General features: G+C 41.3%; 2 protein-coding genes across 6 annotated transcripts; both read left to right on the top strand.

Moving 5' to 3' along the window:
- The first annotated feature begins 2,187 nt into the window (after window positions 1-2,187).
- On the top strand, window positions 2,188-6,602 carry si:ch1073-224n8.1 (uncharacterized). Its single transcript, XM_068331323.1, has 3 exons — window positions 2,188-2,227; window positions 2,647-3,350; window positions 3,494-6,602. The coding sequence occupies exons 2-3, from the start codon at window positions 2,669-2,671 to the stop codon at window positions 4,462-4,464; spliced, it is 1,653 nt and encodes a 550-aa protein (XP_068187424.1). The 5' UTR covers window positions 2,188-2,227; window positions 2,647-2,668; the 3' UTR covers window positions 4,465-6,602.
- Window positions 6,603-21,045: 14,443 nt separating this feature from the next.
- Window positions 21,046-55,215, top strand: ltbp3 (latent transforming growth factor beta binding protein 3). Of its 5 annotated transcripts, none has more exons than XM_068330410.1 (29): window positions 21,046-21,602; window positions 40,178-40,456; window positions 40,597-40,760; window positions 40,836-40,941; window positions 43,062-43,148; window positions 43,304-43,420; window positions 43,512-43,673; window positions 44,353-44,466; window positions 44,564-44,577; window positions 44,767-44,839; window positions 44,980-45,057; window positions 45,743-45,868; window positions 46,311-46,442; window positions 46,531-46,659; window positions 46,797-46,916; window positions 47,520-47,642; window positions 47,809-47,931; window positions 48,060-48,179; window positions 48,504-48,632; window positions 48,879-49,049; window positions 49,155-49,235; window positions 49,468-49,596; window positions 49,685-49,822; window positions 49,905-50,045; window positions 51,813-51,941; window positions 53,500-53,661; window positions 53,745-53,834; window positions 53,934-54,062; window positions 54,246-55,215. In XM_068330410.1, exons 1-29 carry the CDS (start codon window positions 21,365-21,367, stop codon window positions 54,395-54,397), a joined length of 3,756 nt encoding a protein of 1,251 aa, XP_068186511.1. In that variant the 5' UTR covers window positions 21,046-21,364; the 3' UTR covers window positions 54,398-55,215. The 5 variants fall into 5 exon arrangements, with proteins under 5 accessions (XP_068186511.1, XP_068186510.1, XP_068186512.1 ...); XM_068330409.1 differs by having other exon boundaries at window positions 45,740-45,868; XM_068330411.1 differs by lacking the exon at window positions 44,980-45,057 and having other exon boundaries at window positions 45,740-45,868.
- The last annotated feature ends 253 nt before the right edge of the window (window positions 55,216-55,468 follow it).

Raw genomic sequence — 55,468 nt, 5'->3', positions numbered from 1 at the left:
GCAGCTCCCTCTGGCCTTTTCTGTACTTCCACACCAACATCCTTAAAGCAAATAATGCATCTGTAGTACTCTTTTTTTGGCATAAAACCATAATGCTGCTCACAAATGCTCACTTTTGCCTCTAGCTTCCACTACTCTCTCCCATAACTTCATTTTATGGCTCATCAGCTTTATTCCTCTGTAGTTGCCACAACTCTGCACATCTCCCTTGTTCTTAAAAATGGGCACCAGCACACTTCTCCTCCATTCCTCAGGCATCTTCTCACTATCTAAGATCCTGTTGAACAACCCAGTCAGAAACTCTACCGCCACCTCTCCTAGACACTTCCATACCTCTACAGGTATATCATCAGGACCGACTGCCTTTCCACTCTTCATCCTCTTCAATGCCCTCCTCACTTCATCCTGACTAATCTTTGCTACATCCTGGTCCACAACAGTCACCTCTTCTAGTCTTTGTTCTCTCTCATTTTCCACGTTCATCAACTCTTCAAAGTACTCTTTCCATCTTCCCATCACACTACTGGCTCCTGTCAATACACTTCCATCCCTGTCCTTAATCACCCTAACCTGCTGCACGTCCTTCCCATCTCTATCTCTCTGTCTTGCCAACCGGTATAGATCAGTCTCTCCCTCCTTACTGTCCAACCTAGCATACAAGTCATCATAAGCTTCTTGTTTGGCCTTTGCTACCTCTACCTTCACCTTACGCTGCATCTCCCTGTACTCCTGTCTACTCTCCTCAGTCCTCTCAGTGTCCCACTTCCTCTTGGCTAACCTCTTTCTCTGTATACACTCCTGTACCTCCTCATTCCACCACCAAGTCTCCTTATCTACTTTCCTTCCAGATGACACACCAAGTACTCTCCTTCCTGTCTCCCTGATCACATTAGCTGTAGTTGTCCAGTCATCTGGAAGCACCTCCTGACCACCCAGAGCCTGTCTTAACTCCTTCCTAAAAGTCATGCAACACTCTTCCTTTTTCAGCTTCCACCATTTCGAACTCCTCTGTCACACCTACAGCAAAGCTCACTACTGTCTTACCACTACTTTGCAGTCACTGATCTCCTTCAGATTACATCGTCTACACAAGATGTTGTCTACCTGTGTGCTCCTACCGCCACTCTTATAGGTCACTCTATGTTCCTGCCTCTTCTGGAAGAAAGAATTCACTACAGCCATTTCCATCCTTTTTGCAAAGTCAACTACCATCTGTCCTTCTGCGTTCCTCTCCTGGATACCAAACCTGCCCATCACATCCTCATCACCTCTGTTTCCTGCACCAACATGTCCATTGAAGTCTGCTCCAATGACAACTCTCTCACTTCTAGGCATGCTCTGCATCACTTCATCAAAGTCCGACAAGAATTTCTCCTTCTCCTCCAGCTCACATCCTACCTGTGGAGCATACCCGCTAACAACATTGAACATCACACCTTCTATTTCTAGCTTAAGACTCATCACTCTGTCCGACACTCTTTTTAACTCCAGGACATTCCTAACAAACTCCTCCTTCAAGATAACTCCTACTCCATTTCTCTTCCCATCTACACCATGATAGAACAACTTGAACCCTGCTCCTAAACTTCTAGCCTTGCTACCTTTCCACCTGGTCTCCTGTACACATAGTAGGTCTACCTTCCTTCTCTGAATCGTGTCAACCAACTCGCTACCTTTTCCTGTCATGGTTCCAACATTCAACGTCCCTACTCCTAGTCTTATACTCTTGGTGTTCCTCTTCTCTTTCTTCGAGCGAACGCACTTTCCTCCTCTCCTTCTTCGACCAACAGTAATCCAATTTCCACCGGCGCCCTATAGGTCAACAGCGCCGATGGCGGTCGTTGTTAACCCGGGCCTCGACCGATCCGGTATGGAAGTCATAGGTTTGATTCGCATCTTTGATTTGGCAAAAGTTTTACGCCGGATGCCCTTCCTGACGCAACCCTCTGTATTTATCCAGGCTTGGGACCGGCACAATAAGACACTGGCTTGTGTCCTCTTGCGGCTACATTAGTTTTTTTCATGTTATGAAAGTGTTATATATTTATCGACACGAAACGTCTGGTTGTGCCGCACATAAATCACAGAAAGGGAGCGACACGTTGCTCTTATCCAGAGCTATAAACTGCTGTCAAATTCAAGCCGGAGGAAAAAAAAAAAAAAGCTACGCAGTTGTTATGACGTCATTAGTGCGCGACAGGCCCCTGTGCCGTTTCCGCAGGAATGGGTGAGTCGCTGTTGAAGGCCATGGTATCATGTCGTTGAACAACCATTTACGGAGCTCAATGTCGTTCTAAAACAACATCACCGCATGCCCATTTTACAGCTGCACGGTTAACAAGAGTATCTACGTCCGCAATCGATTGAAACCATTAGTTTTAAAGCTAACATGCTAATGTTCACGAGTGGAGCTAGGCCTAGTCGCACCTAGTTGAGGACATTGTTTATATCAGCGACGCTAGTGAACCCGGTAATGTAAATGCTGAGACTACATTCATTCCTCTGAAATATTACAACAGCCAAACTGTAATTATTTTATTTTTTTTGAAGAATTTAGGTGGCGTCTTTTGTAGCACATCTTAGCACACGCAGCAGTTAGCTAAGTGAATTAAAGCTAGCTAACGACATTAAAACAATGACTTCCAGGAGGGGAGGGTATGCTGGTGGTATGGACTCTTCGCCATCAAATAGCGGTAGCAGCTCGGTCCACAGTGGAAATCGCAAACAAAGTATCATCAACGTTCCCGAGAGGACAGGGGTGGACTCTTGCTATGATCGGAAAGCAGACAAGGCTGCATACGGAGGGTCGCAGGGCAGCATGACTGTCACGTCGCTTAAATCCCGTCTCGCCCCGACAATTCAAACTGCCATGTCCGCCGCTGTGGACACTCTCCTCGGAGAAGTGGTGCTTGTGCTCAACGAGACTCAACAAGAGCTGCTGCATAAGGAACAAGAGAACGAAAGACTCAAAGTTCGCCTAGAAGTTTCTGAGAGGGAGTTGAAGACATTACAGGAGTGTCTGTGCAGTGCCCAGAAGCTCATAGATCAGCTTCAGATCTCTTACACGGGATCTCAGTCGGTTAGTCAGTCAGTTTTTGCCCCATCCTTGTCTTCCATGGCTGCATTGACATCAGGTTTGGACCGGGACCACCAGAGTTCACGAAATGTTAATGGAGCTGGTGTTGATTTGGGGCTTGGAGGCTCTGTGGATGATTCAATTCATGGGTTTGAGCCAAGAGATGACTACAAAATGTGCCAGCTATCAATCCAGCCAGATGGCTCTGTGACCAGCCATTCTCTGGACTTTGCATCCAACCCACCTCACATGTGCTCAGACTCCAGCAGACCAGGTAAATTTGACACATTTATTATTCCATATATTATGGCTGATTCTTTTACTCAGTATACAGGGCTGAACTAATGGCTTCATGACTTACTGTTAATGTACTGATAGTCCTTTACCAACAATCTCTGTCTGTACCTTTGTCTGTAGATGAGAGGCAGTCTCAGGGAGCAGGTGGATCTTCCAGGTTTGAGATTAAAGAGGAGCAAGGACAAGTGTCGGGTTCTGGTCAGCCCAACAGGAAGGATTCTGGGATGTGTAATGACAATAGAGTTGGGGATGGGGAGCAATCATCCCATAATGTTGGTGACCTCGGCTATGTTCAAGTTGGAGGGGAGGAAGGTTCCCATCGTTCATTCACTCAATCTCTGCGTCACCAAAGACTTGTCCGAGACTGCAGCAGTGGCCTGCCGCAGAGTGGAGGCGATGGACAGAAAACAATGACAAGGACTTCTTCGGCTGGGAGAGGAGACAGCGTTTCACCAGGCAGAGCAGAGGTCTCTGTAGGACCTTCTGCTTCTGACACAGCAGGGGATCCCTCTGCAGATCGTCCTCACCACTGCTTGGAGTGTGGAAAGACTTTCCGTCTGATCTCCAGCCTGAAGAAACACATCCGCATCCACACCGGAGAGAAGCCCTACCCGTGTGGAGTTTGTGGCCGCCGCTTTCGTGAGTCAGGCGCACTTAAAACCCACCTGCGAATACACACTGGTGAGAAGCCGTACTCTTGCTCTGAGTGTGGAAACTGCTTCCGTCACTTGGATGGTTTGCGCAAACATAGACGCACACACACCGGAGAAAAACCGTACGTGTGCGCCATCTGTGGGAAACGCCTCAGCCGCCTGCAGCACCTCAAACACCACCAGCTCATCCACACTGGAGAGAGACCATGCTGCTGCCCTCTCTGTAACCGCAGCTTTAAGGAGCCGGCAGCACTACGGAAACACATCCGTACACACCGGGAAGAAGGAGGTCACATGGGGATTGGTGTCAGCGACGACACAGATCCAGATGCCATAGATGACATTAATAATCTCCACCCAGCAGCTCCATCCCCTCAGATGAGGTTTGGGGAGTGGGTGGCAGAGGAGGATGACAGCTCAGTAGTGGACTGTGTGTAGATGATGGTTAAAGAATTAACTCTTGGTTGAAAAATAGAGATTGAAGTTCTTTGTGTTGTTTGTAAACATAATGACAACAGTCACATGTTCCATGCTGGTAAAGAATCTGCCTAGAGGATCTTTTTAATTTTCTAACATTTTCATTTTTCACACTAACTGAAAAAAGAGCTTTTCAAAATATCCACTGCACATTCTTAAATAGTAGATATCTTTTTCTGAACATTCCTAAACCAGCTGCAGTAATAGGCAGGTTGTTCTTGGCACAGGGATTGGCTGCTTTACCAGTTGTCCAGCACTAATTTGCAAAACCAATGACAGACGTAGACAAGCGCTGTTTCTCCACTTTTAATTTGAAGTGCCTCAAATACGTCACTGAACCATCATCACAGTCTGCTGCTTTTCTAGATGGTTCCCACATAGACTTATGTCTGGAAAAGTTTAATTCTCACCATTAATTTCTGATGGTTTCACATATTAGTTATAAATTTATTTCTAATTTTATTATTTTTGGCTTTTACCAACATACTGATCTACTAAAGTAAATAGAAATGGATCCTTTGGGCTGGTTCTCAAATTATGTCGATGGAAATAAGTTTACAGAATGTGCTTTATTCCTTTGGGTGTTAAGTAAAACACATATCAAATAAATTTTGGCTCAGTATTTAAACCTTAATAAAATATTTGAGTAGGGGTGATGGTGCTTATACACTAGATATAATTTTATCTCAGAGCATTTAATGTGATTCCAGGCCTAACAACAGTATAAACACTAATTTTCTTGTTTAAACAGCTTTTATTTAAATCCTTAAAAAGCAGGAATAAAACATTGTTGATGCCAGTATCAGCTGAAATTTCAGCTCTGCTCGGTATTTCTTCTTGATCTGCAGCTTTTTCTATTCATGAGAATGATTCACATCTTTGATGGTGCATGATAGGCCAGTTATCAACTAAGATATTCATCTGGTTTCTTCATCTAATCAGTAAATTTGACAAAAATATGTCATCATTTTTTTCCAGTAGTTGTGCCTGCTTCGGGTGAATATTATCACGTTTGAAAATCTATTGATTATGATGGTCCAAAGCTCTGTACATATATTATCAGTAGCAAATACCCTGAAAACCCAATGAGGTGCTACTGAAAAGCCAATCCTGGTGATTTATTGGTTTCAACAGGATTTGGTTGCTTTACAGTCTAAAGTTAAGGTATCTTGATTGCACACGATCACATCAAAGCAAGAACCAGTTAACTTCTCTGGTCTCTGTAGAGCCCTCATTACGAACACAACGTCATGTTTTCAGTTTCACAAGTTTTTTTCTCGAGACAGATTCACCCTGAATACATCTGTAAATTTACTAAATAACTGGCTCCCGTTATTGAAGGTGACAGTAGGATATTTGCAGATCAGGAGCTCAAAAACCTTCACTGCTCTATCATAGATCGGCTTACATCATTCCATTCTTCCTTATTAATCAAACCACTACTCCAGAAAGTATCTCCTATCCTGGATTGGTGTTAGCAGCCAGCTACTAGCAGAAAGATGTTGATGCCTGTGCATATCTGTTCCTTTACTGGAAAAGACACCTGGCTGTTTCTGTAAATATAAAGTAGTTCTTGTAATCATATCCGGCTAAAGAGGGTTAACACTGGTGGAAGAGTTCATGTTCAACAATGACTTAAGAGGTTATAATGTGCTTTGAAATATGACTATTGTAACATTTAGTGTAAATACACAATCTGTTTACGGTTCTTCCTGATGCCCCAATTTGACACGAGCATTAAAGGCCTCCGCCATTTAAGCTTACTGTATGAATCTGGTGTTATTTACCATGTATACAACTATATTGATGTCTATGTATCTATGATATCTGCATTTTAAAAGACATTCAAATGCTTAAATATCTGTTCCTGTATACTCAGAATGCAATTTGACATGGTAATTGTCAGCCGAGGTAGTCATATTTATTGTTTTGTATTACATACAGGGAGGCCTTTGCATGTAGGTTTTAGCTGAAATAGCGTTCAGCCATACAAAGTCAGTGTTAAAAGTGAATTGAATTACTTTTTATGATTCTGTGGTTTAAATATATTCCCCTATTTCATGCTTACCCCATTAATCTCTGTAAATGGTATTGTATTAAAGGGCCTTGTTTATACTTCTCCTTCTGTGCCTATTTCTTCTCTATATGAAATTAAAAAGAGTACCTCTTAAAGAACAATAATATTAAAATTTTATACTGGGTAATCTGTGTTTCCCCATAGCAAGAAGGTTCTGGGTTTTGTTTGTGTGGGTTCCCTCTGGGTTCTCCTGCTTCGTCCCACTGTTTAAAAACATGCAACAAAAGGGAATTGTGAATAAATTGCCCTCAAGAGCAAATGTGAGTTAGAATGGAGTGTCGGAATTTGAAACCTGTTGAAGGTGTAGCGCTGCCTCTTGCACAACATCAGCTGGCAGAGGCTCCAGCAGTTAGTCCATTAAATGGATGTCTTATTTATACAGCGCTGTACAAAACAAAGTAATGCTTCTGCGCAATTCTGCAAAATGAAAAAGGTTTGAGCAGCAGTTAGAATTGTGACTCCACTAAAAGTTCTAATTAGATCAACAGTGTGGTGCAGCTAACGCCACAAGCATGTCCTAATTTTAGGTGATGCCTGTTTTGTTACTGAAGGTTCACTTAGTTCATTTCATTATATCATGGCAACAAAACTGCATTAACCCTGGAGGCAAGTTTTCACACCAAACCACTTCACGGACACACCCAAAACCATCCTTTGAATAACGCCATGCTATCCTGATAATAACAGCTGTGTTCTAACGACACAAACCGTTTATTTTTTTGCGATCATAGAAGCTTTACATGATATAAGTGACAAACGTGAGTACATAGCACCATTTCATGGTCTTGCTTTAATGTTGACATTACATCATATTACTCTGCTGTGATAAAATACAGATACACTTGTGGATTTATCGAACTTTATTATCGATGAAATAATCACTCAAGTCACTGAATGTCTCCTGAAGAGCTGGAATGATCAATTTTTGCAAGGACAAAAAAGCAAATAATGAACAGAATTTTACAAAATCTTTTGGAAAAAGTGTTTATGGTTTATTATATTTACTTAAATATTTATGTGAACAGTCAGCCTGTTAGTAGTTTGAAGTTACATAAATAGAATAAAGGAAAAAAACAAATTATTCTCACAATATAATGACAATAGTAATGTTTCGGCAGATTGAAAACTGATGAAGAAATGGATGAAGATGATTAATTTACTGTTGACTAATCCCGTTGGGAGAAACACAAACTTATTCCAACAAAAACAATCACAAATGGGAGTTATGACATGGGAAGAAGCGAGCTCTGTGGAGAGCCCAGTTTCCCTGCATGCATCAGTAGCAGGTGACTGTGCAGAATGTTTGTATCATGATTAACGACACAGTGAAGTACAGTATCTTGGCAGTTGATGAGAGCGATGTGCATTTTAACAAGAGCTTTTCAAATTACATCTGCAGGAGAGAGGAGAGGAAACCTGACTGGAAGTGTCATTTGAATCATCATAAACTGGTTCCCTGGATATGAATATCATCCATCTGCTTGGAGAATCAACGAACTCAATATGGTGAGAAAACTTTGAGAATTAAAAGTATTCTCAATATTTTTATTTTCGACAATAATTAAATGATGCAATGCAAACAGCCATAGATAAGGAAAGACACAAAGAACAATGTGTTAGCTTTATTTACTTAAACAGGTTCTTGGAATTTTAAAGAAAATTAAAAGAAATTAGCCACCATTATTTCTCAGGATTTACTCAAAAATTCAATGGTTCCTTTTTGGGAACAATGTTCTGTGTAGTTTCATGGAAATCTGGCCAGCATTAAATGTAACTGACAAAAACAATCTAAAAAACCTTATCATGCTGTACAAAAAATTGGAACCAACTGACCAACCCTCACACTGAATGTTTTGGTGGTTTCTGTGTGATCCTGCTGACAGACAAATCAAAAACATTTTACTAACTTCCTTAATGGAGGTTAAAAAAAAAGTTAACAATAGCAGACATTTGAGCTATCAGGGATAATTTCAGTCCATAAGACTATTATGTTTAATCTTGTGTGGTACTGTAATGCACCATTATGCTCCTAACATACACCACTTCCTATCCTATACTCTCCCACATACACCACTACACTCTCTTATACACTACTGTCAGCTGCACCACTATGCTCTCACATACACCACTATTGTACATGCACCAATATATTCACATACACTACTAGACTCTTAAATTAACTACCATACTTCACAAACAACACTATACTCTCACATGCACCAATATCACCACTATACTTTTTAGATCGATCCTGGGTAACACCACCCACCTCCTGCACACCACCTTCGCCCAGCAGAGGAGCTCTTTCTGTGGCAGACTGCTGTCACCAAGCTCCTCCACTGAAAGACTCAGGACCTCCTTTGTTCCTCTTGCCATCCAGGGGCAGATGATGGTAGGTAGAGTGGTGGACAGCTCTCATGTGGGGCGCACCAAATGTGCAACTTGTTGGGGGATGGTGCCTTGCTCAAGAGCACCTCAGCTGTGCTTAGGAGGTGAACTGGCACCTCCTACTGCCAGTTTACACTCTGAACATTTTGTTCGCATGGGTTTTGAACCGGCCAGCCCACCGGTCCCCAGCCCAAGACTTAGTGGGCTGTGATACTGCTACCCCAAGTTTAAGTATTACTAAAAGTAAATGGCTTCTTATAATGAACTCTCAGGTTTCAGATTTCAAAAGGAAAATAACTGGAGTGTGCTAATAATAATACTCAGGAATATTTTTTGAGTAACCCACAATATATTTGTACGCTGCTCTCTCCCAACCACTCTCTCTGTCTCTCTCTCTCACTCTGGGTATGTGTGTGTGTGTGTGTGTGTGTATGTGTGTGTGTGTCTGTGTGTGTATGTGTGTGTGCGCGTGCTGGCAGCTGATGATACAGTGATGGGGAGTAGCAGAGAGAAATGTGAGAACAGCCTGTGAACTCTCTGCAGGCCCATGCAGTCATTTCCTCAGCAACTGAAGGTAAACACTCACTTTCTGGAGAGGAAGTGACTCAACTCTCCCTCCTTCTCTTTCTTTCTCTTTCCTATGTTCACCCCCTGCCCACGTGACCCCAAACACTGGCTGGCGACATTGCGTTCGCAAATCATGGATTGCACTGGGCGGTCATTGCGAAGCCATAGATGAATGTTAACAGGCTAACTGAAGAAAGAAAGCTATCTAATCGTGAGATTAGAAAGGAGCTAATGTTAAAGGAAAAGACACTCGTCAAGAGAGCAAGTGGAAAAGAAATTTTAGAGAATTAAAAGTTTGCCAGCTGACTACATGAACAGAACTGTATGTAGTTACTTAAAGACCATTTTTGTCAATTGCCCGAGGAGCAATTTGGACACTAAATCGATGCCCCATTCCAAACGGAACCATACCTGGACAGACTGTTGGTGCTAGCCAGCTAGTTTCACTCAGAAATCGTTGTCGTTTTCTGTGTCGTTCCTGCTGTTTGGACTATCTGCTCAAAAACATGAAAATTGTTGGAATTTTGGCCAGTGTTTTTGTCCCAGATATCTGCGTTGTCGTGTGGACGATAGGCAAACCTGCAACGAAAAGCCTCGCTGCCAAATGCCTTATGCCATATTGTTCATATGATTCCTTCTGGCAGATGCGCCGTGATTGGTTGGGCGCTTGATTGACATGTAGTGGGTGGAGTTAAAAAGCGTTACAGCTTGAGGTTTTCAAGTGAGCTTACTCAAATATATAGATGGGGTGATGGAGCCTAAAGTCCCTGTTAATACAATCAAGCCTTCAACAAAGTCAAACTCACAGCCCTGGAAACAGAATTTCACTTTATTACTGTCAAACTATTTAAATCTGGCAAACTAGATTTTTATTACTGCACAGTCTGTCTGTAACTTTGAAATGAAAGCAGTATCAGTTTTTCACACAGTTGAAAAACTGTGTGAAATGATAAAATAATATAATACCGTCACAGATAACATATCTGTAAAGCTATTGTTCAGCTGTCACATCCCATATTCAGCTGTAACCTGACTGTATGTCCATACAGCTGCTTCCTCACAGATTGACTGAGAGGCACTCATGATGACCCACAACATATCTACTCTTCCATCATAATGGGGCGGCAGTGGCTCAGTAGTACAGTGGGTGGTAGAGCGGGTCGTCCTGTGTTCCAAGATCGGTGGTTCGGTTACCGCTCCCATCCAAAACATCCAGAGTATGAACTGACAGGGGGAGGTGTCAGCTCACCTCCGGAGCACTGCCGAGGTGCCATTGAGCAAGGCTCCATCACCCTCACAAGCTGCTCATTTGGGCGCTTCACATTGCATGCTTACAGGTCCCCTGTGTGTGGTTGTGTGTATTACAGGGGCCTGTGCACACTAACATGCATGACTGTGATTAACTAACATACTGGAGTGTGTTCCTCTTCTTTTCCTTTCGGCTTGTCCCTTCAGGGGTCGCCACAGTGAATCAGTTCCATCCATCTAACCCTGTCTTCTGCATCCTCTTCTCTCACACCTTGATGTCCTCTTTCACTACATCCATAAGCCTCCTCTTTGGTCTTCCTCTAGGCCTCCTGTCGGGTAGTTCAAATCTCAGCATCCTATTACCAATATAATCACTATCTCTCCTCTGGACATGTCCAAACCATCTCAGTCTGGCCTCTCTGACTTTATCTCCAAAGTATCTAACATGTGCTGTCCCTCTGATGTACTCATTCCTGATCCTATCCTTCCTGGTCACTCCCAGAGAGAATCTCAGCACCTTCATCTCTGCTACCTCCAGCTCTGTCTCCTGTCTTTTCCTCAGTGACACTGTCTCTAGACCAAACAACATTGCTGGTCTCACCACCGTTTTGTACACCTTTCCTTTCATTTTAGCTGAAAGATATCTGTGTAGGTTCTCAGTCATCCAAGTCATGGTTATCCAAAAGCTGTTTAAGTCAATCCACTGGACGTTAAGAAAGTTCTTAAAGACATTTTGTCTCTCATCCAAGAGACTTCTTCAGTTCCTGAAGAAAACTTCAGGAACTGAAGAAGCTCCTGAAGAAAACTTCAGGAACTGAAGTTACTGCGCTAACTTTCATTCCTTTCCAGGACAAACCTCCACCTCTCTAGCTTCTCCTCCACCTGTTCCCTGCTCTGACTACAGATCACAATGTCATCTGCAAACATCATAGTCCATGGAGATTCCTGTCTAACCTCGTCTGTCATCCTGTCCATCACCATAGCAAACAAGAAGGGGCTCAGAGCTGATCGCAGATGCAGTCCCACCATCCCCTTGAACTCCTCTGTCACACATACAGCACACCTCACCACTGTTTTACAGTCCTCATACATGTCCTACACCGCTCTCACATACTTCTCTGCCACTTTAGAGTTTCTCATACAATACCACAGTTCCTGTCTGGGCACCTTGTCTCAAGCTTTCTCCAGGTCTACAAAAACACAATGCAGCTCCCTCTGGCCTTTTCTGTACTTCCACACCAACATCCTTAAAGCAAATACTGCATCTGTAGTACTCTTTTTTTGGCATAAAACCATAATGCTGCTCACAAATGCTCACTTTTGCCTCTAGCTTCCACTACTCTCTCCCATAACTTCATTGTATGGCTCATCAGCTTTATTCCTCTGTAGTTGCCACAACTTTGCACATCTCCCTTGTTCTTAAAAATGGGCACCAGCACACTTCTCCTCCATTCCTCAGGCATCTTCTCACTATCTAAGATCCTGTTGAATAACCCAGTCAGAAACTACTGCCACCTCTCCTCGGCACTTCCAAACCTCTGGAGAGTACCTTTTCACTCTTTATCTTCTTCAATGCACTTCTCACTTCATCCTGACTGATCTTTGCTACTTCCTGGTCCACAACATCCACCTCTTCTAGTCTTTGTTCCCTTTCATTTTCCACGTTCATCAACTCTTCAAAGTACTCTTTCCATCTTCCTATCACACTACTGGCACCTGTCAATAAACTTCCATCCCTATCCTTAATCACTCTAACCTGTTACACATCCTTCCCATCTCTGTCTCTCTGTCTTGCCAACCTGAATAGATCAGTCTCTCCTTCCTTACTGTCCAACCTAGCATACAAGTCATCATAAGCCCCTTGTTTGGCCTTTGCTACCTCTACCTTCACCTTACGCTGAATCTGCCTGTACTCCTGTCTATCTCCTCAGTCCGCTCAGTGTCCCACTTCTTCTTAGCTAACCTCTTTCTCTGTATACACTCCTGTACCTCCTCATTCCACCACCAAGTCTCCTTATCTACTTTCCTTCCAGATGACACACCAAGTACTCTCCTTCCTGTCTCCCTGATCACATTAACTGTAGTTGTCCATGCGTCTGGAAGCACACCACCATCCTATGCTGTTTGGTTAGGGTTAGGGTTAGGGTTAGCCTTAACCCTAACCCTAACCCTAACCCTAACACTAACCCTAACCCTAACCCTAACACTCACCTACCACTACCACTACTTTGCAGTCACTGATCTCCTTCAGATTGATGCAGTCCCACCTCCACCTTGAACTCCTCTGTCACACCTACAGCACACCTCACTACTGTCTTACCACTACTTTGCAGTCACTGATCTCCTTCAGATTACATCATCTACACAAGATGTGGTCTACCTGTGTGCTCCTACCTCCACTCTTATAGGTCACCCCATGTTCCAACCTCTTCTGAAACAAAATGTTCACTATAGCCATTTCCGTCCTTTTTGCAAAGTCAACCACCATCTGTCCTACTGCATTCCTCTCCTGGATACCAAACCTGCTCATCACCTCCTCATCACCTGTTTCATTCACCAACATGTCCATTGAAGTCAGCACCAATGACAACTCTCTCACTTCTAGGTATGCTCTGCGTCACTTCATCAACAACTTGAACCCTGCTCCTAAACTTCAAACCTTGCTATCTTTTCCACCTAGTCTCCTGGACACACAGTATGTCTACCTTCCTCCTCTGCATCGTGTCAACCAACTCTCTACCTTTTCCTGTCATAGTTCCAACATTCAACGTCCCTACCCTCAGTCCTATACTCTTGGCGTTCCACTTTTGTCTCTTCCTACGAACACAATTTCCTCCTCTCCTTCTTCGACCGACAGTAGTCCAATTTCCACTGGCACCCTTTAGGTCAACATCACAGATGGCGGTCGTTGTTAACCCGGGCCTCAACCGATCCGGTATGGAAGTCATAGGTTTGATTCGCATGTTTGATTTGGCGAAAGTTTTAAGCTGGATGCCCTTCCTGACTCAACCCTCTGTATTTATCCAGGCTTGGGACTGGCACAATAAGACAATGGCTTGTGTCCTCTTGCGGCTACTGTCAGGTTCAAACAACCTACAACATTTAAAACACACTCACAAAAAGGAGAAGACAACAGTTATATTTTTTACTCGCGAGGAGAACGGACAGAGATATGCTCGGTTACACATGTCCACTCCACTCTGACCATACCCGCCGAAAACCTCTCTTTCTATTTCATTTGGGCAGTCCCTGTTTACAATATGTCCTAAGGGATGGGGGATGAGAATATCAGCAATGCACCACGTATAGTATAGTCTCACAAGAGAACACATTTTTTCTTTATGGTGTAATGTTCTGTTTGGTATATATCCTGTTTCAGCAGATCAGGGTTTATATCCTAAACTAGTCATCAGCCGCTACCTCAGCAGTGACCTTTCGACCCCTGCTAAACACAACTCAGTGCATAGCAAAAAACACACATTTATACAGTATGTTCATGATATCAAAGAATGAAAACGAGTAAATATGGGATAACTTATGTACATTAATCTAATATTTCCCTCCCATTTATCACATATTTGCTCAAATCCTGTGTCAGCTTCTTCATGACAATTTTCAGATGCCAGATCATTTTTATGAGCACGAATATACTTACACTCGGAGACCATGTTATATGTTTAATTAATCATTTTCACCGTCACTGTCATTGTAGCCATCAGCAGCGAGCAAAGTATATATTTGAGCCATACTTTCTTCTATCGGTGTAATAGCTGTGGTGATTAAACGGTTAACGAGAGAACACAGACAAGGTATACAACAACATCCACATAAGGTTAGAATTGCAGCAAAAACTGCAAGTGAAACTAAAACTGAGGTCACCAAGGCTCTATACTTGCCAAAAGCATCCATCCAGGAATCCCACATGGACTTGTCGACTCCAGAGTGTTCCTTCATTTTGCCATTGAGAGTCCTAAGTCCCTCTATAGCTTTGGTGAGGCTTCTGTCAGCAGCTGTATTGTTGGGGATAAATATGCAACACCTCTCTCCAAACATAGAGCAAACCCCTCCCTTCTCCGCCAACAACATGTCCACGGCTTTTCTGTTCTGGAATGCCATAAGGGAGGTCGTTGATAGCTGATTATGAACTGCCTCAAACCCACTCTGTGTCCAGTTCCCCAGTTTTTGAACATTATAGTGGATGTAATTGATCCTGTCTAATTTCTTGTTAATCATGCACCAACAACAAAATAAGGACTCAAATCCTCCTGCTACCTGATCAGCTATTTTGTATTCATCAGGAACCCCACGCGTTACACCATTAACATCAATATAAGTGGGATTATCATCATGTAGTGAACGTTTTTGTTTATATATAATTGGGAAGTCAGCTGTATTAGCTAACTCAACAACACTACTAGCAGATGTTTGATATACTGAGACCGGCAGTATTAATGTAACAAAAGCACAGGCTCCTGTAGAATATTGTGGCAGTCTATCAAAAAGTCTGTCGTCTCCACACCACCACCAAATATCAGCTCTAGCTATCGGGCTGAAATTTCTGGATATTGTAATGATTCTTTCACATGATATTTGAGAGAGATTTCCTAATGTCCAGTTCCGGTCATATTGATACAGGTGAAATTACCTGGTGCGACTTTGTTCGAGAATAATATTTTTTTCTTATCACCGGTGGTGACCGGGAAAACATAATCCCACTCGCTGCATTTGTATTAGGATTAGTATTATTCATGACCTCCGCTACACAGCGTTCCGGAATAACTGCAGGAACTACTTGTAAAAATAGGTCTAGGTCCCATACATACAACACAATCACCACTTGTCACGCTGGCGGCCTGTTCTACCATAAGCAACCAATTGTTATTTATTCCAGTGACACCGGTTGTAACCTGGAACCAACCATCAACATCAAATGACACACTGACAGTTCTTATGCCGGCTTGTTGTGTATAATTATGCAGTTTAGGTTGTTCTGTTGTTGTCAGTCTAAGTTGTTCTCCTGGATGGCTGAGGGTTACTCTATCTTTGAAAAATATAGCCTCTTCACTATAACCAGGCGGCCAATACTGCCCATCCTGGGTTGTAATAAGAGCACTCCAATCGAGTCGCAAAACGTGTCCTGTCAAATACCACCAATAGCCAATCTTCACCCAAAGTTTCTTTTCTACTCCGAAATCCTTTCAACGCCGCTATAGGTATATCTACAGAGGTGGTAGTATTGGGAGGCACTGTGAGAGTAATTGAGTTGTTATAAGCCCAAGATATTATCAATGGAGTATAAATTGTCAGTGCAACATTTCTTTTTGCACGGCTACCATCTTGTCGCTGATTTGTGTGAGGCCTTTGCGCCTCCCACAAGTACCACACAAATAGGACAGTTAATAATAAAAAGAGTCATTACCCAACATCTTACAACCTGTTTTAACCATTTGGGGGTCATTTTGGCTGACATACGATGCCCTCTAACAGGATTGGTGTCTTGTAAGATCTTCACTGACTTTCGTATCTCACCAGTCTCTATACGTCTGGATCCACTCTATTATCAGTCTTTTGCTCAGCTCTCCTATCGGGCCTTTCAGCCGAAATTACTTTTTTTACAGTGTGTTAAATGAAGCCAGGTTGATCTCTCTGCTACTTTCACAGCGGTGGGGGTCGTTAGTAATACCTGATGTGGTCCTTCCCACCTTGGTGAATACCAATGCTTCTTCTTTATACTTCTTATTAACACCCAGTCTCCTGGTTCAACTAACTGGGCTTCCTGCTGGAAGACAAAGGAATTCTCATCAGTTTTTTTTTTGTTTTTCCAATATATTTCTCATATAATCACCTAAATTAGCTTCATCATCAGGTTCCCATTGATTTTTAAATTGAGGTAATCTATAATGTCTTCCAAAAAGCATTTCATAGGGTTTTAACCCTGAAGTGCTTGTAATATTGATATATAGTTTTACCGAATCTACACATTTTGTCTATGGTCTTCCTGTTTCTTCAATACACTTTTTCAACCTGTTTTTGATTGTCCCAATATTTTTTTTTTTTTTAACTAATCCAGCACTGTGAGAGTGGTAAGCACGATATTTTTTTAAATCGACATAAAACATTGCCCCAATGTTTTTCACAACTTGATTGACAAAGTGAGCGCCATTATCACTATAAATTTTCTCAGGAATGTAATATCTGGGAATGATGTCTTTACAAATCGCTATCGTCACCGTCAAAGCATCTGGGTGTTTGGTTGGAAAGAATTGTATTCATTTTGAAAAGGCATCTATTATGACCAAGGAATACTTTGTACTGTCACTTTAATTCAACTCTATAAAGTCCATATGGATGACTTGAAATGGATATTGAGGTGGCAATATCCATTTCATAGATATTGTCTCAAATTCCCTTGTGGATTGTGTTTAGCACATGTTAAGCATGCTCTACAAATTTTTTTAATACAAATAAAATTAATAAGTGATACAGTACATTATAATACTGATATATCTGTCCTACCGTCCCTCCTGTTGAGACAACACCATGGCTCAAAATAGCAGCCCATTTGTATAGGTTTCTGGGTAGGATAGGTTTATTGCTGGGTCATACATAGATGTCTATTCGCAAAATTGCTCCATTCTTTTTCCAAATTTCTTGTTCAGCTTTTACTACAGTTTTCTTTTGTGTTACTACTGCACATCCTATGTATGTTTTTCCTAGTTAATTTTTCTTAGAGGAACCATCTACAAATAGCACTTCTCCTTTTTTGGTGGTTGATCTTTTAAATCACTTCTGGTTTTAGCTGTCTTTTCTGCTACCTCCTTACAATCATGTTTAGTGCCATCTTCAGGAAGTGGTAACAATGTAGCTAGATTTAATGTTGTGCACCTCTCTATAGTCAAATGAGGTTGGGATAACAATGTTGCCATGCAAGAAAGATGTCTTGCAGCTGATAAAAACATCATATTAGTCTATAGGAGCAGAGCAGAGACAGCATGTAGTACTCTCAGATTTAAAGGACGAAACAAGACTATCGAAGCACTTTTTTCCACAGCCATGGATACTACAATTACTACTTTAACACAGTGTGGCAATGCATATGCTACACTGTCCAATTTAGATGAGAAATATGCTATTGGCTTCATTTTGTCTCGACATTGTTGTACCAAAACTGAGGTCATAAAATGAACTTTACATCTACCATTTGAATGAAAGGTTTGCTGTAATTTGGCAAGGCTGATGCAGTGCTAGATACCAGAGTTTGCTTTATTTTACAAAAAGCATCTTCAGCCTCTACTGTCCATTTTAGATGTGATTTCATTTTAAGGTCATTTTACATCGTTTTACTCAAAGATGAGGTTATGTCTGCATAATTTGACACCCGATTTCTGCATAATTAGTCAGACTTAAAGATGACATCATCTGTTATTTAGTTTGTGGTTTAGGTGATTGAAGAATTGCAGTTTTCTTGTCTTATACTATTGTTCTTCCTCCTGCACTCAGATTATGTCCCAAGTATATCACCTGTTGTTTACACATCTGTAATTTATTTTTACTCACTTTATGTCCCTCCTCAGCCAAATGTTTCAATAAAGCCACTGTGTCTCTTTCACATGTTTCTCTGTCAGGTGATGCTTTCAAAACATCATCCACATAAATCAGAATTTGGCTATTTCCTGGAGGTTGAATTTTTGCCATGCTGGCACTCATTGCCTGAGAATAAATGGTTAGACTCTCACAATATCCTTGGGGCAATCAAGTATAAGTATATCTCTGAGCCTCAAAGGTAAATGCAAACAAAAACTGACTATTTTTATCAACAGATATAGAGAAAAATGCATAACTGATGTCTACAACAGTGAACACTTTGGCTTCTGGTCTGAGTGAATTCAGCAAGGTGTAAGGTTCTAGGACACATGGTACTCTCTGAAAGACAGCCTTATTTATGGCGTGTAAATCTTGAACCATGCGCCATCCTACAGACAGTGCTTTTTCACACTTGGATTATAATCATGTTTTTACCCTATAATTTGAATGAAATCAGGGACATGAATCCTTGTACTTTCAATGGGCTTATCAGTCACACAAATTCACATTCACACTGATCTTCCCATACACATATGGTTGGATCTTATCAAACACATAATAACTTTGGGCGACCTTCTTTCAGCCAGGTGGCTTTTTTGACACTAATGTTCCAAGCAGCTGACCCCTAAAGTATACAGAGAATATATACTGGACACTGAAAGACTCACCACTTATATAATTTATACATTCATATGCCCATTTTATTTCAATGGGATACATGTGCTAATTCTTTCTTTTTCATACTTTGTCTTTTTACTTTTCTTTTGCTTTTACTTTGATCTATTTTTATTTTTATTTTTTCCCCATTATGTTGTAGCTACGCTTTTTTAAAAAAAAATTTTTTTATTATTGCTTCATGAAGCGCTGCTATTTTTATGTGTTCAATTGACCTCCAATTTATACGATCATCTATTATCATTTGTCTAAATTTTAAACCTTTTTTTAGGATCCGGTTTATCGATAAGTTTCCAATCTTTACACTGTAGTTTTATTCCTTTCCCCATTTTTAGGAAATTTAATCCAGTCTGTCAACACCTAGGGTGTTCTAAAAACTAGTTTTCTATCAGTAGGGCAGCAACTTAAATTTTCTGTTGAGGTAATTCTCACTTCAACTCTTTCGAGTGGAGAATTCTTGCCTTTGCATCCACACCAGTTTGCTGCTTACGATCCTACTGCTTTGGTATGAAATAAAAATACCTAGGAGTATTTTATTTCCATTCACACTCTCACTCTCTCACAAACGTTTGTTTTACGGAATTTAAGCTTCTACTTTGCAGGACTCCGCCGTCCTCTATTTCCCACGGAATTTGTCGGACTCCGCCGTCCTCTATTTCCCACGGAATTTGTCGGACTCCGCCGTCCTCTATTTCCCACGGAATTTGTCGGACTCCGCTGTCCTCTATTTTACACGGAATTTGTCGGCCTCCGCTGTCCCTCGTTACCTGCTAGTGACTAGTATTTTCACTTTGCGCAATGACCCTCAGTCATTCACTTATTCTTTAAACAAACTTCAACTCACCACTGCTGTCTTCCCTCTCTCGAAATACCGTCAACCCGTGGATCCCAGCTGGTGATTTGGAGGCCGGTCCTGGAAAGGATCTGATAGGCAGCTCCTAGGCTAGCCTGCCGTGGCCACGGTCTTTCCGGTGTCCTCATCACCCACTGGAATCCTTTGGTATATTGGAATCCGACTTGAAAGACCAAATTAATGTCAGGTTCAAACAATCTACAACATTTAAAACACACTCACAAAAAGGAGAAGACAACAGTTATATTTTTTATTCGTGAGGAGAACGGACAGAGATATGCTCAGATACAAATCTCCACTCCTCTCTGAGCATACCCGCCAAAAACCTCTTTTTTTATTTCATTTGGGCAGTCCCTGTTTACAATGTGTCCTAAGGGATGGCGGATGAGAATATCAGCAATGCACCATATATGGTATAGTGTCGCAAGAGAAAACGATCTTTCTTTATGGTGTAATGCCCTGTTTGGTATATATCCTGTTTCAGCAAATCAGGGTTTACATCCTAAACTAGTCATTAGCCGCTCAGCAGTGACCTTTCGACCCCTGCTAAACACAACTCAGTGCATAGCAAAAAACTCACACACACATTTATATGTTCATGATATCAAAGAATGAAAACAAGTAAATATGGGATAACTTATGTACATTAATCTAACAGCTACATTGACTAACATACTGGAGTGTGCATTCTTAATTTCCCTTTGGGGATTATAACAGTACATAAAATTTAAAAAAAAGAAGAAGATGATAGCCAGTGATTCCTCAGCAGAGATAAACCAACAAGCAGAATTATGTTTTCCAGTTATCTGATTGTAATGTGTAATAATTTATCAGGGTCCTATTCTCACAGTAATACTTTTTTACACCAGGAATCCTCAGGAAAGAGAGAAATAAATCAGCCTGATATGTCTGTGCTTTATATTTCCAGAGTGACACAAACAGCTGTGCAGCTCTGATTTGAAGAGTGGACTCTGTATGGGGGCAGGAGAGGAGATGAGGGGGTGTGCGTGGAGAAATAACCAACAAGGAAACCACTTTCAGCTTTACTCCTGCACCGCCTGGCTGGCCTGCAGCCAGGTTTCTTCAGGGAGAGGGTTGGCTCACCCCTTCTCCCTCCCTCCCTCCTTTCTCTCTAAATCCCACATACGCACTCTCTCTCCAGCTCTCCAAAGCAACAGGCGAAAAGAAGGAAGAAGAGTAAGTCGTGGGCAACTTTTTTTTAAGAATCAACGAGGGCATCAAAGAACTTTGTAAGATGTGTGAAGCCTGGGTTTTATCCGATCTGGTGGGTACACGGGGGGAGATTTTTTTCTCTTAAGGAGAAAGCAGGAGGACGCGCTTTTTTCCACCGTCAGAACGGAGACGGATCAGCCTCGGTGAAACAAAGCAGAAGCTTTTTTAAACTGGAGCTTGAGGACTTGTGATTTGATGAGCCCTTGTCTCCGCGGAGGGCAGCGAAGGATGCCAGGATGCCGTCTTTGATCTCCCGTCTGCTCGTCATCTGGCTGAGCGTGCACAGACTGGTGTGGTGCGCGGAGCGCTCCTCCACGCGGGAGCGCTTCAAGGTGGTCATCGCGCCGCTCATCTGCAAGCGGATCTGCCTGAAGGGACAGTGTCAGGATACCTGCGAGCAGGGCAACAACACCACGCTGATCGCGGAGAACGGACAGGCGGCCGACACGCTGATCGGACAGGGCTTCAGGGTCGGTGAGTGAAACAATGCTGTTTATTATCAGGCCTCTGCCATGGAATAATGGTTCTAGTTCGACCTCTGGTTTGGATCTCCAGCCCCATTGAGGTGATGCAGACCTCCCAGAGGTCATTATCAGAGAGCGGACTATGGAAAAAGTGACAACAAGGGAATCCAGTCTGGTGAAAGTGATAATAAACTACAGTACAACAAAGATATTCTAGAAGTGCACTTTAAAGTATTTAAAGGTTTGAGCTTTTGCTTTTGATTAGTCAGGACATGTTTAATATCCGTTTCTGATGTCCTCTAATGTGCTTTTTTTCTTGGCCTTGGTTGAGACTCCATCCGCATGAATCACTTCTTAGCTGTTTAATTACGCTACACTTCACGATAATATACTTTCACCAGTATTGCAGACATTATTCTGGGATAATACCCACAGAGAATTAAGTAGGACAATACATTATGAATAACCGCTATGAAAATTCATCAAATGCTTGCAGTGAGTTATGGGTGACCAAACTCTGCTTGTAGTATGAATACAAAGCAGTGGTGGAAAATGTATTAAGGCCCATTGACAAAGTGGAACCTTCTTCTCCATTTCCAAGAAAAGTCCTATTCGAATTGTTACTCCAGTAAAAATATTGCAGTATTAATGGAAAAATGTCTCAAATATAGAGGGCCGACATTTTACACTGGGTCTCAGACCTTAACATAAATCCATAAACGAACAACATAGTGCCTTTCCTTGCAATTACAAAGCTGACAGATAAAGAAAAGTTGAACTTTTTAAAATTAGAATAGTGCACTACTAAATATGTTTTGTTTCTTTTGTATCTTTTGTAAAATAGGTAGAAATATGAATATGACCTGTGCCTGGTTATTATTAACCCTAAAATCTGCACAAAAAACCCCCTATTTTAATAAGAATTTTATTCTTCTTTCAAGATGCTCACATCTACCATCAACTCCTGTTTTTCAGATTTCTGTCAGTCAGATATAAACCCGGTAAACAGTTGAGTTTCTCTCCATTGCATGACTGGAAAATGTTCCCATGCTACATTTAATTGTAGAGACATGGCTCATTAAACAGCCTGTGAATGTACATTTAAGATACATATACTCCCTCCCCCAAGTCCAGTGTCAGGTATGAGTGGAGGCTTTCTGGACTGTATCTGATCAGTACTGGTGAGACATGGAGCCTTGAAGTCTGCATCAGCCTCTGGTCTAGAACTGGATTTCACCAACCCTTGATTCATTGATGCTAAAAAAGAGAGATGTGAAATATCCAGCTGGGAGGAAGAGTTTTATTATGATAAAAAGTTGCTGTAAATCATAAGCAGAGTAATTTCTTTTATCAGAAACTCAAATGATCTTTTAAGCAATTTTAAGTTGCACAGATTCATATTAAGCCCATATTTCTTTGCAGAACAGGTCTAACATAATAAATTAAAACCATAATGTAGTGCAACAGCTTCCTGTTGAGCCAGCTGCTCTGGATGCTCACACACACACACACACACACACACACACACACACACACACACACACACACACACACACACACACACACACACACACACACACACACACACACACACACACACACACACACACACACACACACACACACAGTCTGATTTTAATGGAGAGTTTCAGGCACAGTGCTGCTGAACCAAACATGTCTCTAAATCAATCTTATATTTGTCTGTGACTGCAGGACAGACATGAAAAGCCTGAATAAATCCTGATCAGGTTAAGATGTAGGGCTGCAATGATTCTTCCAGATCAGATGTAGCCTCTCCGTGTGTTTCCATCTGTTTCAGGCTGCATTCAATCAAGGTCAACACTATCTTACATGCAGTGTTGTGACAGTTTTGTTCCTCCCCCACTCTGTCCGGTGTTGTAGATTGAGAGTCGACTTGTCCACCAGCCCCCCCCCCCCCCTTCCTCGCCTATTTTCATTGTGGTGCGTCACTTTTTGGAACTTCTGTGTCAACTAATTTCAGAGACACTTTTGGAATTTCTGGAATACCTCAGGCTGCTTCACATGTGGTCTGGGCAGAAAGGCTGTCCCGCGATCACCTATCACCTGGATTTCATGTCCTGAATTTGAATGGATCCTCGCTGAGTGAGGTAGAGAGGGACTAACCTCAGCACAGAGAGGAGATGTGTGTTGTTCCCTGTGAGGGTTGGAATGTGTTGTGGACAAGTGGAAATTTCTCCCTCCTGTGTTAAAATGGCCATGGCAATAGAGGCAACAATATGAAGACTTTTCCATATTTGAGCTGTTGTGACGTCAGCAGAGCAAGGCTGAGGCCTGAACTGAGCAAACTTTTCCTCAGAAGAAATGTTACTCCCAAGAAATTGGACAGAATTAGGTGGACAGACAGACTGTCGGCTGAGAAACATTACGGTTTTAATGGTGATCTGGATATGGGATTTCTGCCAACAGATGGATGTCATTCTCATCGCCATAATGTTTAAACAAAGAGAGACATTTTTTTAAAACCGTTATTCTACCAATTTACCAGATAAAATTACCATGGATAAGAAACTTAAACTGCGGTCTTTGTTGTGCTTTAAATCTGACTGCAATGTTTACAGGATCAGAAATGCTTATATAATCTTAACTTGAAGTTGGCATCCTTGGGTTAAAGGGCTGAGCAAGCTGAAGAATACATCAGCATTGGCAAAGGAATTGTTTTGACATAGTTTACTTGTGAGCAGCTGTTCACAAACCCAAAGTGATCCATTTACCTTGATAGGAAACAGTGGAGCGAGCAGAACCCATGTTCCATTTTCTGTTTAGCCATGATAGCACTGTGGCTTTGGAGCAAATGTCTAGACCACATTGTCAAAGTCAAGGCCCACGGGTGAGATCTGGCCCGTGACGAATTGTTTGTGGCCCGCGGGATGATTCTTAATTACTATTACAACCAGCACGAGGCCACATCGACCCGCTGGTATTGTGCATGCACCAAAACTACATTCTTCACAATGCAATGGCAGCGGAAGTCGTGCAACGCAAGAAGCGGTGGAGGCTGAGAGCAGGGGGTTTCAAGTCAGGTGGGAGTCAGAGTGTAAGTTCAAAGAGGTAAAAGGTAAATCTGCGTGTATTCTTCTAAGTTTGCACGTTTCATCCCCGACACAGTGCCCCAGCTGCGCATCCAGCTCGGACGCTCTGTATCTTTAGCTTCACATACGTGTGAGGCTCAGCCTCAGACAAGTGAGCATCACAGAGCAGCAACGTGTTTTCAGTTTTAAATTGAATTAAATTTTTACATTTGTTTCTACAAGGCATGATGTCTTCTTGAAGGAAGTATGGTTTTGTCTGTGTGCCGTAGATTTCTGTATTTTACTTTATTTATTTCTATTTATTTCAGTTGAATGGACTCAGGGAAAATTGCATGTAAGAGCCATGAAGGTATACAACTGATTTGATTTTTAAAAAAAAACTATTTGAAAGCAGTGTAACCGCAAGAGGACACAAGCCAGTGTCTTATTGTGCTGGTCCCAAGCCCGGATAAATACAGAGAGTTGTGTGAGGAAGGGCATCCGACGTAAAACTTTTGTCAAATCAAACATGCAAATCAAATCTATGACTTCCATACCAGATCGGTTGAGGCTGGACCGCACTCGGTGCTGTTGACCTACATGGTGCTGGTGGAAATTGGACTATTGTTGGTCGCAGAAAGAGAGGAAGAAAGTATGTTTGTAGGAAGAGAGAAAAGAGGAATGCCAAGAGTATATGACTGAGAGTAGGGAAGTTGAATGTTGGAACTATGACAGGAAAAGGCAGAGAGTTGGTTGACATGATTCAGAGGAGGAAGGTAGACATACTGTGTGTCCAGGAGACCAGGTGGAAAGGTAGCAAGGCTAGAAGTTTAGGAGCAGGGTTCAAGCTGTTCTATCATGGTGTAGATAGGAAGAGAAATGGATTAGGAATTATCTTGAAGGAGGAGTTTTTTAGGAATGTCCTGGAGGTAAAAAGAGTGTCAGATAGAATAATGAGTCTGAAGCTAGAAATCGAAGGTGTGATGTTCAGTGTTGTTAGTGGGTATGCTCCACATGTAGGATGTGAGCTGGAGGAGAAGGAGAAATTCTGGTTGGACTTTGATGAAGTGATGCAGAGTATACCTAGAAGTGAGAGAGTTGTCATTGGTGCAGATTTCAATGGACATGTTGGTGCAGGTAACAGGTGATGAGGAGGTGATGAGCAGGTTTGGTATCCAGGAGAGGAATGCAGAAGGACAGATGGTAGTTGACTTTGCAAAAAGGACGGAAATGGCTATAGTGAACACTTTCTTTCAGAAGAGGCAGGAACATAGGGTGACCTATAAGAGTGGTGGTAGTAGCACACAGGTAGACTACATCTTGTGTAGACGATGTAATCTGAAGGAGATCAGTGACTGCAAAGTAGTGGTAAGACAGTAGTGAGCTTTGCTGTAGGTGTGACAGAGGAGTTCAAGGTGGAGGTGGGACTGCATCAAGGATCAGCTCTGAGCCCCTTCTTGTTCGCTATGGTGATGGACAGGCTGACAGATGAGGTTAGACAGGAATCTCCATGGACTATGATGTTTGCAGATGACATTGTGATTTGTAGTGAGAGCATGGAACAGGTGGAAAGGAAGCTAGAGAGGTGGAGGTTTGTCCTGAAAAGGAGAGGAATGAAGGTTAGCCGCAGTAAGACAGAGTACATTTGTGTGAATAGGAAGAACCCAAGTGAAAGAGTGAGGTTACAGGGAGAAGAAATCAAGAAGGTGGAGGATTTTAAGTACTTAGGGTCAACAGTCCAGAGTTTCAGCTAAAATGAAAGGAAAGGTGTACAAAACTGTGGTGAGACCAGCGATGTTGTTTGGTCTAGAGACAGTATCACTAAGGAAAAGACAGGAGACAGAGCTGGAGGTAGCAGAGATGAAAATGCTGAGGTTCTCTTTGGGATTGACCAGGATGGATAGGATCAGGAACGAGTACATCAGAGGGACAGCACATGTTAGAGGTTTTGGAGATAAAGTCAGAGAGGCCAGACTGAGATGGTTTGGACATGTCTGGAGGAGAGATAGAGAATATATTGGTAGAAGGATGCTGAGTTTCGAACTGCCAGGCAGGAGGCCTAGAGGAAGACCAAAGAGGAGGTTTATGGATGCAGTGAAAGAGGACATGAAGGTAGTTGGTGTGAAAGAAGACGATGCAGAAGACAGGGTTAGATGGAGGCAACTGATTCGCTGTCGCGGCCCCTGATGGGAAAAGCCAAAAGAAAAAGAAAGCAGTGATTGGTAGGATCATAGAACAGCACAATAATCTTTAAAAAAATTAACGTTTTTTGGAGAACAATGCATTGTTATTTTGCATGCACAACATTATTATTGTGCGTGCAATAATGCATGCACAATAATGCATTTTAAGTTTATAATGCATGCAATGTCATTTATGCATTCATCTTGATATTATATGACTTTTTTTTGTTCGAAGGACATTTACTTTTTTGCTCTTTGCCTGTTGAAAAGGTTTCCCCTTGAAGTTACCGATAGAGCCATAAGAAAATATTGCTTTATTTATTTCATCATTAAACAATGTACACTGTATTAGCTCTTGGTTCAGTAGGCTATGTTCATTTCAATATGTTTGAATAAACATTGAAGCAGTCCCGCCCTGGCTTGTAGCAAATTTGTTTTTTTGGCCCTTTTTGTATTTGACTTTGACATCCCTGGTCTAGTCTGTTTCAGCAACTGTTTTTATTTTTGCAGACATTTATCGTACCCGGAGCAAGCCTTTTAATGAGGTAGGGGTTCCACTTGATGGTTTTCAATAAGATATATCTGCATCTATTGGATGGATGGTCCTGATACAGACATCATTTCATCTCAGCATGAACTGTTTCACTGAATATAGTTCCCTTGATTCCGAAAATCAAGTATTTTGGGGCAAATCAATGAACTGAGAAACATTAAAATGACCCATAGAGCTGGGGGGAGCTGCAGAGTCAGGTGATTATTTGATGCACTTGTTAATACAAATGAATTGATGAGATAAGCTGTAAGTAACTACTGAGTTCTGTCAGTTACCCACATAGTTTAGGAGGTTATTTGTTTACAACAAATTTAAAGTTGTAGTGATGTACAGTGGGGTTAATAGGTACTTGGCAACTTAAAAAATTTGCAAGTTCACCCGTTTAAAAAGATAAGAGTTTGTAATTTTCATCATAGGTACAAATCAAGCGTGAGAGACAGAATGTAAAAAAAAAAAAATCCAGGAAATCTCATTGTATGATTTTTAAACAATTTATTTGTGAAAATGGATGGGCAATAAGTATTCGGCAGCTAGAAAACAAAAACTCTTTTTTCCCCTTACAGACCAGTCATTTGCTCTTTAAGAAGTTATTCCGGGCCCCACTCATGAATGGCACCTGTTTGAACTGATTAGAGGCATAAGAGACACCTGCATACACCTTCAAACTGTCAGACTCCTGTCTTCACCATGACCAAGACCAGAGAGCTTCCTATAGACACCAGTGATAAAATTGTGCAACTTAACAAAGCTGGATGAGTCAAACTGCAATTGGTAAACAACTTTGTGAGAAAATATCAACAGTTGGAAACATTATTAGAAAGTGGAATAAGTATAACATCACTGACAACCTCCCTAGGAGTGGAGCTCCACGCAAGATCTCACCTCATGGGGTTCGAATGATTCGAAGAACAGTAAGTAATCAACCCAGGACTACATGGCGGGAACTGGTCAATGCTTTGATCAGTGTTTTTTTTGGGTGTGCAACGGTGACACATTTTCACATAGAAATATTTTTTGGCAATCATCACAGATATCACTCTGCTTTGTAAGGATCACCTCGATGGTCCTGGTTCAAGGATGATATTTCCGTCAAGAGTCAGTTCGAGCCTGTTTTTCTTGCCGTGGCTGGCACAACTGCAACTGCAACTGCAACGGCAACTGCTCGACTCCCAGATGGTCCCTCCTGCATCTCAGAAGCATCTCGTCATCATCGAGGCTCCAGACATTCAGGCTGCTCTAGATTCCCATCTAATTCTGGAATATCCATAAGCCCCAGGCTTCATATTGCACAGGAAGCAGTCTTATCATATCCAAGTTGAGACTTGCCTCCCCTAAAATGGCCATCATTAAGTGGATATGGCTATTTTAGGTTTTCCCATGTGGGTTTGTATTTAGAGTAAAGCGAAAGTAGTATCCCTGTGGTTTGTTTGGGTTTTCCTTTAACATGGGTCATAGGTCCATGAGAGCCTGAAAATTCTTTAGATGGAGCTGGTTCTGTGAGTTTATTTTAACTTTCAAAGTCCTCTGCTTCTCCTCACACACTCCTCTTTATGCCATGCCAAGCTTTGGTGAAGGTGGTCTAACACGGATGACCAAAAACCTGCAACACTCCGGCCTTTTGCCACAGGTTGGACTGAATTGCATTTACTGAGGCCAAGCTGTGCTCAGTAAATGCACTTGGAAGCTTCACACACATTCATTTGCAGCTTATTAATCATGAAAGCTTCTTACATTTGGTGAAATCTGCATTTGTCCAATGTTTTTGCAAGCTGACCTTCTGTCAAGACTGTGTGTTTTGTATTCATTGATCTACATTCTGTCACCTCATCTATTTATGCATTTTGATAAAATAAAACATGGGGTTGTTTGCAGTCTGCTGTTCTCATTAACCTTTAACCATCATTTCACATGCAGCTCTATACTGTATCTTAGACTTTCAACAAACGTGAAGCTCAAAACGGATGTTGCATAATCGGACTGTCACTTGAGTGCTAAATCTAAATTTTGGTCCAAATCCTAAAAAAACCCCCCAGATATCATATTTCACATTTCCAAGGGAAGACGGAGAGCATATTCACATTTGACTTGTTTATTTGGCTCACATTTGTGTTGGCTTGCATATACAGTATATGAAGCAAATAAACAAGGGGAATGTATTTTTCTGTCTTGATTCAATTCATAATATTTTGGAACAAATGCTTGAACTCAAAGAAGTTCTGAAACCAATCCAAGTTGTTTTCACCACAGACAAGCGAACCTTAAGAATGTGGTGCATCTCCACCTTCAGATATGATAAAGCTTATGAATCAGCATTTGAATCAGGTTTTATTGGGCAACTCAGTCATTTCATTCTTTCTATTTTTTTTTATCAGCAGTTGTTCAGAGAGAAAAATCGTATGATCTAAGCAGTCTAGTATGAATCAGACTCCCACATGTCATCACAGTCTGAAAAAAGCCACTTCTGCAGGGCAGATTTTAAAAAAAAACATCACAGTAAAGTCAGTTTGACAAACAAAGCTTTAATTAGGTGTTTTTTGAAACCTCACAAGCAAACAGTGTGAGCATCTGTGTGTGTGTGTGTGTGTGTGTGTGTGTGTGTGTGTGTGTGTGTGTGTGTGTGTGTGTGTGTGAGAGTGTGTTTTGCTTGAGCAGCTCGAACAAACAGCCTTCTTTGCCATCCTTAACACTCTCCTTCCATTTGCTTAGGGAGGGGGTGAAACGGTGCAGTTATTTAAAGCTACTCAATGGAATGCGATTGCTATGGACTCCATCCACACGGCTGGAGGACCCTGTACCTGCAGCGATTAGTCAGGGTAAACAGAACAGCATGGCCTGCTGCTGCGAAGGCCTGCCACTGTGCAGCACAGACTTTACCTGTCAGGTGCTCCAGTGCTGAATGTTGAGAATCCCACAGGACAGGGGACATAATGACATAATCTCAGTACAGCGCTGTCAGCACTCTGCCTGCCTTCCCTCCAGTCCTTATAGCCAAGGCCTTAGGCAGTCATTACATGACATCATATGTATCTGCGCCAGGGTTTTGTCTGACTCTGGCTGTCTTTCCACAAACAACTCTGCCAAAGGGGAGTGACAGGGTAACCCTGGACTCAAGCCCACCCGAGAAACCATCACATATGTATTTTATGTAGTTATAGATTTGGATGTGTTCTTATTCAGATCAACTCAGAACTCACTCACGATGGCTACTCCAGCTTTCTCAGGAGGTGTCGGCTCACTGCCGCCTTTACAGTTTCTGTAAAGTCAATAAGCTGTTGTTTTTCGGCAGACTGTGAATGGTAATGAACGTCTTGGGTGACAGCGGTCAGCTCTGGCAAAGGGCAACACTATTGTTTGGATAACTGAAGCAGAGGAGGCTCATAGATTAGCCAGGGGAGGGAGGAGGGATACATATACAGGTTTTGTTTTCAACAGGCAGTGATTATGTCATTTACTCCCTACATCTGGCTCAACTGCAGGAGTCTGACCCACTTCATACGTCTTTTCTCACTCCGTGCGGTATGCGGTCTCTCTGTACCAGCTGATGGTAGGCGTATTTGGGCATGTGGTTTCCTGCTTTGGAGCTGATGGTAAAGGGACTCACGTCATATGATGATAGCCGTTCTTCTATTCTGTTTTTAAACGGTGGCTAAAGTGGCAACTGTGTTTACTGTTGATGAGGCCCAGTGTTGTTTAGTCACGGTTCCCTCTGGTCATAAAGATTCTGTTGGAGGAAAATTCATGGAAACAGTTTTTTGAGCATAGATTGAATCAGACTTTTCAGAAAATCATTTAATCAAATGACTATTGACGATAATATGAAGGTCAGTAATACAGCTGAGCCCAATGAGAAGACCACCCAAAGGCTTCTACGAGGCTTGTAGCTTATTATTTCTGTTTCCAAGGCTGGACATATCCAATATGGTTTAGTCTCCCTGATCCCATAGCCTGTTGTAATATCTCACCATAAGCCTCCAATCACAGCTCAAAAACGTTGAACAAAAGATCCACAGCTAAGACTGTCAAATTAGCAGCCAACAACAGATGCAGATATTCCTTTCTGGAATTAGTTAAAACCTAAAAGTTGAATGAATGATGTCTTCTCATTCATTAGGACCAAAAACAATTCTACAACCAGACGCCCAACTTGTTCCTAATTGTTCTCACACTAGTTAGACATTCCTGCTGAAAGCTTGATGAAAATATGTTTACCACCGGCCTATATGGAGATGATTAGCTCAGCATAGCAAAAGAATCGAAAGAAAGGAAAGCAGCTGGTTTGTCTCGTTTTGCCTGAGATCAATAAAGAGCAACAGGGATCACCAGCATCCAGGAGACATAACACGTGATCTGCTGACAGACCAGTAAAAAGTCGTGACATACTCTACTAGCCATTCGGTTTCTTTCTCCTGGTGATGGCACCAATAAAAGTCTATTTTCATCATACATTAATGTAATAAAACAAACACTCTCAAAGTTTTTCGGTTTCCTCAGTTCAAACATTCTTCCCATTCTCACTCAGACTGTCTTTCCAGACATTCATCCTGGTGCAAGGAGGGAGCACTCAGTTGGACACAAAACACCTGGAATAATTATCTCTTTGTCCCTGACCACATTCCCAAATCATTCCTACCCCCTGTCGCTTGGTTCTTGGCTAACCAGTCCCCCACTGCCATAAATTTGTTGCACTGTAAATCATAGTGTGTGTTTAGTAAAAATCTAGTGTATGAATATTTTGATTGTAAAATGACTGAACTTCACCAGTGGAAACGTGATTCACAGTATTTGGACTGGTACTGAATCAGAGTGGAAGTGATTCACTGCACATCATCACGTTTTGGTGTCTGATTTTTACAGATTGGGTATATTTCTACTTGTGATTCCACTAGAATATGAGTTTTCAAAGAAAGGGACAGATTTCAGCTTGGTGTGGTGGCGAGCTTTTCAACTGTGGTTTGTAAGGCTGTAATTTGTTGTTTTTGTGCTGGGAGGGCGCGGCTGCAGCCGAAGGGACGCTGTAGAGGGAGGAGGGGGCTGATGATGCGTCAGATCCAGACAGACAGACAGGAGTGAGTGGGTGGGTGGTCACAGGGCACTTGGAGGGCAATATTTCTTTCTTTCTTTCTGTCTTTCTGTCTTTCTGTCTGTCTTTTTTTATTGCAGAGCTATGAATGATTTAGATACTTTTACGAACTTGTGGTGTCTCAAGAATATCTTATGTTCTGTATTGAGTGAGAAGCTTGTGTTCAGTCATTGGTTGGTTTGATTTATGCATATTTTGTTTAGTTTGTGTATTATTCTACTACTATTTGTTTTTGGATGTGAATTCCTTTTTGCGTGAATCTCTTTTGGATTTGTGTGAGTGTGTGTTATTTGTAATTTTCTTCTGTGAATAAATGTGCTTTTAGAAATCACATCCTTTTTTATTTCTTTCTACACATTTACATGTCTGTACAAAGACATGTTTCTATCAGCTTGTCAAAAAAGACAGACAAGTGTAATTTTCCCAATTCTAGCTATTACCTGTAATTTGCTAAAAATATGAAAATGTGCGTCTGAGTCTGTCTTTATGTGTTTTTGTGGGCAAGAATTGTTTCTTTTTTAAGTGTGCCCTGTCAGTTACACGAGACTTACTTACCCAGCAGTTAAGGAATGTACAGTATGTTTTTCCTTAAAGGAAAAAAAGTTTGTGGGAATCACAATAAGTGTCATGAAATGTGACATTTTTTTCTGTAAATTTTATTTTCCCCTTTTTGGATTTCTATTTACATGATATCTACGGTATGCGTAATAAAGACACATCCTGGGAGTCAGTCATGACACAATGACGAAAGAGGTCTCACTCTTATGTCATATGAAACACTGCAATGAGAATAGCCTGAAGACAAACACCTTTCTCTTGTCGTCTCGTCTCATTATTCTGTTGTTTTAGCTCTTATAGTTGGAGTAATGCTGAATGGGAAAATTATACTTGCTGTCTTGAAATACAGCTTTTAATATTATTTGCAGCTTTAAATCATGTTTTAAAGCCAATACAGTGGAGGATACGGTGACATTTTAACACTGTCTTAAAAGTCTTTCATATTTAATTACAGTACAGATTTTAATAGGATCCAGGATTGTTGTGATTTTTTTTCCACTGTCTTTGCATGTGGAAAATAATGTTCATGATAAGATATCTGCTTCTTCCCCGCATGTCCCTCCCACTGCTCACGCCTCACCTTCATTGATACCACCAAACAACTTTTGTGTACATTTGAATTTAAATGACATACTACCTCTTGTCTCAGGAATGTGTTAGATCTATAAAGGCCAAAGTGTGGTACAAAACAGAGGCTGGCTGCTGCCTCTAAGTTGGGAAGCTAGGTGAGGAAGAGAGTCAACAAACAAGTTTGGATCAGAAGTTTAACTAATGAACTCTAAGGCAATGCTTTAAAAGGAGAGTCCACTGGAAAGTAAAATACTTGTTATGATCTCAACTTTAAAGCTTTGGGTTCTTTTCCTTGCTATGCAATGTGGTGGAGTCACCGAACCACACGGGCTCTCCAGGAGATGGTACACCCTCCATTTATTAACTCTCACACACACAGATGAACACACCCATTCACATATAAGATCTGCAGAAAACATTATGCATTGCCAGGGTGCCTCCAGCTTAAATGAGCGAGGCAGATGTGAAAGACACAAGTTACTTTATGTATGTTTTATAACCTACAAATGATTTATACCTCCTGGGGATCTGAAGGAGGACCAGATAAAACTGTTACAAACGTTTAAAGAGTTTATGTGCTATCTTTGGTACTGTATTATGTAAAGCACTGTATTATATTTTCTTCTATTGAATACATGATGAACATGAGTCAAGTTAGTGACATCCTATCAAGTACAGTTAACACTGATGGGACACTGACAGCTGTCAGACCTTACCTCATAATTCAAATCTACTTATGGAGATTTTTCAAACATGTTTATGACATACTGTATTTTAAGCCAAAACACAATGATTTCCAAACTCAGATTAATTGTTTTCACATCATGTATCTAGGGGACCTGAACCCATAAGTGAAACAACAGGGCAACCAAAGAAGCGTACATAAAATTACAATTTATGTATGCAGTGCAAACTTTTTTTTTTTTGGTATTTCCTGTTTTTAGTCTAGACATAGAGCAGTACGTTTAAAGAGGCACGGTAAAACCACTCATAAAAATAATATGTCACAAGGACTGCTTGTAACTGTGAGCTGTACACCTAGAGAATGTAAAAATTAGATAGTTTATACATTAAATAAATTATATACATAACAATATGTATAATAATAATAATAATAATAATAACAATAGTAAAAATTATATAAACTTTATTGACAGAAACTTGATACAAAGTGCTTCAGAAGGTCAGCTAAAAAAACTATTAGAAGAAGTGAAAACAATACTTTTTTTTTCACAAACAGTGAAAGGAAATGAAAGATCTTGAGTAAAGTCTGGAAAAGCCCTCCGATAAACGTGTTTTAAAAAGGGATTTAAAAGAAATCACAGATTCAGCCAAGCTGATTTCTGTTCCAGAGCCTCGAGGCTCCAACTGCAAACAGTCTGTCCTGGTCCCAGCTGAAGAGTAAAGAGAACAGATAACAGACATCATAACATAACAGCCCTATGTGTATGGTACCAACATGGTGGAAATACAGCTGAGAGATGGCTAAGGGGGGCGTGTCATCACGAATTGACACGATGTGTCAAACGTACACAGTAATTCATGTATGTTCAGCAAAAACACCCGACACGATGTGTCGGGTGTTTTGTCTTGACCTCCATCTCCGCTGAACCCCTGAGACCGACTCACCGCACCCCTAGGGTACGGTGAGTCTCTAGCTTCTCCTCCACCTGTTCCCTGCTCTCACTACAGATCACAATGTCATCTGCAAACATCATAGTCCATGGAGATTCCTGTCTAACCTCGTCTGTCAGCCTATCCTCCACAGGGAACAAGAAGGTTCTCAGAGCTGATCCCTGATACAGTCCCACCTCCACCTTGAACTCCTCTGTGACACCTACAGCACACCTCACCTGTCTGATAGTCCTCATACATGTGCTGCACCGCTCTAACATACTTTCCTGCCACTCCAGACTTCCTCATACAATACCACAGTTCCTCTCTGGGCACCCTGTCATAAGCTTTCTCCAGATCTACAAAAACACAATGCAGCTCCCTCTGGCCTTCTCTGTACTTCTCTATCAACGTCCTCAAAGCAAATAGTGCATCTGTAGTACTCTTTTTTGGCATGAAACCATACTGCTGCTCACAAATGCTCACTTCTGCCCTTAGTCTAGTTCAGCTACTCTTTCCCATAACTTCATTGCATCTTTTCACTATCTAAGATCCTGTTGAACAACCCAGTCAGAAACTCCACCTCTCCTAGGCACCTCCAAACCTCTACAGCAGGGGTATTCAATTAAAAGTCATGGAGGTCTAGTTATAAAAATTTCCTCTTAGTACAAGGTCCAAACCCAAGTCCAGTTTGTGTCTTAAAGCCGGTCCCTATTTTCACAATATCATTTATTACCAATTTTCAATACAGGGTGTGTTTAAGTGAGTGCACACCTAGCACTTTTACCTTACCTTGACTAAAAGTAGACCCAGGGAAATAAATTTAAAGCCTTTATGTAAGATTGAAGAACACACAAACCTCAGAATCAAAAATAAAGTGCAAATAGAGCTGAATAATCTTTTTCTCGTAAATTAAAGACATCCCTGCCTAAAGAACTGAAGGCATACACTTCAAGTAAAAAAACATTAACATCTTCAGAAAGCATAAATAAAAACTGGCTCTTTAATGGGAAAAATGCAAACAGTGTGTGTTTCATAGTGGTGTTACACTCAGCAAAGAGCTCCTGATCTTTGTGAAGTAACCTGACACACAAGCTACAACTCATCAACGGCCACAGATATGCATGGTGCTCTCTGAATAGCTGCATTAAGCTGTTAATATTGCTGATTTTCTGGTTGCTGTTGAAGCTGACATTGGGAGTTTTTCCACACATCTCAACTTTCTGTTTTCCCTCAAACAGTGTCTCAACAGTAGCTTTTAAACACTTATTCACAACTGTCCCATCACTAAAAGATGTTTTATTGTACCCAAAAATCCACCCTGCCTTTAGTGAACATTCTTTTGCATTTTTCTCTTGTCATTTTGCCCTCAGCTCGGACTTCAGGAGATAATTCTGCGCAAAAGCTCTGCACTTTGTTTCGTAGTGGCGCTTTAGTTACTAATGCTACGTGTTCAGACTATGAGGTACGGGGTCAAATGGTTTTGAACTGCCTGACGGAGGAATAAACATATATTTCTCTGTCCACTCATTGTTAACCAGCGATTTTCCTCATTAACCTCCCTTCATTTGGAGCTATGCTGTCTTCTCTGTCTCCCTTCCTCTGTGCTCATATAGTGGTAAACTCACAGCTGTAGCGGCAGCGACCTGTCTTACTTCCAGGTGCGCTGACAGATAAGGGTAAACAAACGGTCTGATTGATAGATAGATAGATAGATAGATAGATATTACAGAAAATATACAGAAAATGTGCATTGAGGAAAAATAAGACAGTTAAAGATAATAATAATAATAATAATATAACAGAAAAAAATATATTAACACTAATAAAAGTAATAATAGTAATAATAATAACAATACTAACAACAGTACACAAGCATGGTAGGCCTTTAGTCATAGATAAATAAGTGTGGCACTCAGTGGTCATACACAGGACCTAGTGAAGCCATACCAAAACATCAGACTGGTGGTGGGACTCTGTCTGGTATTTCAGAGCTGTTGTACAGCGCGATGGCTTGTGGCAGGAATGACTTCTTGTACCTCTCTGTTCGACAGTGGAGCTGTAGTAGTCTCTTGGAGAACGAGCTCCGCTCTCTGTCCAGTGTGTGGTGGAGAGGGTGAGCGGGGTAATCCATGATGCACCGCTCATTCGGTATAAAAGTCATAGATTTGATTCACATGTTTGATTTGGCAAAAGTTTTATGCTGACACAATCTTATGTAATTTTTGGGCTTGGGACCGGCACGATAAAACACTGGCTTGTGCCCTTTTGCGGCTATATTAAAAGTGCAAATGGACTGTGCTGTTAAAAATGATTCTCAACTAATTATAATTTAACAAGCACAACTCTAAGCATATTATTAGATTCTGTGCCAGAAGCCCCCACCAGTACTTTCAGCCTGCACACCAGGCTGCTGTGTTTTATGGTATCTTGGGCTGTGTTCGTGTCCAGACTGACTGACTGCAGGCGTTCATCACCAGCCATTAGAGGCCACTGGTGTCATTGTTTTGCAGTCTGGAAGCCCGGCAGAAGTTTGTATTACATTGTCTTGTTCCAGTGCAGCAGGATGCTGCTGCGACGCAAATTTTTGTTTGGTCTCTATGAAAGAAACAGGCCTTTTGTGAGAAATCCAGCCCATGTTGTTTGAGCAGTGGGGATACACATGAAACCTATGGCATCAGACTGGGTTAATTTCACTACTGATTCATTCAAACGTCCCCAGCTTCGTCAATTGAATCCTGATTCCTCCCCTGTCGTTGGTGTTCGTTATCGTGGCGGTTACCCTGACACTGTCTGTCTCATTCAGACACCTTCCCAGCCAGACGCTGCCTCAGCCCAGACTTTTCCTCCAGTACGTTCTCTCTGTGGGTTTAGATTGTGTAATCACATTTGGAAAGAAACTCTTTTCCTGACTTTCTGTGTCTGCAGTTCTAATTTTCAAGACCCGTATCTTTTTCCAGTTTCCTGTCATTCTAAATCCAGTTCTGGGATGAAACCTTCACCATGGAAACTAGATCTCTTAGGTCAGACTTTGCCCAGTAAAAAATATTCTCTCTTCTACAGTCTGAGCTGCTTTTTAAAAAAACTTATTCCTAGCCCTAGCAGCTTAACACCACTGTCATATTGTGTTATGTAGCAGAAGCTGCTTTTTAAGTATCTCATGCTTTGTGTTAACGTATTCTCCCTCACTCGCTGGGTGAGGATGTCCCTGCTGTGTTTAAAGTGATCTAGTCCCCTAATTACGCTGCAGGCCAGACTCCCTGGAAATCCACCCAAGATTACTTCCATGTGTGCGCACTTGGCTCGGCAACAGAAAGAGGCCTGGCATCTCAGCTTCAATCTGATTTTTGTTATCGAAGAAAAATGTATTCATATATTCATATATTCTATAGTTTGTTCAGAAGGACTCGTATAGCTCTTGGTTTAAGGTGGATTGCAGTAATTATGGAGTTTGGATATAGTAAAATATGCTTTAGCCTCCTTTAATGTTCATTTATCTATTCCTAACCAAAATATGTTTGTAGTGAAAATGAAACTCTCACTATCTCCCCACCTATATATTTGAGTAAGCTCACTTGAAAAGTCTCAGTCTGTCACACAGTCACCAAGTCCACCCACCACCTGTCAATCACGGCGCCCAACCAATCATGGCGCATCTGCCAGAAGGAGTCATGTGAACAATAAGTCTTAAGGCATCTGCTATGTTAGGAGAACAAATAGCTATATATTGACTTCCCAGTTAGCATAATTTTAGAGTGTCATAACTGTTCCAACAATTTTCATGTTTTTGAGCAGAAAGTCCAAACAGCAGGAACGACACAGAAAATGACAACAAAAACTAGCGGGCTAGCAGGAACAGCCTGTCCAGCTATGGTTTCCTTTTGGAACGGGACAATCGATGTAGTATCCAAAATGATGCTCGGGCATCTGACAAAAACGGTCTTTAAGTAACTACATACAGTTCTGTTCGTGTAGTCAGGTAACAGCACTATCACTTCTCTAAAATTTCTTTTCCACTTGCTCTTTTGACAGGTGCCTTTTCCTTTAACGTTAGCTCCTTTCCCAACCTCACCATTAGTTAGCTTTCTTTCTCCAGTTAGCCTGCTAACATTCATCTACAGCTTCGCAATGGCCGCCCAGTGCAATCCATCATTTTTCAACGTAAAGTTGTTACGTCACCACGTTGATTTTTTACTACGTTAGGTGCGCTTTGTTTATAATACCAATACATTTGTTTTCATATGTTTAGTATGAAGTCTGATATTATCGTTTTATCGTGGAATTTCCACAGGTTCCCACTAGTTACTTTATTATCTTATAGTAGCGCTACTAGTAGTGTAACTGTGCGCTAGTCTTGTCTGGTTTCCATATACAGTACTTTTTTTTTTTTTTAAACTTTCTTTCCTCTCAGCCCTGCTATCTCACTTTTTCTTTCCTTTGATTGTTCTATTTTAGGAATTTCTGAAGCCACTCTGCTTAAAATAAACATAATGGGAAACCCAGTAAAGCTGCTGTGAATACTTCTCCAGCCAGCAGCTTTCCCATGGATCAGGAAATATAACCCATATGCCAGAGAAAGGCTGTTGAACAGATCCATGATTCTACCTGCTCACACACGGTTGCCGGTAGGCTGGAGGGTCCTGGTCCGTCAGGCTGATGTGATTTTTTACAGTGGTGCATTTCAAAGCAGATAGTTTACTTGTCAGTCTGTCATATTTATGTGATATAACACTTCATCATCATGTGGTTCGCATAATTATATTAAACCTCAGTCTGTCTCTGAGGTCATTGGATGGAAAAGGAACAATGCCAGACTAGTGAATAACTATTTTAGTGGATTCAGCATTCAGTATTTTCCCGAGCAGCTCTTTTCTTTTAGGGTTCAACGTATTACTAACTTTTTCGTCTCATGTCTAAGCATTTCCGGTCGGCTGTCTCCACCCCTCAGTGTGACGTCTCTCCCCCATCTCACTGCAGTTGTGTGTCCGCTGACGTGTATGAATGGAGGAGTCTGCAGCTCGAGGAAGCACTGCCTGTGCCCACCTGGATTCACCGGGAGGCTCTGCCAGTTTCCACTTCAGCAGATGCAGCAAGCTCAAGCAGCGCGGGGCAACAAGCAGCCCATCTACCCCATACCTCTGAAGCCTGATGGTCTGAAGCTGGGGGAGCAAGCAGGCATAGGGCGAACCCAGATGACACAAACACACTCAGTTTTCACATTGCCCTTAACACAAGTAGGGCATCACTCATCTGAAGGTATCTCTGATTCACTCAGAATCCTTATTTGATTCCCAAGGGGAAATTGCTTAATACTCCATCCGTCTCTCATTTAGTTATGAATTAAAGGTAAAATGTATGTATTATGTTTTTACATTTGTTCTTTGGTCTCTTTTCAGTGCAGATAAATTTACGTGTTCACCACACGCCAGACACCTCTGTAGTCATTCAACCACTCGACCAATCAGATGTAAAACCTCCTCACAAGGCAGGACCACGCCCGATCCCCTCGAGATACAAGCCAAAGGGTCGCTGCTTTCAGGAGACCACGCCAAAACAAGCAGTGAGTTCAGCTAAAAACAAAGCTAAAAAATGTTTTATTTTCCACTGATGACTTATGTTTTTTTTGTGCCTTCAGTGCAACAGCACCCCGCTGCCTGTTCTGACCAATCAGGAAGATTGCTGTGGCAGTGTGGGCAATTCATGGGGACAAAACAAGTGTTATCAGTGCCCCAAATTACCAAGTGAGTCACATATACGTCAAGGACGCTTCTGTTTTAAAGTTTCATCGTAACGCTAATTCCCTTATTACATCCTGCTTCAAAGCGGTGATGTACCGCAATTGTCAGTGGTCTTGTGTTTGTCCGTTCGTTCGTCCATTCGTTTGTTCGTTAGTCTGCCAAATATCTTCGCAACCGTTGCAGATAGAAAGATGAAACAAAAAGCACATTACTGGGGCAGCAAAGGGGATGAAAATGAGATGATGACTTTGACCTTGAGGAAACTAGGTGAAGGTCAAATTTCAACTTTTGTACACTCAGGAATAAGATAGAAAGATGAGGGAGAAGGCCAGTGTGAGTAAGACCATAGATCAAAGCTAGTGCTTTGATCTACCTTTGCACTAGCTTTGATCTGTGGTAAAAGCTAGTGCATAGCTTGGACCTACCCTGAAAGGTCCAAGCTATGCAAATGCCCGGCACTACTTTCAGGGTACCCTGACCTACCATTCACGGGATGTTGCAGTCTCTGACTGCCTTGTTCAATTTTGCAGATACTCTCCACCGTTTCTTTACTGTTATCTAGTAATTAAGTTGTAGAAGTACTGTATATAAATTTGCTTTATTGATGTACTACTAGATGAAATTTTAATCCATCTGCATACCTCTTGTGTGCTCTTGAGAATAAATAAATTCTTTCTGAGTAAAAAATATCCTATCCAGAAACGTACACCCTGATTGAAAACAATTGCTGTGCAACTCCACAAACTGTGCAAATGTAGGTTGGTGGTGAGGCAGAGGGAATGGAAAGTTAAAAAATGCAAAGAAATGATGGGAATTACAGTGATACAGAGAAAGAGGATGTGTAAATTAAGCCTTTACTGCAGCATGTTCCTATGGGCCTGCCCAGTCCAGGGCTATCATCACATAGCTGAAGATTGAGTTTCATGAAAATCTTGGCTACTCATATTTTTCCACTCTGCTATTATTCCGTCTCAAAGTTGTGAGTCAGACAATGCAGCTTTTGACAAAACCCGATTCTGGAGGACGTCTGGTTATTCTTTAGATTCCTGGATTCCTGCCCAGGGTTCTGTCTGTTGTTGTTGCGTTCATGGCAGTTTATAAATTCCCCTTTTTTAATTAGAAATGGTTAGCGCCATCTTCCCACAGCTCCCTCATAAAACTACCCTACATGTTTGTACTCTGTCATGGAAACAAAGGTTTTCAGTTTAGTGGCTGTGCTCCATTAAATGCCCCTGTCATCAGTAAAGAAAAAAAAAGAAAGGCAGCGGACAAAAAAGGAAAATCAGGATAATCAAGTTAAAATGTTAAAAGTTTAATATTTTGGAAGGTTTTTTTTTTGTATTTCAATTTATGGCAGAAAGTAAAGCCTGAAGAAGAACATTATAATATCAGCTTTGAACAGAGTCTGGAAACAAGGAAATAGTTTGTCATGTTCAGGCAAAATTAATTAAAACTGGCATTCTTTTACTTCATCCCTGAAAAAAGGAAACAAGATATTTTTACATCTTAAACAAACAAGACAGGATGTATTAATCAGTGATATTTAGAGCTGCTGATGGGTGGGTTTTGTTAAAGTGACAGAGCCAGATAAGCTCTCCTGTTTCTAAACTTAATGCTAAGTTAAGCTAATTGGTGTCTGGCGGAGATCCAACTCTCTGTTCACTTTCAGCTAAGGTCAAACTTTTGCATTTCCATTATCATCTATCCCTCAGATCAATAAAATTATACTCAATTCTCTGCATGTTTATCTTTATCCCTTATTTCATTGCCACAGTTAGACAGTAATAACCGATCCAATGAAACCATGCCTAAAGGTCCTTCTAAATTTTCCTCAGACTCATGCTGTAACATCTTACACATTCAAAGTCAAGCTTACTTTTACCTTCTTGCAGACCTGAGTGATGACTGCTTAAATTCTGAACATTTTCAGTTATTAAAGAAGTGTGATTATTAATACTGTTTTTATTTATTTATTCATGAATTGTTTTGGTAGGGCTAATCATTCGGGACCTCAGACTTCACCACAAAACACCCTCTTACAGTGCTTTTACAGTTGTTTTTCTCTGGACCATCAGCCTACCTCTCCTCTCAAGTACATTCTTTCAACATGTGTCTTCCCTCAGATGCATCAGTCAAGCAAACCATTGTGGAAGACTACGGCTCTACCTGTCCACAAGGCTATAAACGATTTAACAGCACACACTGTCAAGGTACGTCAGGGTTCATCAATAGGATGAGTTTTCTAATGAGGATACATCAGATCTGAAAACGTGATTTTTATTCACTCACTCATATTGTTTTCTAAATGGATGCCGTGTTTACTATATCAAATAAGCTTTTTACACCACACTCCTCAACTTTTCAGATATCAACGAGTGCTCCATGCAGGGTGTGTGTCAGAATGGGGACTGCCTGAACACACTGGGCAGCTTCAAATGCTCCTGCAAGCCTGGTTTGGTGTTGGACAGAAATCGATGTGTTGGTGAGTAACTGTTCTCCCTTCGCTTCTCCATTGAATGAATTGAAATGTCATCCTAAAATGGGATTCTCTAACTTGTTCTTTTTTCTGTCAGAGTCACAGTCTCCAGCTGAGCAGGCTCAGTGCTTCCGGATTGCCTCTGAGTCCAGGGGCTGCGAGCATGCGCTGCCCACCCACCTCACCCAAGAGATGTGCTGCTGCTCTGTGGGCAAAGCTTGGGGACCCAACTGTGAAAGATGTCCTCAGATGGGCACCGGTGAGAGGAGTGCAAAATTATTTCTATGCAGAGGAAATGGAGACAATGTTGTGATACTAACGTCTGTCTGCGTGTTGGCATAGTTTTACTTACACTTTTCCCTACTTATATTTATTTCAGTGGATGATACGCTAAATTATGTTCCCATATTAATTTTATAAATCATAATAAAAAGTTTGACTAAATTTCCCATTAAATTTCATGAATTTTCAAAGATCCATTGGGACTGTTGTTATGTTGACACATGTTATGTTTCTCGCTCTTAAATAATGAATAATGCAGCCATACATAATTTGACAGAATGATCTGTTGCTCATGAAGTTTGAGGTTCCTACATCCTGTATTGGATAGTAGTAAATTTGCACTGGAAACTAATCAATCAGGTTCCAGTTACTATTACACTTATTATAGGTTTTTGTATATTCTGTCGACTATCAGATGTTTAAAAGCTTGATGAAAATGGTTTGATTCCACTATAATTAACGTTTTTAGGATATTTTAAACAATGTTTAAAATATCCTAAAAAGCAGCTTGAGATTGCTGCAGGTCTTGTGTGTCACTTCCAAATATCAAAACTATTACTAGAATTGTGTGATTTGAACTGACTGCATGTATTTAGCATTTTAACAAAGTGGAATAAAGTAGTATGATTATTATCTCCTCTTCATATGTGGATCAGTGGCCTTCAGTAAGATCTGCCCTGCTGGGAAAGGCTACTATGTCCAAAAAAGAAGGGAGACCGTGACTGTGGCCTTCCCCCCCATCATATTCCCCCGCAAGCCTGAAAAGGAGGGTGAGTCACCGGCTACCATCTGACATTCATCAAACATTTCTGTGTGTCATATTTCATCATGTGAATTCTGATTTTTTTTTTCATCTCTTCCTGTTAGAACCAAAGCGACCGGTAAGACATTTCATCTGTTTTTCATGCAGTAATGATAATAACTGGTGGAAGAGGATGCAGAAGACAGTGTTAGATGGAGGCAATTGATTCGCTGTGGCGACCACTGAAGGGAAAACCGAAAGGAAAAGAAGAAGAATGATAACTGGTAATTTCTGATGTGAATATTGATCATTTGATTTCATCCATTAGGAGAAGCCTCCAGAGCCAACGGCTACCCAGCATCCTTCCACCACCACCACCACAGGCAGTCCTCGTGTGCCAGGTAAACTCCTGTCTAACCTCATCGTCTTGACAATTGGTCAACTAATTGTGTCACTCATCTGTAGCAAAGACAAAAATGTCAGGGCTTAAGTTCAACATGTCATATTTCCTCTTAAAGTCTCTCTTCTGTTGGATCCACAGTTGTTAAACCCACCCCTCCAACAATCATCAGATTGACCCCAGGCAATGACCCCCTCGAAACACAGACAGTAGTCTCTCGTGAGTGTCCCTCAAACCTCAAGCTTACTTTTCTATTCTGCATTCACTTAACTCTGCAAACGCTGACTGATGCTTCATGAACGTCATAACTGGAATACCCGTCTGTAGATTCTGTGGTGAGCTTTGGGTCCATCCATCAAAATGACATGTCGACTTTCTCAACAGAATAAGCCTTTATTAAACACAGTTCACTTCAACACTTGTTTAAACCATTTACTCCACATATTCAAGCACATATGCTGTTTGTAAATTATAGCTACAAGAAAAAGACAAATGCATCATTCAACAGCAAAGACAACTGCACTGCCTGCTGCTTTGAGTCCAAAGTGGAGTCAGATGCATGCCTCCAATTGGAGATTAAGCAACGGCTTCCATGACTTGCATGCTGGTTGCTTCCAAACATGAAGCATGAACCAGCCTCTCTGTGTTTTATGGATGGAGGTGTTGCTATAATAATAAACAAGTTGTGCTACATTTTAATAAACATGTTATGTGAAAGACACTTCCAAAACAGTTTCCATAAAAAGAAAAGACAAAGCTATCAATCAAAAGAATCACACTGCATCTTGGAAAACAGCAACTATAAAAAACAAGTGCAGATTTTTTTTTTAAAGAATAGAGTATCACAAATGTTTACATATGTACATAAGGTGGTTGTTCTGTCTGTGGTTCCTCCTTGAAGCAGAGACAGATGCATGCAAGTTAAGCAGAAACATTTGTGGTCATGGAGAGTGTCAGAACAACCTGAACGGTCACATTTGCCACTGTCATCCTGGCTACCACCTCAACCCTCAGAAGAACATCTGTGAAGGTAAGAGACAGAGTCAATGAGGCCAAATCAAACATTTCTCATTCACTTGTATTAATGCTTAGCTTTGGAAAAGGGGCAGGCTAATAATTTTACTCATGGAGGTTAGTTTACCCATCATCTGTAAAACGCTCAAACCTCAGTGAGGTTCCTCTGCCAGCTTAATTTACGTGGCTAAGCAAAATGAAAACTTCATATTGAAAACATAGAATTGAGTGTTTTTTGGCTCATACTTGTGTTTTAATCTATTTCTGGATTTGTAAGCCCGACTACAGTCTGTAGACATAAGAGGTAGCTGGTATAGTAAATATCACATGCATTACCCCACAATGAAAAATCTGATTACGTCATCTGACCATTATGACTTTCTGTTTTTATGTCTGTAATATTAACCACTGTTTTCAACATGTGTGGTCTTTCTTCACTCTGTCCTCCTGCTGTCCAGATAATAACGAGTGTGAGTCAGAACCATGTGGCCATGGTAGAGGACACTGCATCAATATAGAAGGAGGCTACAAATGCCGCTGTCATCATGGTTATAAACACATGGTGCAACATGGGAGACTCAAGTGCATAGGTCATTAATTTTAACGGAATACTATGCTAAAATGGGTTTACTATAAATCATCAGGTCCCGCATTGACACCGTCATCTCTGCATTGCAGATGTCAACGAGTGTTCCAAGCAGGACATCTGTGGCGTTGGAGGTCTGTGTGTGAACTTGCCTGGCTCTTATAAGTGTGATTGTCACAGCGGCTTCAGGAGCAAGTCCCACCGTCATCTGGCCTGTGAAGGTACAGCATCACTGAGTGTTACGGCAATCAGGACGCTTGTAGACAAGCTTTCAAATGACAAAACAGGTATTATGTATGCGTCACCCCTGTTTATGCGCTGTGTGAGTGTAATAATTGGTTTGTGAAACTGTTTGCAGACATAAATGAGTGTTGGAACCCTGACACTTGTCCAAGTGAGCAGTGTGAGAACACGCCCGGATCCTATGAGTGCGTTCCTTGTTTGCCTGGCCACGAGGCCCGGGCAGGCACCTGCTATGGTGAGTGCTACAAAATTAGTCCCTCATCAATGTATTTCTCCCTGTCTGTCACTTTTCCAAATGGAAAGTATTATTGTTGTGCTAATAACCGGGTTGTCCATCTTTTTTTTAATGACTCTTTGTAGAAATTGCTATGAGCAGCAACATTCGCTCAGCAGCATGAACAAGAGCTTTTTGCTCCAGTTGTGTTTGAAGCATCGTCATATCGAAAATTGTTTCCCTCAGAAGAATGATAATCATGATAAATATTACTCATATATGTTTCCACACGTTTGATTATCGGAATAAAAACCTATATTTTGAACCATAAATCAGTTATTAAAACAGTTTTTATGCAACCAGTTATTCAGCAGTGCCATATAATGTGGTGGTCTTATCGTATAGAATATATCTGCATCAGTTTCAGCCAACACCTAGAAAGTGAAATGGAAGCTATGGAATAATTTCAATATTTTAAACCCTTATTGCGATGATAGTAAATGTCATCAGGCATTGTTTCAAACCATCAAAACTAGATGTTACATTCCAAATGAGCACTGACCTGTCAAACCTGTGATTGCATCATTTGGTTTTTCACCTTCTATCTGTTTCGCTATTCATTAGACATTAATGAGTGTCAGAAGCCTGGCATCTGTCCTAACGGGCGCTGCGAGAACCTTCCCGGCACATACCGCTGCTTGTGTAATGAAGGCTTCCTCCCATCATCAGACAGCAAAAGCTGCAGTGGTGAGAAATTAATTATTACCTAATTGAATTAATCTTACCGTAACGCTTGAAAGATTCTCCTGAAGTGGTTAATAACTGAACGGAGACTTGCTGCTAAAGATGCAGTAAGAAACTCAAAAATCTTTGATGTTTTCATGAACTGAATTCTTTTGTGTTCCTCGAACAGACATCGATGAGTGTGAGGATGTCAGGCTGTGTGCTTATGGCCATTGCATCAACACTGAAGGTTCCTTCCAGTGCCAGTGTTACCCAGGATACCAGCGAACCCGGGAAGGCAGCCACTGTGAAGGCATGACATATTCTGCAAAGCATGCATTTAACAGCACTGACGTAGAGCAGCAATTATTATTGCTTGACTGGGTCCAGTTCATCAAAACATTTTTACTTTCTTTCTACATGTATTTTCCTTCTCCTCAGATATCAACGAGTGTGAGAGGCCATCAAACTGTCAGAGGGGCCGCTGCATCAACAGTATGGGCTCGTATCAGTGCGAGTGCCAGAAGGGCTACATGCTGGTCGGAGGCAGGAGATGCCAAGGTTAGTTTTTCTGACGTGTTTCTGGTAACTTCTTCGTGCTTGGGATTTGTGAGGCCGAATTGGTCTGTGAAGCTAATATTTTGTATTATTTACAGTTTTGTTAAACATCATCCATATTGAATTTACAGTAATCTATTAACAGCTAATCTGGAATTGGTACCCATACCAATCATTATTATTATCGTCAATGAACAGTTTCTGATATTTAAAAGGAAGAGACACATCAATGTCTAAACTGTTAACGATCTAATAATTGAAGCTTCTTAAAAAATTTGTTTGGATTCAAACAAATACTTGGAGCATCATGTGCGATCTCCCTTCCAGATATAGACGAATGCGCTGCAGACAGAAGTCTCTGCCAGCCCTTTGGCTCTTGTGAAAACAGACCGGGCTCATATCTGTGTGTTTGCAACCACGGCTATGTCCTTTCGGAGGACAAACACAGCTGTGATGGTAAGTCTGCTCTGAATTCTTCTGTTTTCACTGTAGGACAACGTTTAACCCAGAGCTTTAGCCAGGCGTAAACATCTGAGCCCTGCCTATCCAACCTCCAAACAGACTGAGGAGTCGAGCAATAATCATGATTAATTTATATTAATATTAGGATTTAGAAGTTAAAGACAGGCCAGGCTCAGTCACTCAGTACGATCGCACACGGAAAGCCCGTTCTTCCTATAATTATCATGTTTGCTCCTGCAGCAGTCCGAGTGCTGGTGGATGAGAAGAAGGAGTGCTACCTGAACCTCGATGACACCGTGTTCTGCGACAGCGTTCTGGCCACCAACGTCACCAAGCAGGAGTGCTGCTGTTCCATCGGGGTGGGATGGGGGGATCACTGTGAGATCTACCCCTGTCCTGTCTCCCAGTCAGGTACGATACAGAGCAGAGTTCAAGGGAATGCATATTTAATCGAATCAAGTATGCAGTATATCTAGTGTACTCTTCATTAAACCCTATCTGGTCTCCCCCACCCAGCTGAGTTCCACTACCTGTGTCCAAACGGGCAGGGCCTCTACTATGATGAAGGTCTTGTGTACAGCCTGCCAGCCTACCATGGTAGATATTACATCAGCCATACTCACATCCCACAGGGCTGCACTGTTTCCATAGGACTCTATTTTAATTTAATAACAATTATATTAGCCTCTGAAATTTTAAAATTATACTTGAAATAAGTTCTATAATCATAATTTATAAATTTTGGTTACCTGCCCCTCCACTTGACACTTCCCAGAATTCGCTTTGTGTAACTTTACTTGAGATGAGGTTTCCTCCTCCTCATTTGCAGACATCGATGAGTGTTCACTTTTTGCCGATGAGATTTGCAAGAAGGGCCGCTGTGAGAACACGCTGCCAGGCTACGAGTGCTACTGCCAGCAGGGCTTCTACTATGACAGCAACCTCCTGGAGTGCATCGGTGAGTGCTTCCCTACACTCCATAAAATGTCAAGTAGCAAAAGCTGCGTCTGTGACACTGAAGACTGAGCAGTTTTATTTTTTGTCAGATGTGAATGAATGCCACGATGAGTCTCTATGTACCAACGGTAAGTGCATCAACACCGAAGGCTCCTTCTACTGCAACTGTAACCGGCCCTGGACTCCAGACTCCAACAAGAAGAAGTGTGTGATGGCAACAGTAGCAGGTGAGTTAAGTATCTCCTTGCATTCCTGTTGTCGTACTTGGTGGATCTAACGACCGGTGGAATTAACCCCTTTGTTTAACAGATATAAATGAGTGTGAGGACCCGTCCAACTGTAAGAATGGCCACTGTGTGGACACACCAGGATCCTACTACTGTATCTGCTCGCCGCCCTGGACCCTGGCCACCGATCGCAACAGTTGTGTGACTCCTGAGGAGCAGGCTGGTGAGTGTCGACACTCTGCAGCAGCAGCGTAGTGGGACCAGCGAGGCGGCACTAGCCAAAGCCAGTTTATTCTAAGGGCAAAAATGAAGTGCTAGCCGTCTGGGGTTGTGGAACACGCCACATGGGAAACCGATTTCTGTGCCAAGTCAAAGAAAGAAGGTGCAGGAAATATTGTTGTCACACTTTAAATGGCCGTAGAGGGTTCTGTGTTCTCACTTTACCACTTTCAGTTTACTAACCAACATTTTTAAGAGCGCACGTTGTTGAGGATCTACCTAGAAAGTACACAGGGTTTACTTTCACGTATGGCTAAGCCAGGATGATAATTTTGGACACAAGTTCATGTAGCCATCATGAGCGTAACTACAGAAACCACACAATGTAAAAAAAGCAGTGCAACAGTTCGGATGGAGGACTATTGCATATTTTTATGCAACTCAGATAAACATTTAAGAGATCCTGAAATGAGATTGTGGTGCCAAAATGCATGAATTCTTTAGCGTAATGTAACACAAGTGAATTTACGCTGAACAGCTGGTGCATCAATCACAAAAACTGAAGTTTGTAGACCCACTACAGCCATAGTTTTTATCGAAGAGTGACCACCAAGAAGACTTTGAGACGACTGTGTTGACATGTAGGTGGGGTCTTCAGCTCTGTGTCTTATTTCTGGACGTGTCTGATGCAAAGTCAGTGAAGTTACCCTTGAGAACGCCGTCTTCTGTGATGTGGCCATGAATGCTTTGTGGCGCTACTGATTATAAGAGACAATTATCAGAAGAGATAAAGCATTACTTAAGCCAGGCCACAGGGAAGGAACAGTCCTAGGAGGACTCGTGATCTCATTCATTTTTTTCTCCTCTGCAACATCTGGAGTGGCTATATTTTAAGTAACAATGCAGACATTGCCGTTGTAAAGAGAGGACCCCTTAACTACTGTTGTCTTTCAGGATAGATGACATATTTATCTCTCTATGCATCAATCACATAAGCTGCCAAACCAGGATTTCCCTACAGTGTGGCTGAAATTCAGAAAGTCCTTCACGTGGAAAGGAGACACACACTTGTTCTGAACACCTGCGAGGCCTCAGATAGAAAAATTAACAAAAAAGATCTTCAGATAACTTCTCATTTGACCTGACCTACTAAAACTGAGACAAGGTTTTCATTCTTCCTTTCAATTTTACACAAAATTTTGCTGGTTGAAATAAATTTGTTGTCGCTGAAAAGAACTGAAAATAGTTTTTTTCCTAACCAATAAGTCCTTTCAAATTGTGTCCAGTTATGTCTTGGATTTCAATTGATATTACGTTATGGTTGTGTGCTTAGAAGAGATCGACAGCAGTATTTTAGGTAATACTTTATAACCACATTAACAGAGGTTTGCACGGAAAACATATGGCAGGAACATAAAGGGAAAGAAAGGAGGACCTACAGGGGGCAACCATAATAATAGTGTCCACTGTTCATTGTTATCCAAACCTCTATGAAATCTCATTTAATACTGCCTCTGATTGCTTAAAGTGTGTGACACAGGCTGACTAACTAATGCAGTACAACACAAAATATCACACACTGAAGCCTCAATATCAGCAGGTTGAAAAAAAAAGTTTTGCTACAGTTTCAAGAAAATCTGAACACTACATTTGTACTGAATTTCATGATGTAGCACACGTTTGTATATTATTGTGTCCACCACCCACAGACCAGGAGCTGGCCCCTAGCAGATGTTCAGACTGTAACCAGTGTCTGTGGTGCCCTTTGCAGATGTGAATGAGTGCCAGGACCCCTCGTACTGTAAGAATGGGAGGTGTGAGAACACGCCCGGCTCCTTTCACTGTTTTTGCGACCCACCCCTCACCTTCAGTGCAGCGCTGAAACAGTGCGTCTATGACGGTGGGTAAATTCAGCGTCAGTCCACCTGAGCATGACGATCAAAATGAGTTTTGGCTAACGTTCACCATCTGCCATTCATGTATCTCCCTGTTATTCCTCCCAATTTGTCCCATCTGGCCTGCACTTGCTTCATGTAATACCAGTTTCCCTTTTACCCACATTTCAAAAAGCAGTTGTCATTCAGTAGCTCTCAGTGTAGCTGTAGTAAGGTACGTCATATATACACCATCAAGTGTGGACAAACCTTCTCATACACAACTGTGTCTAAACTTTTGACTGGTTATATTGAATGCATGTATTAACACAAAGTGCTATCATAAAAGCCTGTGTTCAGTGTAAGAAAAAGTTCCTTTTAGAACTTTTGTTTTTTCGTGCGTGTCAATTTGTTTTTCTTTTCCCAATGTTATTAAAGTTGATTTTTTGTTTTGTGGGAGAGAAAATACAGTCTATGATTTAGTGGAATATAGAACTGAATACAATTTTTTCGTTAGTTTTAAATAAAAGATGTATACTCATGTTTTTGATGCAATGGATTTGAAATTAATGTAATTAATACAGTTTTATGAGTGTAACTAATTGTACTGCACTGCTTTTTTGGGATGTCACAAAACTTCAACTGAATATTTTACATAGATTTGTCCTGGATGTGCTGCTCTATAAACATCGGAACTATAATAGTTAACTAGTAAATGCGTTGTAGAACTGCTATTTGGTAAAACTACAACTTATTATCTCTGGCAACTTAATTAGATTGAAACCTACCACAAATTCTAACAAAACATGTGCACCATCCAAAAGGCTTCCCTCGGGTTTATGATAAAATAAGTGAAAAAACAACAACCTTTCTATGGAGTTGAATCTGTCAGATACTTTATGAGTTTTTAAGTATTTGGCTGTAAGTATTTGTCTCATCTCATCACCATCTTTCTATTCATTTTACCCACCCGTCCCTCCTCATGTACTCTGTGTTCCGTTATATCTTAAGGATGTGGCTGTGGCTTCAAGTGCGATGACAATGATGAACAGGTTTTCATTTGAAAACATAATGACACAAGTTATTTTTGGTAGCTTATGCAGTTGTACTTTTATTTAATCTGTTTAAGTCCATTATCTTCTACAGATTTCCACACTTCACAAACAGTGTTTCAGACTTAGCTGGGTTTTTTTCTTTTGTTTGAGCTATTTCTTAAGGAGAGAATATCCACAGGTAACGTTTAGTGTATTTGCACATTCTTGTGTCTACTCCTGAACTACGTGACCTGCGACCTCTGTCAATGTTTAGCATAGAGAATAAACACCATTCAAACAGATGCTAGAGGCTTTTATAACCTTTGTCTTTAAGTTTGACATGACATATTTCATATGTGCTCATATGTCATTCCATTATCTCTCATAGGTATGAATTTCTATAGTATAGTTTAATTTTTGCATGGACATAGGACTGGTTTAATGTGGCTTTACTTTCATACATTTGGATTAGAATGGGAAGAACCCTAAAACTCCGGTAGTTCCACAATTCATAGAGTTTGCTTGTTTGTTATCCTACTCTCTTATCCAGATCGCACTGCGGCCCACAAGGACGTCTGTTTCCTGCAGGTTGACGAGGGCTTGATTTGCAGCGAGCCCAGAAACGGGATGGTGGTAACCTACTCGGAGTGCTGCTGTCACTACGGCCGTGGTTGGGGGCCTGAATGTAACACCTGTCCATCCAGAAACTCAGGTGAGCAAACATGAGAACTGACGGGCACCTAGTGTGCAGCAGCTTCTCTTCAGAGCTAAATGTACATTCATTCCTGTGTTCAGAGATGTTCAGCCGTCTCTGTGAGATGCATCTGGAGACGGAATCTGATGGAGAGCAGGACTTCCTTGCAGCTTTTGCCAACTACAACCCAGGTAAAACACACATTGTCAATGCATAATCATACACCAGACATATCCTCAGCCAGAACCACCCCATCATTATCCTTTCCCCGGTCTGCTTTTCTGTAAAAGGTGACAGTTCAGAGGAAGATTCAGATGAATGCAGCTGTGCAAATGGTCGCTGTGTCCGCTCCTACCTGGGCACCATGTGTGAATGTAACACAGGCTTCAGGCCAGACCACTCTCACACTCGCTGTATAGGTTGGTATCTTCTTCTTCACGAATGTTTATGTGAATTATCTACACTGTATATTACAAGAAATACACAACATAAAACTTGAATGACTGATTGACTGCCTGACTGACTGATTGACTGACTGACTGACTGACTGAACATCAGATCTTTTCCACACATGTTAAGTTGCTTCTGTTTGTCTTTGTCAGACATTGATGAGTGTGCAGACCCAGGAGTTCGTGTCAGTCCGTGCAAGAATGCTCGCTGCGTGAACACTGCCGGCTCATATAAGTGCTTCTGCAAACATGGTTTTGTTGCCACACGGAGGCCCAATATATGTGTCCGACGCAGAAGCCGATAACCTCTGATTACCATTCTTGGGCAACACACATACCCCACACATGCTGGACATACACCATGTGTATATACAGCCCAAAGAGGGGATGCATGACTTCTCATTGGGAGCCAGATCATAGCTCAGTGGCTCATACGAAATGTGCAACACATATTGTTGTCAGTTGCAACCTTTGAAGAAATAGTCAGCAAAGACGAGGAGTATGTTTGTTTGTTAAAATGTTTGTAATTATGTTTTACGTGTTAAGTTTAAGTTGTCCATTTTAGTGTGTTTTTTTATCTTTCTTTGCATTGATCTTTTATTCATAATATGAATCTTTGGTTCTCAAGCAAACATGTGTTTCATTAAAGAAATAAGTTTATTGTTATTTACTGTAGCCCATTCAATATTTTACATATTTTGGTATCCCTCTTAACATTCCTGTACAAGTTCACATTGTTTAATGTTTTTTTTCTAAATTGACAAAATTTGGATCTTTATATTTTTATCCATATATTGTTGATTTTGTGTTATTGTACAGTTTCTGTGAGAACGGCCCCCTTCCTATCTGTTTCCTCATGGATGTAGAATCCTTACGTTTTTGTATACTGTAATTTAAAATGTGCACCTGAGTGAACTGTAAGCTAGAAAAATATGGTCTTGCACTTACCAGTGGAATTGTTGGTAATATTTAGTCATAATAATAATTTTGTTTTTTTGGAAAACCAATAATGTTTGACCTCTATTATCAAGTCTTTTGTAAGCATTTAGAATACCAAAGATGCGGTGGAATTAAGATTTACATCAGAAAAAATCAACCAGTAATAAATGTGTTTTTTCTTGTATATGTGATTGTTTTTATTGTTGTTGTTTTTCGCATACTGACACATCTAATGTAAACAGAAAAAGATCAAATGGCCACAGAGTTTACATGCAGTCAGTCAGAAGAAGGATGAGCTGTGGATGAGTCAGGCCTGCCATTAGGACAGGACTTTAAAAGCATTTAGGTTTACCTGCACTGTTGTAATTGTTGCTTATAGATAAACGTTTTTGGCATTTTTTTTGTACTCTAACATGTTTACAGCTATAGTGAGTGTT

The sequence above is a fragment of the Antennarius striatus genome, chromosome 13 (genome assembly GCF_040054535.1).
Source record: "Antennarius striatus isolate MH-2024 chromosome 13, ASM4005453v1, whole genome shotgun sequence".
Lineage (NCBI taxonomy): Eukaryota > Metazoa > Chordata > Actinopteri > Lophiiformes > Antennariidae > Antennarius > Antennarius striatus.
Note: the sequence above shows the minus strand (reverse complement) of the source record. Positions and strands in the feature narration are given on the sequence as shown.

Coding starts and splice junctions, on each gene's coding strand:
- si:ch1073-224n8.1 (XM_068331323.1), top strand. CDS start 2,669: ATGGACTCTTCGCCATCAAATAGCGGTAGCAGCTCGGTCCACAGTGGA. Junction 3,351..3,493: donor CTCAGACTCCAGCAGACCAG/GTAAATTTGACA, acceptor CTTTGTCTGTAG/ATGAGAGGCAGTCTCAGGGA.
- ltbp3 (XM_068330409.1), top strand. CDS start 21,365: ATGCCGTCTTTGATCTCCCGTCTGCTCGTCATCTGGCTGAGCGTGCAC. Junction 47,643..47,808: donor AGACAGCAAAAGCTGCAGTG/GTGAGAAATTAA, acceptor TTCCTCGAACAG/ACATCGATGAGTGTGAGGAT. Junction 53,662..53,744: donor CTGTCCATCCAGAAACTCAG/GTGAGCAAACAT, acceptor TCCTGTGTTCAG/AGATGTTCAGCCGTCTCTGT.